Source organism: Rhinopithecus roxellana, chromosome 8 (genome assembly GCF_007565055.1).
Source record: "Rhinopithecus roxellana isolate Shanxi Qingling chromosome 8, ASM756505v1, whole genome shotgun sequence".
NCBI lineage: Eukaryota > Metazoa > Chordata > Mammalia > Primates > Cercopithecidae > Rhinopithecus > Rhinopithecus roxellana.
Genome location: NC_044556.1, coordinates 50,439,038 through 50,498,095, shown reverse-complemented (window position 1 = coordinate 50,498,095; position 59,058 = coordinate 50,439,038). Strand labels below are relative to the sequence as shown.

At 38.8% G+C, this 59,058-nt stretch overlaps 1 protein-coding gene and 1 pseudogene across 1 annotated transcript; one reads left to right on the top strand and one right to left on the bottom strand.

The window, feature by feature from the left end:
- The window catches only part of LOC115899368, a 99-nt pseudogene extending 88 nt beyond the window's left edge, over nt 1–11 (top strand).
- A 25,254-nt stretch (nt 12–25,265) lies between these two features.
- On the bottom strand, nt 25,266–53,756 carry SEC22B (SEC22 homolog B, vesicle trafficking protein). Its single transcript, XM_010360645.2, has 5 exons — nt 53,536–53,756; nt 45,926–46,035; nt 33,612–33,772; nt 30,794–30,940; nt 25,266–27,236 (listed from the first exon to the last, which is right to left on the bottom strand). Exons 1-5 carry the CDS (start codon nt 53,608–53,610, stop codon nt 27,082–27,084), a joined length of 648 nt encoding a protein of 215 aa, XP_010358947.1. The 5' UTR covers nt 53,611–53,756; the 3' UTR covers nt 25,266–27,081.
- Between the last annotated feature and the right edge of the window lie 5,302 nt (nt 53,757–59,058).

Genomic DNA, 59,058 nt, shown 5'->3' with positions numbered 1-59,058 from the left:
TCCATATATTTTTAAAAATACATATTTACAACGATATTCATTGCAGCATTATTTGTAGCCACAAAAACTGTAAGCAATTCAACTGCTTATAGGAGGAAACTGGCTACATAAATTATTGTATATTCATTCAGAGGGATACTAAGCAGCCAATAAAAAGAATGAGGCAGGCCAGGCACAGTCACTCACACTTGTAATCCCAGCACTTTGGGAGACCGAGATGGGAGGATCAATTGAGGCCAGGAGTTTGAGACCAGCCTGGGCAACATGGCAAGGCCTGACTCTACAAAAAATAAAAAATTAGTGGGGAGTGGTGGCACGTACCTGTTGTCCCAGCTACTTGGGAGACTGAAGCAGGAGGATCCTCTGAGCTCAAGAGTTAGAGGTTGTAGTGAGCTACAATCACACCACAGCACTCCAGCCTGGGAGACAGAGCAAGACCCTGTCTCTAAAAATAAAAATAATAAAAAGAATGAGGCAGCTTTGTATTTATGGAATTATCTCTAACATGTGGTCTTAAGATTACAAGCAAAGTATGAAACAGTGTATATGGAGTGATCCTATTTGAGTGATTTTTAGTAACTTTTCTTCAATACATAGATGTGCTTGTGTACACACAAGATATCTCTGGAGGAATACATAAGAAACAAATCATTATGACTGCCTCTAGAGAAGAAACTGGGAAAATAAGGGATCAACAAAGGGAAGGGAAGGAGAGTTTTTTTCCCTTAAAAACATGTGTGTGTGTGTATATATATAATCTCCAAGTGCATGATTTTAAAAAAATAACAGGTGTATTAGTAAACGTTTTTGGTCACAAGCAATAGAAACAATTTGTAGTTAATCTAAGCAGTAAATGAATTTATTAAAAAAATATTAGGTAGTTCACAGGCTCTCCAGGAGGACTAGAAACCCAGGTTTAGAGGCTACATAGCCAGAAGCAACACCTAAAATTGTACCGCAGAACAATATCATGAAGTCATCAATGCCCCCACTGCATGGAAACCACTGCTCAGTGAATGCCCCAAGCCTGGATGCTGGTCCCTGCTGCTAGAACCACCAGAACAGCCACCGCTGTAGCATCTGGAAAATGAATGTTGTTATTACAACTAATGCCACTTCCTGCTGCAGAACAGATTCAGCAGTCTTTGCTATTTGAGGTCACTAGCTCCTGAGTCAAAAAGCAATACAGATCCTTATGCTTATGCATACCTGTAAGGGAAGCTGGAAAATAAGTATCTGATATTTTCGGCTTCTAAAGTAAAAGGTTGTCCTCTGTATCCCATCAGGGCCTATAAAGTGATGAATGCTTCAAATATAGAGCATTTAGATAACAGAGGTGGAGAGAGAGAGAGAGAGGAAAATAAGGAAGGAAGAAGGAGTTTTACATCAGTTTTCACTTTGCTTTGGGGGAAAGTATCCTGGCTGCCATAGGACATACTCACTTTCCTGTGTCTTTTGCATGTCCTGTTGTTAAGAATCACAGGACTTCAGAGTAGAAAGTTCCCAATAGAGGATTTAGTTCAAAAGCATTGTTTTCTAGTCGAGAAAACCAAACTCGAGTAAAGTTTGGGAAAACTCAGGTTGCCCAAGATTACTCAATAAGAGTTTCTGATTATGTGATTAGGGTCTCCCAGTCCAGGGCCCTATCCTCCATAGAATGTTCGGGTATTATTAGTACTTCAGCCAAGGCTCTAATGCAGTATCAAGATGCAGATTTGCTTCTGGTAGGGCCTCTTGAAGAAACTGGTGCTACTTATTACAAATATTATCAAACATTTGTATAGGACTTTAACACTTATTTTTAAAAATTTTTATTTTTAAATAGTAAAATAGTTTATTTTTTAAAAACAACAAAAATATAGGAGAATTTAAAGTAAATGGTAAAATTCATACCTTCATCTTGCTTTCCTATTCCCTAGGAATAATCACCATTGAAGGTATGCTGAGTATCTTTCAGTTCTTTTTCTATGTGTATGCACATACATTTGTATGTATTTATAGACATATGCATACCACATATATAATCTTTCATATCTTGCTTTCCCACTCTACATGCATTATGGATATAACTGATACTTGAAGTGGATTCATGCCAGTAAGTTATTGCTAGGTTGGGAAGCACCACATAGAGACACGGTGCCTGAGGAGAGGATGTCACAAACCATGAAAGGCTTGGTGGTAAGGTGATATTTTTGGTCCAGTGAGCTTCATGGTGTCACTTGAAGTATAAATTGCCTCAGGAAGAAAACATGGGTTGCTTCAAAGCATGAAGCAACCTCCAAAATCATCTAGCTCAACCTTGTTTGTAGGTGAGGAACTATTTTCCTGGGAGTGGGAGTGATTAGAGACCTTGCCCAAGATCACCCAACCAGGACAGTGACAGAGTTGGGACTTCTTTCTTTCTCCAAGACCCTGGCTCATTGCATTGTGTTGCATTGCTTTCTGCAAGTTTCAGAGGAGAGGGAGGGCAATTGTTAGTTTGAAAATACACATATGCTCAGATTACATTTGATTTCTCAGACTGTAGTGCTGGCGCTCCCAGCCTGACTTTGTGTCCATGAGTTCTTCCATGAAGTTTTACATTTAGCTTTTCTTTCGCCCACTATATGCCTTATTGACTACCATTAACCATCTCCTTGGGGACTATGAATCTTGTATTTTTCAGTCTTTTTATGGCAATTTGCACTCTTTACTAACACAGCTTTATTATTTGTTCAGGTCTTGGGAGAATATTGAATAAGACATAATATTATATCAGATGGATGACAAAAGGAGAGGAAAAACAAGAAAGACAATCAAGTTTACATAGATGCCAAATTCATTTAATCAGGGAAGAGTCATTTAGTGCTAGGTAATGAGGGAGGGGTGGAATACACATTAGAAAAAGACACAGCTTCTGCCTGTAGGAGCTTACTTTCCAGAACAGTTACCTCTAGTCTCTTTTCTTCATACCACTCCATCAAAAAAAAAAAAAAAGAAGAAATATAAAGAAAAGAAAACCAGCATACATGCCTACTAATTGCATGTTTACTATAAATTATATATGCTCTACTGTGATATTTTAATATTGGTAAAACCTAATTTTCTTAATATTTTAGATTTAAAAATAAATAGAAGCAAGTATTCACATATGTTTTTCTCATACCCCTATGTACCATTTTGAGCACTTCACTTTGGAGTCCACTGTTTCAACAGGAGAATCAGATGGACACCCAAAATACTAGAACGCTTGAGAGTGTAAAGAGGGCTCTAATATCAGGGTAAGCAAAATATTCTTAGGGCATCGAGGAAGCATTGCTAGAGGAAAAGAAGGCTGAGGATATTCAAGGACTTCCGACCTACTCCGTCCCTGGGACGTCCCTGGGCTTGGGCAAAGGACTAGTGCCAGGCTTGATTTCCTTGGCTGGAATCTGTACATGAAGGCTGCACATGAAGAGCCTACCTCACCCCAGAAGCATCCATTTCCTGGCACCTCAAGCATGTGTGGACTTAATAAATAACATGTCATTCCGTGATGATATGGACAGACATATTTGACCCATAGCTTAGAGCCACCTCAGTTGTCTACACTCAGTGGTGGGGCAGCAAGTACTGTGGATATGGAGCTGGGAGTCTGAGCTAAATCCTAGCTACCTTACTAACTAATTATATGGCTCTAGCCCTTAAACTCTCTGAGCTTTAATTTTCTCATCTGTAAAACGGGAATGATAAATGCCTTCCAGGACTATTTACAATTTCTAACATTTATTGAGTTTTTCAATGTGCATTACGTGTATCATCTCATGAAACCCTCATGGCAAAATAATAAGGTGGAGCTATTATTGCTCCCCTTCTGCAAATGTGGAAACTAAGTTTTAGAGTAGATAATCTGCTTACAAGTTTACGCAGCTAGAATGTGCAGAGATGGGATTCTGAGACTTGCTGAACTCTGAAGCCAATGTCCTACCCACTCTACTTGGCTGCTGGCCATGAATACACTTCATGAACTCTGAAATACGAACAAGGTACACAGAGTGTAATATTTAGTCCTTGTCCTCAAGTCTAAATTCAAAATATGTTTATCTATAAAGCATTTTTTTTTTTGTTTTTTGGTTGTTTTGTTTTTTGTTTTTGTTTTTTTGAGATGGAGTCTTGCTCTGTCGCCCAGGCTGGAGTGCAGTGGTATGATCTCAGCTCACTGCAACCTCTGCCTCCAGGGTTCAAGCAGTTCTCTGCCTCAGTCTCCTGAGTAGCTGGGATTACAAGCACCTGCCACCACACCCAGCTAATTTTTTTTTTTTTTTTTTTTTTTTGTATTTTTAGTAGAGACAGGATTTCACCATCTTGCCCAGGCTGGTCTTGAACTCCTGACCTCATGATCCACCTGCCTCGACCTCCCAAAGTGCTAGGATTACAGGCATGAGCGACCATGCATGGCCTATCTATAAAGTTGTAAAGTTCAACAAAGTAGGATTTGTTTAGAATGAAAAGGTGGAGAAAGAGAACTTCAATGTTAGTTTCCTTATCTTTAGTCCCTTACAACAGCATATGATTACCTGGAAAGAGCACTCGGTTAGCAAGAAGAAAACCAGTTCTGTCCCACACTTGCTCTCAACTTTAGGCACTTCATTTAAGCTGTTTACTCATCTATTAGGGGTCCTAATGAATGAGCTCTAGAGGGTTTCTTGCCTGACAATCCTCAAACTCCATTCTCAAAACTTCCTGCAATCTGGAGTCTCCCTCCCCTCCATGGAGAGGGCGGGACAGAGGCACGTAGATAGGGAGGCGATCCTCAGGTCAGCTAGGACTTACTCAAACAAGGTCCTGTGGGGGCAGGGAGAGTGGAAGGGGACTCAAGCCAGAGCCCTGGTGGGATGGGCCGGTAATTATAAAGAAACGTCGCAGAGAAAGTTTCTGTTGTGGTTGTTCCCTTTGTTTACTTTAGGCAGTTCTGTCATTTTTTAACTGACCCTTCCCAGATGAGATAGTCAGTTTTCAGCTGGGTAAAGTCAGGGCCTTGCAACTGATGGGGTATTTGAATCCTCTGTGGCTCAGTTGCTGGAGGGAGGCCAGGGCAGCTGAAACTCCCCCGCCCTTTCAGGGAAGTGAAGCCAGGGCTACAAACTTGCTGACAGTGGCTGGTGGGCTGGTGGCCTGTAAACCCAAACATCCTCCTCTCCTCCGCCTTGGTGTAGCAATGTGAAAAAAACAAAGCCACGAGCTTTCCAGAGCAGGGGAAGGCTCTAGCCAGATTCCCTTCCAGCCACTCCCTCCTGTGCTTCGGCTCACAGCCACATGGTACAAGGTTATAGTTACAGTTGAAAACTGCTGACATCTACTTTTTGGTTGTTGTACAAATAATAATTAATAAAACACACACAAAAGAGCAGTTTTCTTCATGGCTAAATATTCACGTAGTTGATTCAAACCTAAATACGCATACTTGCTTTTCTTTTCCTGTTTTCTTAAGTTTGGATAATAGTCATGTAGCTGTTTAAGAATCAGACAGAAGGAAAACTCATCTGCTTAGTGCTTTTCCTAAATTGTCCAGTTTCTTTTGGCCTCTGAATACCAAATACAGTCTTTTATGCGTAAGATTAGAAACATCTGGCCAGCACATCTGAGTAAGGCTGGGCTGAAGCGGGATGAAACTAGGTGGAATGACCTGCCTTTCTGAATTACAGAATTTTAAGCATTGATGGGACTCAGACTTACTAAATTCTGCTTCTTCATTTTGCAGATGAAAAAACAGTCCCAAGAGGTTAGGATTTGCTTAATGTCACACAGCTTTTATCAGAGGTGAACCCAGAACTCAGGTCTCCATACTCCTAGTCTGGCACTCTTTTTATATATATATCCATGCTTAGAGAGGACCTGTGTATTAAAATTTTTTCATAAAAGTGCATAATCCCTGTCTTTGAAACACCCAATTATTTTGCAGTTCTTACCCACTGGATATATATTCTTGAGGAGAATGATAATGTGCATAGAACCTCTATTAGGTGTCAGGTTTTTCCTACATCTTCTCACTTAATTTTCACCATTCTGTGAAGGAGGCATTATTCTACCTGTTCCACAGATGATAAAACGGATAAGTTAGGTACACTTGCCGAAGTTCACATAACTAGGAAGGAGTGAACTCAGGATTCAAATCCAGATCTCTCTCATCTGCAGTTCCCAGACTGTGCTACACCACATTGCCACAGCCACTGTGCACATGACAGCTTACAGTTACATATTTCCACTTTTCAAGTTGTGACCTAATGTTCATAATCACTACTTTTGTGGATGTATTCACTCATTCAGTAAATATTTATTAAGCAGCTACTCTGTGCCAGGAATAGTCAAGACACTGAAGATACAGTAGCAAGGAAAATACATAAATCCTTCCTCTCATAGAGCACAGGTGGCAGGGGGAGGAATAGACAACAGCTCAGATAAATAAGTCAAGTAAAATGATAAGCGTTGGAAGAATAAAGCAAGGAAGAAGAACAGGATATGCTAGAGGCTGAGGGATGCGAGGAAGATAGTGAGTTTAAATAGGATGGTCAGGAAAAGAAAGTATCATTGGTTGCATTTGAACAAAGATCTGAAGGCAATGAAGGAACAAACTAATGGATATCTGGGAGAAGATACTCTGAGGCAGACAGAAGGTCAAAAGTCACTGGGGCAGGAGGAGGCCTGGTATATTCAAGAAACAGTTAGGAGGCTATATGTTCAGAATGGAGTGTACAGGAAGAAAAATATCAGATGAAGTCACAGGTGGAGGCCAGATGAGGTAGGGCCCAGGACTAATCAAAGACATTGGCTTTTATACTAAATGAGAAGGAGCCATGGAAACTTTTGAGTAGTGGATGACACATTTAGGTTTTCTTTTTTAAATTTTAAATATATTTTTATTTCAATAACTTTTGGGGTATAAGTGGTGCTTGGTTACATGGATGAATTGTATAGTGGTGAAGTCTGATATTTTAGTACACCTGTCACCCAAGTAGTATACATTGTACCCAATATGCAGTTTTTTATCCCTCACCTTCCTCCCAACCTTCCCCTGTCTGAATCTCGAATGACCATTATACCACTTTGTAAGCCTTAGTGTACCCATAACTTAACTGCCACTAATAAGTGAGAACATATGGTATTTGGTTTTCCATTCTTGAGTTATTTCACTTAAAATAATGGCCTCCAGCTCCATCCAAGTTGTGCAAAAGACATTATTTCATTCTTTTTTATGGCTGAGTAGTATTCCATGGCATATATATACCTCATTTTCTTTATCCACTCATTGGTTGATGGGCTCTTAGGTTAGTTCTATACCTTTGCAGTTGTCAGTTGTGCTGCGATAAACATACACGTGCAGATGTCTTTTTGATATAATTACTTATTTTCCTTTGGGTAGATATCCAATAGTGGGATTGCGACCTTTAGTTCCTTGAGATATCGTCATACTGTTTTCCATAGATGTTATATTAATTTACATTCCCACTAACAGTGTGTAAGTGTTCCCTTTTCACCACATCTGTGACAACATCTATTGCTTTTTGTATTTTTAATAACGGCCATTCTGGTTGGGGTAAAGTGGTATCTCATTGTGGTTTTGATTTGCATTTCCCTGATGATCAGTGATGTTGAACTTTTTTCATGTTTGTTGGTCATTTGTGTATCTTCTTTTGAGAAGCATTTATTTATGTAAATTGCCCACTTTTTAATAGAATTATTTTTTTCTTTTTTCTTTTTTTTTTTCTCCTGCTGATTTGTTTGAGCTCCTTGTAGATCCTGGATATTAGTCCTTTCTTGGATGGATAGCTTGCAAATATCTTCTCTGATTCTGTGGGTTTTCTATTTACTCTGATGATTATATATTTTACTGCACAAAAGCCTTTTAGTTTAATCAGGTTCCATTTATTTATTTATTTTAATTTTTGTTGCACTTGCTTTTGGAGTCTTAGTCATAATTTTTTTGCCTAAACCAATGTCCAGAAGAATTTTTTCTATGTTTTCTTCCAGAATTTTTATGGTTTCAGGTCTTATATTTAAGTCTTTATTCCATCTTAGGTTGATTTTTGTATGTGGTGAGAGAGATGGATCCAGTTTCGTTCTTCTATCCAGTGGCCATCCAGTTTTCACAGAACCATTTATTAAATAGGGTGTCCTTTCCCCAATTTATGTTTTTGTATGCTTTGTTGAAGATCAGTTGGTTCTAAGTATCTGGCTTTATGTCCAGGTTCTCTAGTCTGTTCCACCGGTCTATGTATCTACTTTTATATCAATACCATGCTGTTTCGGTTACTATAGCCTTGTAGTATAATTTGAAGTTGGGTAATGTGATGCCTCCAGATTTGTTCTTTTTGCTTAGGATTGCTTTGGCTATTTAGGCTCTTTTATGATTCCATATGAATTTTGCAATTAAGTTTTTAAAGGACTGCTAAGAGTGCTGTATTGAGAGTAGACTGGGGGTGGAGAACAAGGCTGAAAGCAGAAATGCCAGTTGGGAGGCCATTGCACTAATTCAGGTGAGGGATAATGGTGACTTGATCCACAATAATACAGAATGCAGTGAAAAGTGATGCAATTCAGAGTATATTTTGACAGTGAAGCTAGTATTATAATCTGCCATCTTTACATGCCATGATGTCATAAAACATCCTTCTATTCTGGAGATTTAGGTTGTTCCCGTTTGCACCATTATAGATAATATTTTCATTAACATTCCCACTCATAGTTTTTGCATGTCTTATTTCCTTACATAAATTCCCAGGAGTTGGATTACTGAGTTGAAGATGTGATCATCCTTATGGCTCTTGCTACAAGTCATCATATTACTTAGTAGGTTCCACCCATAGTACCTTAGGGATCTTTAATTTGAAATGCTTCAGAATTTCTCCTCTATCCCCAGCATCTGTAACCCTCTCTCCCACTATGGTTTTCTTCTTTTTCTCTTTCTCCTCTCTCTCTTTTTGGGGAGCTTATAAAAGGGAAGGGTAACAAAGATGGACAAAAGTTAGGGCTGGCCACAGAGAGAGGTAAGAAAAGACAGAGGGGAATTTCTTCATTTTTTTCCTGTCTTACAGCCCTGAGAAAGGCCCAGCTGCTTCCTTTAGTTGGATGAAAATCTTCTTCTATAAGAACCAACAAGCTAACAATACTGCTTACTTAGAGACCTTTTTGTCTTCTGGGGAGATCAATGGACTTTACAATTTCAATTATCTTTCATAATATTCCCTGGTGTTAGAACAAACTGCCTCCTCTGAACAAACATTCCTCTCACCAGGGTGGGAAGTTTACCAAACTTTGTGGTTCCTTTATTCCCCTCCTCCATTAGGTTGGTCCCCCTTTCAAATGACCCATCCCCCATCTCCACAACTCAAAAATGTACCTGCCCAGTCCTCCTTATCCAATTTCACCCTGGGTTGGAAAGAAAATATTTTAATTGTTTCTTAGAAGTGAGGGTTTTTAATGAATTTTAGAAACAACTTGTCAATTTCTGCTGCTCTTAAAATGTATACGGAAATGCATGGGACTCATAAAAGCCAAAACGATGAACAAAGTTGGTGGATTCACACTTCCCAATTTCAAAACTTACAACAAAACTACAGTAATCAAGACAGTGTGTTACTAAGGATAAACATACAGATCAATGGAACAGAATTGAGAATCACAAATAAACCCTAACAGTTACAATCAATTGATTTTCAACAAAAGAGCCAAGATAATTCAATGGGGAAAAAATGGTCTTTTCAACAAGTGGTGCTGGGCAACTAGATATCCATATGCAAAAGAATTAATTTGGACCCCTAAGATTGTACACAATAATTAACTCAAAGTGAATCGTAGGCCTAAATGTAGAAGCTAAAATATAAAACTTTTAGAAGAAAGCTAACTCTTTTGACCTGAGTTAAGCAGTAAATCTTTGTGACTTTGAGTTAGGCAGTACTTTCTTAGATGCAACATCAAGAGCACAAATAATAAAAGAGAAAAAAAAAGTTGATAAGTTGAACTTAATCAAAATAAAAAACTTTTGTGCTTTAAAGGACACCAACAAGTGAAAGAACAGCCCCACAGAATAGGAGAACGTATTTGCAAATTGTACTATCTGATAAGGGACTAGAATGTAAAAAACACAAATCAATAAAAAAATGACAAATGATCTAAGTTAGGAATGGGCAAATGATTACAAGATATTTTTCAAGAGAAAAATATACAAATGACCACATGAAAAGTCACTAGGAAAATATAAATCAAAAGCACAATGAGATATCACTTCTCACCCACTAGAATGGCTATAATAATATAGGCAGAAAATAACAATTGTTGGTAAGGATGTGTGGAAATTGGAAAGCTCATACACTACTAGTGGGAAAGTAAAATGGTGCAACCACTTTGGAAAAGTTTGACAGTCCCTCTAAATGCTAAAATTAGACTTCCCATATGACCCAGCAATTCTTCATCTTGGGAATCTACCCAAGAGCCATGAAAACATATTTCCGTACAAAAACTTGTGCACAAATGTTGTCATCTTTATGTCCATGAGCACCCAATGCTTAACTCCCACTTGTGAAAACATACTAACACATTTGGTTTTCTGTTTCTGCCTTAATTCACTTAGGATAATGACCTCTAGCTCCATCCATGTTGCTCAGAGGATATGATTTCATTCTTTTTTATGGCTGTGTATTATACCATACTATGTATATATCACATTTTTAAAAATCCAATCCACTGTTGATGGACACCTAGATTGAGTCCATGTCTTTGCTATTGTGAATAGTGCTGTGATGAACACGTGAGTGCATGTGTCTTTTTGGTAGAATGGTTTATTTTCCTTTGGATATATACTCAGTAATGAAGATTGCTGGGTTAAATGGTAATTTTGTTTTAAGTTCTTTGAGAAATCACCAAACTACTTTCCACAGTAGCCGAACTAATTTACATTCACACCAACAGTATGTAAGTATTTCCTTTTCTTGGTAGCCTCGCCACCAACTGTAGCTTTTTGACTTTTTTTTTTTTTTTTTTCTTTGAGACAGTCTTGCTCTGTTGCCCAGATTGGAGTGCAGTGGTGCGATCTTGGCTCAATGTAACCTCTGTCACCTGAGTTCAAGTAATTCTCCTGCCTCAGCCTCCTGAGTAGCTGGGATTACAGGCATGTGCCCCCACACCCGGCTAATTTTTGTATTTTTAGTAGAGACAAGGTTCCACCATGTTGCCCAAGTTGGTCTCAGACTCCTGACCTTAGGTGATCCATCCTCCTCGGCTCCCAAAGTGCTGGGATTACAGGCATGAGGCACCGAGCCTGGCCTGGCTTTTTAATAATAGCCATTCTGATTGGTGTGAGATGGTATCTCAATATGGTTTTGATTTGCATTTCTCTAATGATCAGTGATGTTGAGTATTTTTCCATGTTGGTTGTCTGCTTGTATGACTTCTTTTGAAAAGTATCTGTTCATGTCTTTTTCCAACTTTTTAAATGTATTCTATTTATTTATTTGTTTATGAGACGGAGTCTTACTTTGTCACCTAGGCTGGAATACAGTGGCGCCATCTTGGCTCACTGCAGCCTCCTCCTCCCGAGTTCAAGCGATTCTCCTGCCTCAACCTCCCGAGTAGCTGGGATAACAAGTGTGCACCACCACAACTGGCTAATTTTTGTATTTTTAGGAGGGGAGGTTTCACCATATTGGCCAGGCTGGTCTTGAACTCCAGACCTCAAGTGATCTGCCTGCCTCAGCCTTCTAAAGTGCTGGGATTACAGGTGTGAGCCACTGCTCCTGGCCTGCCTACTTGTTAATGGGTTATTTTTTGCTTGTTGAATTGTTTAAGTTCCTTATAGATTCTGAATAGACCTTTACCACATGCATAGTTTGTGAATATTTCCAAAATTTTCTCCAAACATTAGATCTTTTTAGAGACATGTTGGATTTGACATGTGTCCATGTTTTAAGTAAGATTTTTAAAATAAGAATACAGGGCAAGTTAAAATAAATAATACAGTGGTAAATCATTGCATCTAGTAAGTCACACACATATACACACCATCCTCCAGAAGCTCAAAGCATGTCAAGACACAAATCACATCAATATTAGCCTCTTATTTATGTGTCTTAGCCCTGCCTACTCAAGATCCTGTCTCCTCTTGACAGTCCTGTCATATAGGGTAGAAAAAATAGAATAGCTGTGACCAGGGCTTACTCATCTGTACAGTCACTAGATTATAGTAGTTATAATAATTAACATGTGTAAAGGGCTTTGCGGCATATAAGCCACTACTGTGCATATGATTTTAATTTAATTTTAATCTTTATAGAAACTCCTCTCCTCTCCTCCTCACCTCAGATGGGGGTATCAAAGCTTAGGAATGAAGTGACTTGTTAAGATCTCTCACTATGCTTTTTCCTCAAATATATAAACATTCCTGAACCTCTCTCAATTAAAAAAATGAAATTCATTCCTTATTACACATGCTCTCTAGCCAATCTTTCTTCTTTCATAACTAAGTGTTTTAGAGTAGCTTACACTCTCTGCCTCCCCTCTTTGCATTCATATTGCTAATTTTTCCTTGTCTAAGGAATGTAATGTACTACATCAGGTCACATGCTGAAAGATTGCACCTGGGGAATGCAGTCACCCACCTACTGCAGTTTGGATCATGCATAGGTATTAAACACAACTTGAGGAATGTCCTTGACTACTGAAGAAAGTAGGCAAACTCTGAGCAGGCACTCAGACTTAGGAAGCTTGCAGCATTCCTCTGAGGTCTAAGGAGCTTCCCATTCTATGGCTATCCTCCCTGTCCTTTCATTTCTGAAGGGAAGGAGGGAAGGAAAGAAGGAAGGGACGGAGAGAGGAAGGGAAGAAAGGAAGAATAGTTTCAAAACAAAGTCATCTGGCTACGAATTCTGTTCTGTTTCCTTTATTAGATCCTTTCCAATTCACTGTTGTTGTGTTTGCTAAAATAAAGCACAAATTTTTACTACTTGTAGTAGAGAGGCCTTGTGAGAGACGGTTCCTCTACTCCAGAATTGTTACTCCGTCTCCTGTCACAATGCCTAAGATTCTTCCATTTAAACTGTGGTAATGATGTCAGTCTTGGAAGACTTTCTGGGTTGAGCAGATTGAAGAAGCTGAACATGATAGGAAGGGCAAGAAAGCTGCAAGGAACAGGAACTGGCCTGATGGCCTGCTTCATCTATTGCCCAAGCTCCCCACAGCCAGTTCTGGTCCCTTGTAGGACAGAAAGTACAACACAAAGAGGTGACTAAATAACTTAATGGTCTTGGATACACAGTCAGTCCTCTGCTCTCCCAGCTGCACTAACAGTATTTCCTGTTCTGTTATCTGAAGTATGAGGTTGGCACTCTATGATGACACAAGCACCCACTTCCAGCCAAGCCAAGCAACCTTTCCTCCAGACTGAGTCAGTCACCTCCGTTCTTTGGGTTCTGACCTTCCAGCTGCAAAAGTAGGGCCCAGATCTCACCTTCTGAAATTCTGAGATAGTGAACCTGAACAGGTGAATTATAGAGCCACTGTGAAGCTCTAGAGTTCCAAGGAGTTCTCCGCCTTACCGGTGTTTAAAATCTACACTTAGTTCCTAAAAATTTTTCCAGATTTTTCATTCCCTTTCCTATAATTCCTTAATATCTCCTTTGATAGCAAAGGGGACAAATGTAAACAGGGTAGGCCATGGGCGAAATCATTAAGTAGGTAACATATGTCTTTGCTGCTCCATCTCCTTCCTTTCTCCTCCCTCCATTGAAGTCAGGAAATAATCTAAAAATAGTCATCATACCTTAGTGTAAGGTAAATTTAAAGTTCTCTTAACTGTATCTCACAAGGGCTTTATTTTTAGTTATAAAATTTGTATAAGTTGTTTTGGCCACTACTAGAAGCAGCCTTTCAGGCAGGTAGCAAAGGCATTTTTAGGGAACATTTTTAGGAGTCTTCATCTGGGAGTCACTCCAAGCAGTGAGCTCCTCAGAAACATTCTCATGCCCCGGACCTTCGTGCTCACCACGCTGAACTGTGTAGGGAGTTTGAGATAAAATGGTCTACAGTCATTCATTTTGGGCACCTTCCTCCGGCCTCTACATTTCTGGTCACTTTTCTGTCATCACCCAGCTTCTTTAGGTCAGTACCTGGTGATACTCATGGTGACCCAGGAAGGCTGGATCAGGGAAGTGGAGGACAGGCTGTGCTGATGGTTTATTAAAGTCTGTGGCTTCTTACTCCTCCACAAGACTCCTCATCAGAGGGTGCGGCTTGGGTCATGCTGGGCACTCAGCAGCTTTGTGGTGGGTATCGGTTTGTGCTTCCTCCCCTTTGCTTTCGATTCAATGCTTTCCTGTTGCAGTCTGAGCAGCTCTATTTAACCGCAGCCTCACAACAGCTACCACTGCATGCAAACTGGATCCATCTAGGGGCAAGTGTAGGGCAACCAGAGGGTAAGGGGTTGAGAGGTAAGAAAGGAGTCTGCAAGAAGTCAGCTGGAAATGAAAAATTCCAAAGCTAGAATGTCATGATGAATAACAACCAAGAAAACATTCCAGTACCATGAAAAAAAAATGTTCCAGTTTACATTCAGCTATGATTTTTGAAAACTGAACCCTAAGTTAATTAGTTCAAATACAGTTTCACTGGAAAATACCCTTGTCTGCAGTTTTCAAAGAAATACATTGGATAATAATATAAATCCTGGTTTTAATTCAAGAATAAAAAATTAAGTATCCAAGTTCAGTTTTGATTCAGGAATAAGATAAATGATAATTTGAGGCTAGAATTTAGTCTACAGATGTTAGAGGCCCTACAGTAGAATGCTCCGAGCAGAGGAAACTGCATCTATGAAGGCCTAGAGGCAAAAGGAAGCAGGGTGTGTCTGAAACACTGGAGGTCAGTGTGAGTGGAGTTCAGATTGATGGCAGGTTACTGATCATGAGAGGCTTATGAACCGTGATAAGAAGTTCGGACCGCATCCTAAGGACAGTGAGAAGCAACTAAAGGATTTTAAACACAAGTCGTGAATTTACAGAACTGCATTTACATAAAGAACCATCTGGTTTGTGGAAAATGATCCAAAGGGAGAAACCTGGGGGCAGGAAACTAGTAAAGCGATGTGCAAAATGCCACATAGATGGTGATCACTTAGGCCAGTGGGGACAGGGAGAATTGGGTGGATTCAAATATGCAGATTATACTGAACTTGGTTATTGACTGAATTTGGAAGGTGAGCAAAAGAGTCATTAAGGATGAATCCTACATTTCTGCCTAGAAAAACTGGGTAGGTGGTGTGGCATATGTTTGGATAAGGAGCATTATTAGAGGAATAGATTTGAGGGAGGGAGTTGGTTAATATGTTTTCAGGAATTTCCAACTGAAGAAGTTCTGGAAAGCAGTCGAATATATGAATCCAGAGTTTAGGGAAGATAGAGATTTGGAAATAATTGGCAGATAGATCCCAATAATGCCATGGAAAGGGATAATATTTCTCACAGAAAGTGTTCAGAGAGAAAAGAGACTGATGTAGAACAGGGTTCTGAGGAACACCAGCACTTTAGGAGTAGATAAAGAGCAGCTGGCAAAGGATGTTGAAGACCCATGACTGAGATAGGGAAAAAATAACAGTGCAAAGGAAGAGTGAGTCTATCAAAGAGGATGTGATCAAAAGCATCAGATGCCACTCTGATGTGAAGTAAGATAAAGACTGATGTATCTACTGGATTTAGTAATATGGGAGGTGAGAGGGCATTAGTGTCCTGAGTGAAAGACCTTTCAATACAATGGGAGCCAATGCCAGATTAGATTGGGTTAAAAATTGTGTGAGAAGTGAAGAAATGGAAACAGCAAGAGCAGACGTCTCATTCAGCAAGCTACACATACTATTCCTTTTCCCTCTACCTCTACCCTCTAAATTCCCTTTCACGCTGTCCCTATTTGGTAAATCTTGCTCACTCCAGTACAGGGCTGGAGTGAAGGAGATTTGCAAACAAACAAACAAAAATCTGAGGAATAGATGTATGTTTTTCCAGAAGCAAATTTAGCCAGGGCTGAAATTCAGGAAGTGAGTGACTTATTCCATGCTCACCAGACAAGAACTTTCAGCCAATAAAGAAGGGCTACACACTCCCTGGTGCCAATGTGGGGGTGTTGGTTACGTTAAGCCAAGAATGTGATGCAATTCTCAAGAACAGGAAGAGGTTTGGCTGGAATAGAAAGAGGACTCTGACTTGGTGGTGGTGGTAGCAGAAGTGAAGTGGGAAATGGTAGTTTTTTCAAAAGAGCAAAGCTAGAGATTAACTGGCAAAAGCAGAAGGAATTGATAAACTGTAACTGAAAGCCTTCCTATTCCATCTCTGGTTGAAATAAAGCAGATGGAAAAAGCCTCACATTCAGAATTGGCTCTTCTAGCAATTATGAAAGAAATTACCCACCCCTTGGAGCTCTCTTGACAGATACGGTGTCCCTCTAGACTTTTTCTTCAAGCAAAGATCAGCTATTTTGATTACAGATTAGAAAATTTATCTGTAAAATGGGGGATAGTAGCTATCCACTTCACAGGGCTATGGTGAGTATCAAAGGGAAAACATGTCTGTGATGGCACCTTATATGCTATTAATATGCCTAGTGTTCCATTACTGGAACGCTAAGCTTGTGGGAGTTATTTATATCCTACTGCTCAAGTCATCACCAAGGTCTGATTTTTTGACTAAAAAAAAAAAAAAAAAAAAAAAATTGCAACCTCCAGCCTAAGTAAGAACAGTTCAAATGTTAGTTGCTCTTGTCATTACAAGCTAGTTCACTGATTAAAGATAGAAAAGCACGGGGATATTTGAATAATGAAAGAATGAGAAAGATTAGATGTAGATAACATTTTATCTGAATGACAAACATATAGTCTATGATAAGAACATATTTAGACACTGCTGAGTACCATTCTTTGGACTTAGGTAGGCATCCTAAACTATAAATCAGGACTGAAAAGCTTTTCTCTTACATATACAAAACAATTTATTTAAAAACTGGTACTAAGTAAGATCTACGAATCTAGGGTTAAATGGAAAAACATGGGTAGGAGTTTCTGGAAGTATAAGTCAAATTATTAACATGAGATTAAAGAAGCAGTCAATTATTTTGTTCACAGGACAGAGAAAAGGAAAAATGTTATTTGGAATGAATGATATGATCTTTATTGTAATAGGATTAGCTTTGTCACCTAAATACCATCATTTTAAAAGGGCTATTCTTTACAGTATAGTTCTTTTCCTCTCATGGAAAAGCTGCTTTAGTCACTCTAATTGAGGAAAAGGCAGCGCCTTTGGAGTTTTGCTGCCCTCTTCTGGGAACATGAAGTCATAGCCTGAAAAAATGACTGCTAGAGGATCCTAAATATTGCAGTATGTAACAGGAATTAATTCCCTTTTCCCTATCAAAAGTAAAATAACTATGAAACTGGATGTTAGTCTCCAGAGAAAAGGCTGGATTTTACTGGTCACAAATGCTTTTCTAAACAGTTATAATAGTAATAAAAGTGGTAGAGTATGGTATACTTGTACATCACGTCAAGGTTTATAAAATCTTCATGACCATTATTGCATTTTACCTTCTTTTATTCTCAAATAGTCCACATGAAGTAGGCAGAACAGACATTATTCTCATTTTCACATGGGGAACCTGAAGTACATAGTGCCTAAAAACCTTCCCTAAAGTTCTGCTAGAGGAGTGCTGAGCTGGGCCTTGAGGTCATCTCCAGACTCACAGTTCAATGCTCTTTTCACCCACTTACCTACTGCATGCAATGTAAGTAATTTGTTTCTGTTGCAGTTACATCCCTCCTCAGCAATGTCTATTTTACACCATAGTGTCCAATAATTTATAGAATGAAATCTGCTGCTTTGTACATGATTCTAGCAAGGCTACGCTGTTATTGTGGCAAAAATGGATATATTTAAATTCCACAAACAAGTGGATGGGCTATAGCAGAACTTCTTAAACTTTTGCTTGGAAGTTCTTTAGCGTCTTTTTCTGCTTCTTCTTCTTAGAAGATTCTTTAAAGCAAGCAGAGTTTTGTAACATTAAGTCTCGACTCTGCTACTAGGGAAAAATGAGTTTGAGAAAGACGGAAGAAAAAGTGGAGTATAAAAATTTTTAAAAATCAAGAAAAACCAATTTGAAAGTCAAAGTTATTTTATTCTAAAGCTCTAAGTGTGTAAATAAGCCCACTCTGCATATTTATGCAAATAACTAAACAAAAGGCAGATAGATATTATCTTCAGTCCGGGTATTGGCCTAACTGCTTGTCCCTGCATGCCCAGTCCAACAAACCTCACTGCCTACCTACACAACCAGCAAGTAAAAACCTGGGAGTTTAGCAGGTACGAATTGCCATCAGTTGGTCAAAACTAAGCCGTAAAACCAGTATGGTAAAATATTTCTTACTTTTTTTTATTTTTTATTTTTTTTGAGATGGAGTCTTGCTCTGTCGCCCAGGCTGGAGTGCAGTGGTGCTATCTCGGCTCACTGCAAGCTCCGCCTCCCAGGTTCACACCATTCTCCTGGCACAGCCTCCCGAGTAGCTGGGACTACAGGCGCCCGCCACCAGACCCGGCTAATTTTTTGTATTTTTAGTAGAGACAGGGTTTCACCGTGTTAGCCAGGATGGTCTTGATCTCCTGACCTCGTGATGTGCCCACCTCGGTTTCCCAAAGTGCTGGGATTACAGGCGTGAGCCACCGCGCCTGGCCAATATTTCTTACTTTTTACGGCATATTGGTCAAAGTATTTATCACTGAATTGCAGTCACTTTTTCAAATAATTAAGTAAACTGATCTGAAATGCTCATTAAATATTGTCTCCACAACATAAAAGTAATCGTAAGCATAATGGTCAATTGGAAATAGTCCCAGTTCAAGATCTGTTGCTGTATTTGACTTCTGTGCTTTCTCCCCAAGTCTAATTTATCTCTATGCCTTAATTTCTTCTCCTTCTTTGCCCCCGTAACTTTCCATTGTTTCTGCCACCAAAGAATCAATTTCACTTGCTGTATTTTCTTCCCTTCTCCAATGTGTTTACTGTATGTTGATATAATTGTACTGGTTCTCTTTTCTTGTGACTTTTCAATGTGCCTTTCTTTTCCCATTTCGTTACTAGACCTATACCATCTTTCCCCACTTTGTTTTCTTCTTTTATTCAAATTGTGTGTACCTATGATTCATGAAACCCAGTTCCAAAAAACTTATGCATACATCTCTGTAATTCAATGAACTTACCCCACGAATATTTGTTGCACACCTCCAATGTGTCAGCCACTGTACCCAATGCCAAGGATTCAAATTGAATAATAATTGATCTCTATCTCAGGCATCTCATAAGGCACGTAGCCAAGGAGACAAATAAGTACGCACTGACTGCTAGTTTAAATTTGTAGGTTTTATAACATAAATATGAACAAGTTATTGTGGGAGAATGAAAACATAACTTCTTCCAGGTCAGAGAGGAGGAGGGTATGAGAATGTCAGAAAGGCTTTATAAAACAGACATTTGAGCTGGGTCTTTGAAAGAAGAGCAGAACTTTACCAGGTGTCTTGTTTTGCTGTATGCTTTATTTTACATTTTTAAAAAACTTTTATTTAAGGTTTTGGTGTACAGATTATTTTGTTACCCGGTAATAAGCATATAACCCAATAGGTAGTTTTTCTATCCTCTCCCTCCTCCCACCCTCTACTGTCAAGTAAGCCTTGGTGTCTGTTGTTCCCTTCTTTGTGTACATGTGTACTCAATGTTTAGCTCCCACTTATAAGTGAGAACATGCGGTATTTGGTTTTCTGTTCCTACATAATTTAGCTTGGGATAATGGCCTCCAGCTCCATCCATGTTGCTGCGAAGGACATAATCTCATTTTTTTATGGCTTTGTATATTTCATGGTGTACATGTACCACGTTTTCTTTATCCAGATTACCATTGATGGGCATTTAGGTTGATTCCATGTCTTTGCTATTGTTAATAGTGCTGCAATGAACATACGCGTGCATGTGTCTTTACGGCAGAACAATTTATGTTCCTTTGGGTATATATCCAATAATGGGATTGCTGAGCCGAGTGGTAATTCTGTTTCAGGTTCTTTGAGAAATCACCGAACTGTTTTGCACAATGGCTGAACTAATTTACATTCCCATTAGCAGTATATAAGTGTTCCATTTTCTCTGCAACCACACCAGCATCTACTACTTTTTGACTTTTAGTAATAGCCATTCTGATTGGTATGAGATGGTATCATTCTGGTTTTGATTTGCATTTATCTAATTAGTGATATGGAGCATGTTTTCATATGCTTCTTGGCCACATGTGTCTTTTTTTGAAAAATGTCTGTTCCTGTCCTTTGCCCACTTTTTAATGGGGTTGTATTTTGCTTATAAAGTTCCTTATAAATTCTGGATATTAGAATTCTGTAGTATGCATAGTTTGCAAATATTTTCTCTCATGATGTAGGTTATGTTTACTCTGTTCACTGTTTTGGTTTTGGCTATGCTAAAGCTCTTTAGTTAGATTCCACTTGTCAATTTTTGTTTTTGTTGCAATTGTTTTTGGCATCTTTGTTATGAAATCTTTACCAGGTCCTATTCCAGAATAGTATTTCCCAGGCTATCTTCCAGGGCTTTTATAGTTTTAGGTTTTATATCTAAGTCTTTACTTCATCTTGAGTTGATTTTTGCATATGGCATAAGGAAGGGGTCCAGTTTCAATCTTATGCATATTGCTAGCCAGTTATTTCAGCACCATTTATTGAATAGGGAGTCCTTTTCTCATTGCTTGTTTTTGTCAACTTTCTTCAAATATCAGATCATAGGCGTGCAGCATTATTTCTGGGCTCTCTTTTCTGTTCCATTAGTCTATGTGTCTGTTTTTGTACCAGTACCATGCTGTTTTGGTTACTGAAGCCTTGTAGTATAGTTGAAATTGGGTAGTGTAATGCCTTCAGCTTTGCTCATTTTGCTTAACATTGTTATGGCTATTCAGGCTCTTTTTTAAGTTCCCTGTGAATTTTAAGGGTTTTTTTTTCTAATTCTGTGAAGTATGTCACTGGTAGTTTGACAGGAATAGCATTGAATCCATAAACTGCATTGGGAAGCACAGCCATTTTAATCATACTAATTCTTCCAATCCATAAGCATGGAATCTTTTTCCATTTGTGTCATCTCTGATTTGAGCAGTTTTGTAATTCTTGTTGTAGAGATCTTTCACCTCCCTTGTTATCTGTATTTCTAGGTATTTTTATGTGTATATGGCTATTGTGAATGAGATTGTGTTCTTGATTTTGACCCTCAGATTGAATGCTGTTGGTGTATAGAAATGCCACTAATTTTTGTACATTAATTTTGTATCCTGAAACTTTGCTAATTGCTTATCAAAGAGCTTTTAGGCAAAGACTATGGGGTTTTCTACAGAATCATATTGTCTACAGAGATAGTCTGACTTCCTCTTTTCCTTGTATGTATGTCTTATATTTCTTTCTCTTCCTTGTTATCTCTGGCTAGGACTCCCAGTACTATGTTGAATAGGATTGGTGAGAGTGGGCATCTTTGTCTTATTCTGGTTCTCAAGGGGAATACTTCTAGCACTGGGCCCATTCAGTATGATGTTGGCTGTGGGCTTATCATAGATGGCTCTTATTTTGAAGTATGTTCCTCTGATGCCTAGTTTGCTGAGGGTTTTTAACATGAAGGGATGTTGAATTTTATTGAAAGCCTTTTCTGCATCTATTGAGATGATCATGTGGTTTTTAAGTATTTATGGGATATTCAAAACAGATATATAAGAAGCAAAAAAACTTGGGCCCAAAAAACAAGTTTGAAGGTATATTTGGGAGTTACCAGTAATGCAGGTAACTGCTGAAGCTCTAAATATAGAAGACAAACTAGAGGAGCTTGTTTCTTGAAGAATTCTTATCATGCTTGACATTTTTTACAGAGACTTCTTAAAACAGGGGCCTATTTTCTTTGGCTAATATGTGCAGACTAAAATGAAAGAGCATAGTATATTACAAAATCAGTAAAAGGTAAGATAAATTTAGGCCTAAAAATAAAGAATAAATACACTCAGTTGAATCTGAAGCTCTAATTTACAGACGCAAAATTGCAGCAATACTTATATGTATTTACTTATATGTAAAAACATCTAGGGAAACAAAAAATGAAAGTAAAATGGAAAAAGATAAAAGAAGTGAGGCAAGGAGAAGAGAATGGGCAAAAGGACATAGGAGAATCAGGAATTTTTTTTTTTAAGGCCTAAAATTTTAGTGAATCAGATGTGGAAAACGGATTAACACTGAGATCAAATGAGAAAGGAGCAAATAAGGAAAGATGTATTACAAACCAAGAGTAAAAAAGGGAAAACGAAATAACAAAAGCAAAAATTATTTTAAAAGAATAAAGGAAGAGGTGATAATGAAGTAAATTTAAAAAGTACGGAATAATAAAAAGAAATTGCAAACAATATCTTTTGAAAATAAACATACTAATAACTTGACAATAAAGTGAAATATGTAAGACAAACATATCTGTGTCATTATTTAGGAGTAGTGAAAAGTACTCTTAAATAATAATTTGGTATCTAGCAGGCCTGGATTTGAATCTACTTTAACTTGCTAGCTATGTGACCTTGGGCAAGCAAAGAAAAATGCTTATAACAATTGTAAAAATGCCTGTAAATTGCCTTATACTTATGGCTCAAAAAATGAAGGAAATGAGAGAAAAAAGTATAGATTACTATATGGAAGTCAAATTTCTAGTGACTTTTCTAATCTAAACATGAATTACTACAGTACTTGAAATAAACCTTACGAGAACTGAGTGACTGAATTGCTTGTGATAGTTTTACACTGCTAGGTCAACCCTGCCTGACAGTAACAAGAATAGGATGTGAGACTCAATATGCTCATTCTATCTCAAATTCTGTCACACATACAATGACTGCTATTTACCCTTCTCCTGAGCCATCTGGGAAAACAAACATACAAACAAACAAAAGAAAAACCCACCAGGGTAGGAGTCGGCTAGTTCTGCTAACAAAACTAACCAAAAACCTTAATTGTATGGCCACCAGCACCCGAGCCCTTTGTCATGAAAGCTACCAATAGGGTGGAAATTTAAAATGAGATATTTTATTATACATGTTTTATTAAATCCTATGTGTGCAGAAATGATTATCCATTTTCCTTCTTGTTTTTGTAAGACTTACTAAGTAGAAAATATAAATCTCAAGCTCCGGCCGGGCGCGGTGGCTCAAGCCTGTAATCCCAGCGCTTTGGGAGGCCGAGACGGGCGGATCACGAGGTCAGAAGATCGAGACCATCCTGGCTAACATGGTGAAACCCCGTCTCTACTAAAAAATACAAAAAACTAGCCGGGTGAGGTGGCGGGCGCCTGTAGTCCCAGCTACTCGGGAGGCTGAGGCAGGAGAATGGCGTAAACCCGGGAGGCGGAGCTTGCAGTGAGCTGAGATCCGGCCACTGCACTCCAGCCCGGGCGACAGAGCGAGACTCCGTCTCAAAAAAAAAAAAAAAAAAAAAAAAAAAAAAAAAAAAAAATCTCAAGCTCCTTAAATGTGATTTTGAGGAACTGAGACCAAAACAATTTTTTGCTGTGAAACCAGATCCTTGAATGTACTACAGGAAAATATTATTTGATATGAATTTTTTTTTTGCTACACACAATTTTTCGAAAATATCTCTCTCTCCACAAAGTTAATTCAAATTGTAGAATTCTTCCAAGTCACAAATGGAGTTTTCATGGCTCTGGGTACTTACCTTTGAGTTTCACATCCTGTATCTCTGGAGCTCTTAACTGAGGGAACATGGACCATTAGGTCATGAACAGACTTGTAGTCTTTGAACAGCCTGAAATAGTATGTCGATACTTAATGTGCATGTACACAGGAACATTTTTTCTAGAGTAATGGCACATACCTTTCATCAGATTTTCAAAGGTTTCTTGAAATGCTCAAGAACAATTGTCAGACATTTAAAAAAACAGAGTGTATAAAGTGTCCAAATATTTCCAAATTTTGACACTTGTAAGATGTCTTAATTAAAACAAGCCATGAAGTTCAGTGTCATAATAACCAGAAAAGTTATTTCTCTTGTGAGAGCAGTTCTATGTCTTTACTTCCTAGTAGTTTACACACTCTTTAACCCATATGACAATCTGGCTTCTGTCCCCAGTGCTCTGGAATTACTTCTGCCTGTATGATTAAGTTCTTTGTTGTTAAATTCGAAAATACATTTTTTGGTATTTATTTGACCTCTTGGTGTTAATACAGGGTAAGAGCACAGACTCTGGAGCCAAACTGCCTAGGTTCTAATCTTAGCTCTATTACTTTCTAACTCTGTGACTTTGGGCAAATTACTTAACTCTCTCATGTCTTAAAGCAGAATCCTTTGTAAAGTTTATTTATATAGTGGTGTGAAGAGTACTTACTTCAAAAGGTTTGGTCAGTGTGAGAAATAAGCTCCTAACAAAGAAAGTGTTATGTAATAGTTATTATCTGGTGCCTCTGATCACATCTTTCTTGAAAATCACTTGAAATCTGCCTAAGTTTCATTCTGCCTTTGATGGCTCCTTATTTTCCTCTCCCTACTTCCAGGCTTTCTCCCTAATATATCTTTTATGCCAAGGCCTACATGATCACTTGAAACTATAAATCTGATGCCATCCTTTGCCACTGCTGTTAAGATAGTCTAAAATCCTCTGCATGGTAGACAAGTCCCTTTATGATAGTGTACCAATCTAGTTCTCATTCCTCAAGTCTCCTCTGTTGTCTGTGCTTACCCTATGGGCTAAGCTGAACCGAGCTGTTACATTTCCAAAATATGCCTCGCTGTCTTTATTCATGCCTTTGCGCATGCCACTGACTCTCCCTAGAATGCCCCATTCTCCTTCTCTAGAAAGTCTTTCTCTTACCACACTTCTTCCCAAAATAAATTAGGTGTCCTTTCTTAATGTGCGTCCAATAACCCCATACACTATTTATCCCACTCTATTTTAGATGCCACTTTGGTTGCTGATACATTTCATCTAGTCAGATCTTCCCACTGCCTCTTACAAAGAAAACCAGGAGCCATATTACGATATTCTTGTTCTCTAATTTTTCTGCCACCCTGATCTTAAACCACTTTCTTCTTCCTTTGTTGACATTTACCCCATCCCTTTCTTAATTAGCCCAACAAAATTAGAGAGAAATGTATCTACAAAGGATGTATGTATATAAATTAGCTAGATAATAAAACTTCACACTTAAGTGAATATTCTAGAAGTATTTATTTCATTGCTGACCATTAGGTTGCAGCATGCAACTCTCAACAATGAGCTGCCCCTCTCCACTCCTATAGAAGCTCCAAATACTAGGGTACCATTATTTAGGCTTTCAGCCTTTCAAAGGCTTTTATTATCAACATCATCATTACTTAGGCAGGAGCCTTTTAGGGACTTAAAAGCACTTATTATCTATAAAAAGTAACTTCATATTGCATGCACAAAATTCCCAATTGGCAGATTCAGGTCCATAAAAGAAAAAAAAATTCTAGTTCTATAAATTATCAGGAATAAAATAGCATTCCTCCTTGCCTTGTTATAAGGAAATAATATTTTTTTCCTTACCAGGAATCAGGATAGTATCTTTGAGGATCCCTCAGGGTTATAAAATTGCTTACTGGTTAAAGTTTTCGCCAAAGATATTAAGAAATAAAAAGTTCGCTCATTTTCCCGTACAATTTAAAGAAATATCTGCAGTATGTACAGGAGTTTTACGTTATATTGTAGACCCTTGCGATAATATTTAAAAGGCCTATTTTCCCCATTAAAAAATTCTACCTCAGAAGGTAAAAGGAAATCCCCATCATCCCTGAGCAGAAAAGGAAAAAATCATGGGTACTTTAATTAGTTAATAGAAACCACTGTAAATGAGTTATCTATCTCTAGAACATTCTCATTGAATTTACATGAACCAAAACAGGAATGAAGTGCTCTCAGAGACTTTTTCTCACGTAAATGTATTTAGTAGTTTGAGTAGTTGAATCTGCAAAGACTTTAAATTTAATTAACTACATAAATGAACATTTTTTATTTTGAAATTTGAGAATGTCCTAAGAGGATGTCTACAGGACATGAAACTACTGGGTGTAGGAAAATTTTTTAAATGTTAGCAAATTGTGGCAGGAGGAAAACAAACAGTGGAGAAAATTGTGGTAGAGAAAGTAAAGAAGGGGCAGGAGAAAGCTGTAATTATAACCTGGGCCTTCCTTTCTTCTCATGAAGCCAGGGGCCTCATCCATATCCTATACTTGGTCTTACACTAGTACAAACCAAATGCTGCAAAATAAAAGTAATAATGACCCAGACTAATTTAAGTATTTTGTTTAAGGAGTAAATGAGAGAAACATTGTAGCTTCTTAATTGAAGAGTGCTATAATTTCAAGGTATCTTAATATAATTCACTTAACCCTAAAGCAATTGTGCAATAAGCAAATTATAAAAGGAAAACAACAAAGGTTAACTTTCGACAGGGGCCAATAGACAAGATCTGTGGAGCACAGCAATTAACCTTCACATACTGGAGTCTTGTTTAAAAGGCCATCAAAAACTCAGATTATTGAAAATCACAAATGTCACCAACAAAAGGAATGTTGATTAGAGTCAAAAAAAAAACAAAAAACCTTCCCAAAGGACTGCCTTCTTTGAAGGAATTTCAGAATGTTGCTAGCACAGGTTGACTAAATCTCATTGATGGCTCCATTAGAGAATAAGAATGCCCCAGTCAGTGCTGTTTTTAAAATGCACTGGAAGGGAAAAAAACGAAATAACAATCTACTGTTCCCTAACATATATGGCTTAGCACCCAGAGAAAGCCTCTGCCCCCGAAACAGACTTTCTACATAGGGTTAAGCTTCATTAAATGAGGTGTAACCTTTCATTTTCAGGACATCTGTTTTCTTTCAAGGTCTTTAGAGGCAGAAGTTCCACTTGGATTCTAATACACATCTCTGTGAGCTCAGTTTCCTGAAAATATACACCTACTGGGTTCTAGGTTCTCCCTTACCAGTGACTGTATTCATTATTTCACAGCCACCAGAATCGGACATACACTATTAACATGATGAAAAATACAGCTACTGCTGCAAGTTTGGCATAAGTGGAACGCATGTTCAAGTACTTCGCATCCTGGCGGTATTTCTTGGACAGACTGGACAAATTGTTAGCCTTTGAATCCAATGCTGTCAAAGAGGAAAAAAGGAAAACATTAATTAGTCCTTGGAAGTATTTTGCCAAAAGTATTAAGGCATTAAACATAACCAAAATGAGCAGCACTGCAACAACCATGAATCTTAAATCACCATTTTTATTTTAAGGCTAACATTGCATATACTAATTGATGATCCTGAAACACTGTAAAATCTATAATACAGTTTAAAATCATCAGATCAGATTATGTCTGAATTTTTGAGGCTATATAGTAAGGTGGTTAGAAGTGCAGGTTCTGGCCTTAGACTCTTTGGTGCAGATATCACCTGTACCAGTTATGTGACATTGGTCAAGACATGTAACCGATTTAAAACCTAGTTTCTTCATCTATAAAATGGGGATAATAATAGTAACTATGTCATAAGGTTGTATGTACATGAGATTGCCTGTAAAGTGAGCAACAATGCCTGCACATGATAAATTATAATAATTGTTACATGTTAATAATTACTATCTTCATAATCTTCTAATGGTCTAAATCATATTCTCTTATATTTTGAAAAATGATAATGATAATCTATGTAAAACAAACTCAGATAATCAGACAATTCAACTAACCAAACACAGTCTTAAGCTATACTTCAATGATGACTGCTAAACCACAAAGTAAAGACTACTATGAAGTAGCTATCAGGATTTATATTTCAATAGACACAGGAAAGTTGTAACTAAAATACAATAAGAAGTACTACCAAAAAAAAAACCCAAGTAAATTAAGCTTTTTAGCATTTTCTGGCAAGTTTTTTCACCCCCAAGGACATTTGTAATGTTATCTTCTTATAACAGTTAACTAAGCACTTAGAGAAATAGCCAGATAGACACAAGCTAGACCAGATTAAAATATAGGGCATATTTGAATAATAAACACAAACTCTCCATTTGACATAATAAATTCTGATCAAACTTTTCACTTCTTTAAATTTCAGAAAAACTATTTTGCAATCTGATTGTTTCTTCCTTAAAGAATGCTTTTGGAATATTTGGAGTTGCTTAATAGAGACTGGTTTTGATTGGGAAACATGGCGTTACTTAATAACACAGGCATGACAGCCACGTCTGAATTAGCAACTGATCACATGAGTAAGAAAAACATCCAGCCAGGAAAAAAGAGTCAGGGACTGAGAAATAACCATGACAATGCATAGGGCATCTTTTTACAGAGTCTACAAGAATATACACTCCGCTGGACAGGGATTTTATTTTATTTTATTTTATTTTATTTTTTTTTTTTTTTTGAGACGGAGTCTCGCTCTGTCACCCAGGCTGGAGTGCTGTGGCCGGATCTCAGCTCACTGCAAGCTCCGCCTCCCGGGTTCACGCCATTCTCCTGTCTCAGCCTCCCGGGTAGCTGGGACTACAGGCGCCGCCACGTCGCCCGGCTAGTTTTTTGTAGTTTTTAGTAGAGACGGGGGTTTCACCGTGTTAGCCAGGATGGTCTCGATCTCCTGACCTCGTGATCCGCCCGTCTCGGCCTCCCAAAGTGCTGGGATTACAGGCTTGAGCCACCGCGCCCGGCCTTGGACAGGGATTTTAAATTACTGTGTTTGCTGCTATATCCTGAATGCCTAGAACAGGGCCTGGTATATAGTTAGTGCTCAATAAATCTAAATCTGCTGAGAATAACTCAGCAGAGGAACAATTATTAGACCATGTGAAACAAGTCATAGTTGAGAGAATTTATACATGAACATTTTGAAATACAGGATAACATAAAGACAAAGCTATTGCTTAGAGAAGTCATTTAACAAATATTTATGTTACAGGCACCCTGTGAAGTGCTGAGGATACAACAATGATCAAAATGTACATGATCCCTGCCTTTAAGGAATTTAGAGTCTTGCATGAGTGATACAAGAAAAATTCCTGTGCTAGTCTACTTTATCCTATATAGGAATTGCAAGTCTGTATGACAAAAACTTACACACTCACTCACTCGAAATTTGGTATTTAAAGAGTGCGAAGGTAAATGAATAACTGCTCACTACTCACAAAAAAGTTAAAGTTTGTAGTTCATAATAAAAGAAAACTCATTTACTAATGAATATATAGCATGGCTGAATTCAAAAATACTTATTAAGGAACCTATTTGTGACCATTACTATGGGCGATATATAAGAAGTATGTGAAACAGATATAAAATATGTAAACACTGTATTTAAAGAGCTTACATGTCCACATTAAACACTTAGGTAATATTTAAATATCAGGTAAATATACATATACTTTTAACCTAATTTTGCCTAATTACCTACACTTTTAAAATTATATAAAGGGCTGGGTGTGGTGGCTCATGCCTGTAATCCCAGCACTTTGGGAAGCTGAAGTGGTTGGATTGAGCCCTGGAGTTTGAGATCAGCCTGGACAACATGGCAAAACCCCATCTCTACTAAAAAAATACAACAATTAGCCAGGCGTGGTGGTACACGCCTATAGCCCCAGCTGCTCAGGAGGATAAGGTGAGAGGATCGCTTGAACCCAGGAGGTGGAGGTTGCAGTGAGCCAAGATCGTGCCACTGTACTCCAGCCTGGGCAACAGAACAAGATTCTGTCTCAAAAAAATAAATATATGAAATTATATAAAAATATTTAATTATCCAAATATGTTTACCTGCTTTAATATAAATATTTAAATATATGAAATATATATTTATGTTATATGGAAATATATTTAATATATATTTAATATGTAAGTTAGGTATTTAATAAATATGTATATTTAAGGTAAATTAAGTAAACACACATACATGTAATATGTTTTAAAAACACTATGTTACTAAGTGCTTTAGGAGTTTAAAGTACAGAAGAGATTAATGTGATACAGGCTATAAGGATCAGAGAAGGCTTCTTTAAAGAGGCAGTTCTTATGCACGTCTTGTAGAACAGGTCCAGCATTAAGGCAGAATAGACCACTAAGGATAGTGAAGAAGCTGGCGTGGCTGCAGCAGAATGTTTGTGAACTAGAGAATGATAGACATTTGCATCCTTATTTTCCATATATAGAGCACAATACCCTACAAATAACAAGCTCTCAATAACAATGGCTGACTGATGGAAAAATAAGTCAGACTGGATCTTATCTTGTAGTTCCAGATTTAAAAGTTTTTCAGAGAGGAATGCCTTGATGAAAATGGCATTTTATAAAGATTGATCTGGCAGCAGTAAAGTCTCCCAAAGAGGCTACTCTAAAAACCACTGCAATAAATTGTTGACAATTTTCTCTCATTCTTTTCATTTCCCTTAACTTATACAGTGTTTCTGTATATAATTTACTGAATTTTGTGAATATCTTAGAAATAATCATTGCTTCTAATATGGATGAGTCCTTTACACTGTTCCAACTCAACAAAAACTAATCACGCTAGAAAAAAAACACATCATATTGGAAGCATTGTAATGTAATGTACTTCTGGGAGATAAATTCTTAACAGTCCTAGGTAGAATCTAACAGCATAAAAGGCACTGCAAAATGAGCTATCCTTGTCTATGGAATGAGAACCATTTCTTCATAAGACTCATTGCTTTTAGATACCTGAGAGTGCTTCTCCTCGTTGTAACACTTCTTCAATATTGGCCACCATGATCCTCTGCACATCTTGCAATTCAGTGTTGATGGAGCCTAGGTTTCTTCGAGCACGACTGTCAATGTAGAGCTTCTTGGTTTTTTGAATGAAGGTATCTAGAATGATGAAGAAAAGTGACCATGAACAATTTCTTTCACAGCCATCGAAGTACTGAGGTAGGAAATCAAAAGTTCTGAGTTGGCCAGGCGCGGTGGCTCACGCCTGTAATCCCAGCACTTTGGGAGGCCAAGGCAGGAGGATCGTGAGGTCAGGAGATCAAGACCATCCTGGCTAACACAGTGAAACCCCGTCTCTGCTAAAAACACAAAAAGTTAGCCGGGTGTGGTGGCACACGCCTGTAATCTCAGCTACTCGGGAGGCGGAGCCAGGAGAATCACTTGAACTTGGGAGGCAGAGGTTGCAGTGAGCCGAGATCACGCCCCGCACTTTAGCCTGGGTGACAGAGTGAGACTCTGCCTCCAAAAAAAAAAAAAAAAAACCAAAAAAGTTCAGAGTTTATTCCTGGATTTGCCACTGTCCATGGTTAACCAAACTCTTGGTTGAATATCAAAACCTAGGCTTTTGATTTCTTCATTTGTAAGATGTAAAGGTATAACTAGATGACCATTCAGGAGAAATGTCCTTTGAATTTCCTTTGAATTAGAAGTATTTGCTATCTAAGGCTGCTATCAGAAGCCTTAGAGAAATTAAGACCCACTATAGTAAGCCTTTCCTGAAAACAGAAATTTTCAAACAGTATTCTGAGGATCCTTAGGGTTACTTAACTCTATATATTCCTTAAAAGGATGCTGGTAACACTCTAGCATTGTTACAGCCTAACATGGCAAAAAGGGTTCATGATCATTAAAAAGCTGAGAAACATTACCTTAAAGTATTTTCCCTAATATACATTCCCAGTTTCATTCCATTCTAAAACCTCAGGTAAAGCAAATATGTAATAGGGAGCTTTCCAAAATACCAATATAAAACTGAACTGAAGTCTCGGCCAGGCACGATGCCTCATACCTGTAATCCCAGCATTTTGGGAGGCCAAGGTGGGTGGATCACTTGAGGCCAGGAATTCGAGACCAGCCTGGCCAACAAGGCAAAACTCCCGTCTCTACCAAAAATACCGAAATTAGCTAGCTGGGCATGGCGGCATGCACCTCTAGTCCCAGCTATTCAGGAGGCTGAGGCACAAGAATCACTTGAACCTAGGAGGCAGAGGTTGCAGTGAGCCGAGATCATGCCACTGCACTCCAGCCTGGGCGACAGAGTGAGACTCTGTCTCTAAATAAATAAATAAAAACTGAAGTCTCATCCATCTTTTGCTCATATCAGTATTTCTCAAAACTATAAGAAGAATGACTTACTATTAAAGATATTTTCAACTTTTGGCAAAAATCTTAATTTAAGTGTGCTGTACCCCTTTCATTTGCCTCTTTAGATCTCCTCTCTGCCCTCCTGCACATTGCTTTCTGCACTGGGAAGCTGACTGGGATGAAGTGCCTCAATAGACTCCTTGCCCTGTGCCAGTTAGGTTCAGGCAATGAAGAAGCCCCAACAGTAGGGAAGAAGGACAGACAGTGATGTCAGGGTATTTATTCCCCTGGCTTCTTTCAGAGAAGCAAGTATCCTTCTTCTGGAAGTATCCCTCTACCAAAAGTTACTGCTCCTCTCAAGTTGGGCTTCTCTAGAAATTTTCTCCTTTTCAGTTTCAGAAACTGCTCCTTCCCCTTATATATTCAGACCTAGAGATGGTAACAACCAGTATGCTACTGGTCCGAGGTTATTGTACCTTATAATTCTCCTACAGCCTATTCATATCTTTGTATATAATCCCTTAAGCTAATTTGGGTGTGCCATCTATTTCCTGTATGACTCTGATACATTTGTCTTATTTTTGAGGGAGGTTTACGGGACTATTACTGCCTACAAAAATAAAATTTGAAAAACTGGACATTATATAAAGCAGCACTTGGACAGTGTACAGTTATGAAACACTAGAGTGTTTTTCCAAAGCAAGATGACCCATTTATCTAGCAAACGTGAAACACTTCAGAAATTCTGAGACAGTAAAACTAATTTCTTTTAACTCAAAATTACAGCAATATAGCCTGATCCTACTTGTTCTCACTTCCTGTACTTATTGTACTTAGGACATTTCCTTTGATCCCTTACCATCAGATACTTTACCAGGTCTGAGGTGACTAGTCTTTCTATAATTCTTGTACAAATACAGACACCTATGCTCACTATTCCTGAATGTAGTAAATATTATACTCCAATACCATTGCGTACCATGTATCTTCTATGTCTTTGTCTTGTTTTGTTTTTTAATTAGAGGATCTTATTCTACTAAAAGAAACAAAACACCATTCTTTCTGATTTCCCAATTCTGATCTCCAAAAATGAGCCTTATTATGACTGTGAGTCTGCGGACTGGGGTAAAGAAGAACTCAGCCATTATATGCCAATCAAGTAGATCTTTAGGCACAGTTCCTGTCACATGTGACTCTAATGAAGAATCAAACCAAATAACAGAAAAGGGCAAAAGGCAACAACTTCTATGGGGGAAAGATCAAAAGACAAGAGAAAATTGCTTTTCAGAAGGAAGCCTTAGTCACTCAAAAAGACAAAAAGAAGTGGAATGGAAAAGGAAGCAGAAGCTAAAACTTCAACAAGTAAACATCAGAAAAAAATGTATCAATATTATAGCAGTGTAACAAACAGCTTCTCCATACTGTTTGCTCCCTTGATAGAGAGAAGTGAGGGGCAAAAACTTACCAAATTCAATAAAGGAATAGGGTCGGGACACAGTGGGCACCTTCTTCCCATGCTGTTCATCAAATTCTGAGTGCAAATCTTCTAAGTAGGCAAAAGCCAACTTCTTAGGGAAGGCAGCTTCACATAAAACCAAATAACACACCCCCTGCTCAATAATGTAGCTGGTGAGACATAAAAAGCAAGACGAAGTTGTCTGTAAAGTAACAGTACTGACAACAGATTAAAGTAGAATCTCTGTACCATGCAAACTTTTTAAAAATCTAGCCTAAACACTTTAAGGCTGGCTAAATGAGAAAGTCAATTTAAAATCACAAATCCCTGGAATCAGAAAGCAAACATCTTCCCATTATTAGACGTATATTCTTTTTTTGTTTTTGTTTTTTTTTGTGTTTTTTTTGAGACAGAGTCTCGCTCTGTCACCCCGGCTGGAGTGCAGTGGCCTGATCTCAGCTCACTGCAACCTCCGCCTCCCGGGTTCAAGCCATTCTCCTGCCTCAGCCTCCCGAGCAGCTGGGACTACAGGTATGCGCCACTATGCCCAGGCTGGAGTGTAGTGGCATGATCTCAGCTCACTGCAAGCTCCGCCTCCCGGGTTCACGCCATTCTCCTTTCTCAGCTACTGCTGGGACTACAGGTGCCCGCCATCACCATGCCTGGCTAATTTTTTGTATTTTTAGGAGACGGGGTTTCACTGTGTTAGCCAGGATGGTCTTGATCTCTTGACCTCGTGATCCGCTCGCCTCAGCCTCCCAAAGTGCTGGGATTACAGGCGTGAGCCACTGCGCCCGGCCTATTAGACATATATTCTAAAAGGAGTATTTAGACATATTTATTATATTTTTTCATCCATTAGATAATTTTTTTTTGTTTGTTTTTTGAGACAGAGTCTCTTTCCATCACCCAGATTACCCAGGTTGGAGTGCAGTGGCAATGATCTCAGTTACAGCAACCTCCGCCTCCCCGGTTCAGGCGATTCTCGTGCCTCAGCTTCACAAATGGCTAGGATTACAGGCACCCACCACCACACCCAGCTAATTTTTGTATTTTTAGTAGAGATGAGGTTTCACCATTTTGGCAAGGCTGGTCTGAAACTCCTGACCTCAAGCGATCCACCTGCCTCAGTCTCCCAAAGTGCTGGGATTACAGGTGTGAGCCACTGCACCCAGCCCATTACACAATCCTTCAACTAACATTTTAAACTTTTATTTTAGCTTGAGGATGTATATGTGCGGGTTTGTTACCCGGTTATATTGCATAATGCCGAGGTTTGGGGTATGAACAATCCTGTCACCCAAGTACTAAGCATAGTACCCAGCAGTTTTTCAACCCCTGCCCCCTACTTCCCTCCTCTTCTAGTAAGTCCTCAGTATATTTATGTCCATGAGTGCCCAATGTTTAGCTTATAAACTTATGAGAACATACAGTATTTAGTTTTCTGCTCCTGCATTAATTCACTTAGGTAATGACTTCCAGCTCCATCCATGTTGCTGCAAAGGACATGATTTCATTCCTTTTTATGACTGCATAGTATTCCACGCTGTACACGTTACTACATTTTCTTTATCCAATCCACCACTAATATGTACCTAGGTTGATATCTTTGCTATTGTGAATAGTGCTGCAATGAACATGCAAGTGCATGATTTTTGGTAGAAAGATCTGTTTCCTTCTGGATATAAACCCATTAATGGGTTTGCTGGATCTAATGGTAGTTCTGTTTTAAGTTCTTTGAGAAATCTCTAAACTGCTTTCCTCAGTGGCTGAATTTACATTCCCATGAACAGTGTATAAGCAATCCCCTTTTCTCCACAGCCTCACCAGCATCTGTTGTTTTATGACTTTTTAATGACAGCCCTGTGACTGTTGTGAGATGGTATCTTATTGTGGTTTTGATTTTCATTTCTCCAATAATTAGTGATGTGCACTTTTTCATTAGTTTGTTGCCTCTAGTATGTTTTGAGAAATGTCTGCTCATGTCTTTTGTTCATTTTTTAAATGGGGTTATTTATTTTTTGCTTAATACTTAAGACTTTTTCTTGAAAAATTCACAGTTGTGACTCCATCCACCCTTTGATTCTACATGGTAAACTAGCATACAAATATTTAAACTCCAGCCACAAAGAAAAACAGTAGATCTGGAAATTTCTGTGGATAGAAATGTTAGGTTAATGACAATGTTTACTGGGTACAAGACTAATAACACTCCTTAATTTCCAGTCCAGGAGAACTCTGTAATCAACTGAAACTTTTCAACAATGAAACTGACTTTCTTTTGTGATAATGAGTTTCCATGCACTCTGGAAGGTGCTATATGATTATACGTCTGAGAAACTCTTAGAAAAATGTTAGGCTACTAAGTGGTTTTCCAACTTCTTTTTAGCCATAGTATACATACACACACACAAATATATATATTTATATATGTAATATGTATATATAAAAAGCAAAACTTATATTCAGAAGGCCAATGTATGTATCAGATAAAATCAGAAGTTCTTTAGTTTAAGTAGGAGTTTGCAAATATTTTCTCCCATTGTGCAGGTTGTCTCTTCACTGTGTTGTTTCCTTTGCTGTGCAGAAGCTTTTAGTTTAATACAGTCACATTTGTCTACTTTCTTTTCTGTCGCCTGTGCTTTGAAGTCTTTGCCATAGTCTTTGCCCAGGCTCATGCCCTGAAGCATTTCCCCTGTTTTCTCCTAGTAGTTTTATAGTTTAGGGTCTTATGTTTAAGTCTTTAGTCTACTTTAAGTTGATTTCTGTATATGATGAGATAGGGATCTAGTTTCATTCATCTGATGAGGAACTAATATCCAGAATATACAAGGAACTCAAACAACTCAACAGGAAAACCAAAAATAATTCAATTAAAAAGTAGGCAAGGAACAGAACCGGCATTTCTCAAAAGAAGACATGCGAATGGCCAAGTATATGAAAAAACGCTCAACATCACTCATCTTCAGGTAAATATAAATAAAACCACAAACCACAATGACATATTATTTCACCCCAGTTAAAATGTCTAGTAAAAAGACAAAAGTCAATAAATGCTGATGGGGATGAAGAGAAAAGAGAACTTTTACACACTATGGAAAACAGTGTGGAGGTTTCTCAAAAAACTAAAAACAGAACTACCATACAATCTAGCAATCCCACTGCTGGGTACTTCTCCAAAGGAAAGAAACTCATTATGTTAAAAACGTATCTGTACCCCCATGTTTACTGCAGCACCATTCATAATATCTATGGATAATCAAAAGAAATGTCCATCATCAGAATAATGGATTTAAAAAGTGTTTTTTACACACATACACACACACACACCATGGAATACTATTCAGCCATAAAACAGAACGAATTTCTATCATTAGCAGCAACATGGATAAATCTAGAGGACAATACGTTAAGTAAAATCAGTCATGCACGGAAAGATAAATATGGCATGTTCTCATTCATATGTAGGAGCCAAAAAAAACTTTTGAGCTCATGGAAGTAGAGAGTAGAACTGTGGGTATTAGAAGTGGGGAAAGGTAGAGAGAAGGGGAGGATGGGCAGAGGCAAGTTAATGGATAAAAAACACAACTGGATAGGAAGAATGAGTTCTGGTGTTCTGCAGAACTGTAGGGTGAATATGGCTAGCTATATCTTACTGCATATTTTCAAAAAGCTACAAGAGGGGATTTTGAATGTTCACAACACAAAGAAATAATAAATGTTTGAGGTGATGAATATGCTAATTACTCTGATTTGATTACACATTGTATATGTGTATTGAAATACACTCCATATCCTATAAATATGTGTAATTATTACATGTCCACTGAAAAAGGAAAAATTTTAAAACATAAGGAGGAGTTTAGGGGCCCAAAGCATTATATATACTCCCATCCTTGCCCTTTCTATGTGGCTCCTGAAGCATCCTAGGGCTCCATAAAGTATAAAGACTATTATATGATCCATCAGGCCCCTTAAAATAATGTTAATAATACAGCTGTCTTATTCCTTGCTTGGGCACCTGAAGTAACTGGTCTCTTTGCTTTTAGTCTACACCATCTTCTATACCATCAGTTTTATTCCCAGAGACTACAGATGACCATATTACCCTGCTTACAAAATCTAAGGGCTCCCTAATACCTACAAAATAAAATCATATTCCATGGTATTATATGTACAGCCTTTCAAAACAAGTGTAAGCAACATTCTATTATATATTTTAGTAATCCAAATGGCGGATTGTTTTCCAACATGCTAGGTTCTTTAGATATTTGTGGACTTGTGCTTATATTGTTTTTTCTAACCATTAATGCTCTTTTATGTACCTGGAGAAATCCTGTTCATTTTTATATGTTCAATTCTACCATTATTTTTTCTGTGAAACTTCTTTATATACACTCCCCTCCTCTGTCCCGTTTCTTCCAACTTACCCCCGACAAATGGGAATTTGTTCCTTCCTTCTCTCTGTTCCCAAAACATTTCATTTAAATCTAATTTACAGCACCTTTTCATTTAAGATATTATAGTATACTTGTTTGAGTATATGTCTCTCTCTGTACTAAGAGAACAGCTTTAAAAGATAGTGACATGCCGGGCGCGGTGCCTCACGCCTGTAATCCCAGCACTTTGGGAGGCCGAGGCGGGCACATCACGAGGTCAGGAGATCAAGACCACGGTGAAACCCCGTCTCTATTAAAAATACAAAAAACCAGGTGGGCGCAGGGTGGGCGCCTGTAGTCCCAGCTACTCGGGAGGCTGAGGCAGGAGAAGGGCGTGAACCCGGGAGGCGGAGCTTGCAGTGAGCCGAGATCGCACTACTGCACTCCAGCCTGGGCGACAGAGCGAGACTCCGTCTCAAACAAACAAACAAACAAACAAACAAAAAGGTAGGGACATTAAATGCAGGACTCAATATAAGGTCTGACAAAGAATAAACCCCTAATAGCTCTTGCATGGAAATAAAGGATGTTATGAGATTATGAATGTCTAAAGGAATCAGGCAGAAGAAAATCTCTTCTCAATTCCATGAGAACTTTCTTAGGTCTTTGTTCCCTAAACCATGGTGAAAATGAGGATACTAGATATTAAGTGACTATATTTTTGGTGTTAAAAATTCTAGAGTTCTAGAAAATATTTCAGATATAAAAATTAATACTTTATAAAACATAATGTCCAACATTTTCTTAGCCAATTGCCTAGGGTTTTATTTTTGTTTTGATGTACTTTTTACTTGTCTTTTGTAGGTAGAGAATTTTTGTTTTGTTTTTTAAAAGTAAACAGCAGCCTCCTCCCTGGCCCAAGTTACCTTACTATCTAAGTCCCTAAAATAGCAAAGATTATTTAGCTAATCCATTTTTATTTTCCTCTGATGCTCTTGTACTCTGTTCCTTTTTAATCCTTCTTATTTTGTCAGCTTCAAACTTGGCATGTATTAAACATTAAATACCAATTATTTGTAGATAATTTAAAATCCAGGGGGGCGGAGCAAGATGGCCGAATAGGAACAGCTCCAGTCTCCAACTCCCAGCGCGAGCGACACAGAAGACCGGTGATTTCTGCATTTTCAACTGAGGTACTGGGGTCATCTCACTAGGGAGTGCCGGACAATCGGTGCTGGTCAGCTGCTGCAGCCTGACCAGCGAGAGCTGAAGCAGGGCGAGGCATCGCCTCACCTGGAAGCGCAAGGGGGAAGGGGATCCGTTTTCCTAGCCAGGGGAACTGAGACACACAACACCTGGAAAATCGGGTAACTCCCACCCCAATACTGCGCTGTAAGCATACAGGCACACCAGAATATATCCCACACCTGGCCGGGAGGGTCCCACGCCCACGAAGCCTCCCTCACTGCTAACACAGCAGTCTGCCGCGATCTATCCGCAAGGCAGCAGCGAGGCTGGGGGAGGGGCGCCCGCCATTGCTGAGGCTTAAGTAGGTAAACAAAGCCGCTGGGAAGCTCGAACTGGGTGGAGTTCACAGCAGCTCAAGGAAGCCTGCCTGTCTCTGTAGTCTCCACCTCTGGGGACAGCGCACAGCTGAAGACCAACAGGGGAAGTAGCAGGAGCCGGTGCAGACGCGAACGACTCTGTCTGACAGCTTTGGGGAGAGCCGTGGATCTCCCAACGCGGAGGTTGAGATCTGAGAACGGACAGACTGCCCGCTCAGGTGTGTCCCTGACCCCTGAGTAGCCTAGCTGGGAGAAATCCCCCACTAGGGGCAGTCTGACACCCCACACCTCACAGGGTGGAGTACACCCCTGAGAGGAAACTTCCAAAGGAAGAATCAGACAGGTACACTCGCTGTTCAGCAATATTCTATCTTCGGCAACCTCTGCTGCTGATACCCAGGCAAACAGGGTCTGGAGTGGACCTCAAGCAATCTCCAACAGACCAACAGACAGTCCTTCTGACTGTCAGAAGGAAAACTATCAAACAGGAAGGACACCTATACCAAAACCGCATCAGTACGTCACCACCATCAAAGACCAGAGACAGATAAAACCACAAAGATGGGGAAGAAGCAGGGCAGAAAAGCTGGAAATTCAAAAAATAAGAGCACATCTCCCCCTGCAAAGGAGCGCAGCCCATCACCAGCAACGGATCAAAGCTGGTCAGAGAATGACTTGGACGAGAGGAGAGAAGAAGGCTTCAGTCCATCAAACTTCTCAGAGCTAAAGGAGGAATTACGTACCCAGCGCAAAGAAACTAAAAATCTTGAAAAAAGAGTGGAAGAATTGACAGCTAGACTCATTAATGCAGAGAAGATCATAAACGAAATGACAGAGATGAAAACCATGACACGAGAAATACGTGACAAATGCACAAGCTTCAGTAACCGACTCGATCAACTGGAAGAAAGAGTATCAGCGATTGAAGATCAAATGAATGAAATGAAGCGAGAAGAGAAACCAAAAGAAAAAAGAAGAAAAAGAAATGAGCAAAGCCTGCAAGAAGTATGGGATTACGTAAAAAGACCAAATCTACGCCTGATTGGGGTGCCTGAAAGTGAGGGGGAAAATGGAACCAAGTTGGAAAACACTCTTCAGGAAATCATCCAGGAGAACTTCCCCAACCTAGTAGGGCAGGCCAACATTCAAATTCAGGAAATACAGAGAACGCCACAAAGATACTCCTCCAGAAGAGCAACTCCAAGACACATAATTGCCAGATTCACCAAAGTTGAAATGAAGGAAAAAATCTTAAGGGCAGCCAGAGAGAAAGGTCGGGTTACCCACAAAGGGAAGCCCATCAGACTAACAGCAGATCTCTCGGCAGAAACTCTACAAGCCAGAAGAGAGTGGGGGCCAATATTCAACATTCTTAAAGAAAAGAATTTTAAACCCAGAATTTCATATCCAGCCAAACTAAGTTTCATAAGTGAAGGAGAAATAAAATCCTTTACAGATAAGCAAATGCTTAGAGATTTTGTCACCACCAGGCCTGCCTTACAAGAGACCCTGAAGGAAGCCCTAAACATGGAAAGGAACAACCGGTACCAGCCATCGCAAAAACATGCCAAAATGTAAAGACCATCGAGGCTAGGAAGAAACTGCATCAACTAACGAGCAAAATAACCAGTTAATATCTAATGGCAGGATCAAGTTCACACATAACAATATTAACCTTAAATGTTAATGGACTAAATGCTCCAATTAAAAGACACAGACTGGCAAACTGGATAAAGAGTCAAGACCCATCAGTCTGCTGTATTCAGGAGACCCATCTCACATGCAGAGACATACATAGGCTCAAAATAAAGGGATGGAGGAAGATCTACCAAGCAAATGGAGAACACAAAAAAGCAGGGGTTGCAATCCTTGTCTCTGATAAAACAGACTTTAAACCATCAAAGATCAAAAGAGACAAAGAAGGCCATTACATAATGGTAAAGGGATCAATTCAACAGGAAGAGCTAACTCTCCTAAATATATATGCACCCAATACAGGAGCACCCAGATTCATAAAGCAAGTCCTTAGGGACTTACAAAGAGACTTAGACTCCCATACAATAATAATGGGAGACTTCAACACTCCGCTGTCAACATTAGACAGATCAACGAGACAGAAAGTTAACAAGGATATCCAGGAATTGAACTCATCTCTGCACCAAGCGGACCTAATAGACATCTATAGAACTCTCCACCCCAAATCAACAGAATATACATTCTTCTCAGCACCACATCGCACTTATTCCAAAATTGACCACATAATTGGAAGTAAAGCACTCCTCAGCAAATGTAAAAGAACAGAAATTATAACAAACTGTCTCTCAGACCACAGTGCAATCAAACTAGAACTCAGGACTAAGAAACTCAATCAAAACCGCTCAACTACATGGAAACTGAACAACCTGCTCCTGAATGACTACTGGGTACATAACGAAATGAAAGCGGAAATAAAGATGTTCTTTGAAACCAATGAGAACAAAGATACAACATACCAGAATCTCTGGGACACATTTAAAGCAGTGTGTAGAGGGAAATTTATAGCACTAAATGCCCACAAGAGAAAGCAGGAAAGATCTAAAATTGACACTCTAACATCACAATTAAAAGAACTGGAGAGGCAAGAGCAAACACATTCAAAAGCTAGCAGAAGGCAAGAAATAACTAAGATCAGAGCCGAACTGAAGGAGATAGAGACACAAAAAACCCTCCAAAAAATCAATGAATCCAGGAGTTGGTTTTTTGAAAAGATCAACAAAATTGACAGACCGCTAGCAAGGCTAATAAAGAAGAAAAGAGAGAGGAATCAAATAGATGCAATAAAAAATGATAAAGGGGATATCACCACTGACCCCACAGAAATACAAACTACCATCAGAGAATACTATAAACGCCTCTACGCAAATCAACTAGAAAATCTAGAAGAAATGGATAATTTCCTGGACACTTACACTCTCCCAAGGCTAAACCAGGAAGAAGTTGAATCCCTGAATAGACCAATAGCAGGCTCTGAAATTGAGGCAACAATTAATAGCCTACCCACCAAAAAAAGTCCAGGACCAGATGGATTCACAGCTGAATTCTACCAGAGGTACAAGGAGGAGCTGGTACCATTCCTTCTGAAACTATTCCAATCAATAGAAAAAGAGGGAATCCTCCCTAACTCATTTTATGAGGCCAACATCATCCTGATACCAAAGCCTGGCAGAGACACAACAAAAAAAGAGAATTTTAGACCAATATCCCTGATGAACATTGATGCAAAAATTCTCAATAAAATACTGGCAAACCGGATTCAGCAGCACATCAAAAAGCTTATCCACCATGATCAAGTGGGCTTCATCCCTGGGATGCAAGGCTGGTTCAACATTCGCAAATCAATAAACGTAATCCAGCATATAAACAGAACCAAAGACAAGAACCACATGATTGTCTCAATAGATGCAGAAAAGGCTTTTGACAAAATTCAACAGCCCTTCATGCTAAAAACGCTCAATAAATTCGGTATTGATGGAACGTATCTCAAAATAATAAGAGCCATTTATGACAAACCCACAGCTAATATCATACTGAATGGGCAAAAACTGGAAAAATTCCCTTTGAAAACTGGCACAAGACAGGGATGCCCTCTCTCACCACTCCTATTCAACATAGTGTTGGAAGTTCTGGCTAGGGCAATCAGGCAAGAGAAAGAAATCAAGGGTATCCAGTTAGGAAAAGAAGAAGTCAAATTGTCCCTGTTTGCAGATGACATGATTGTATATTTAGAAAACCCCATCGTCTCAGCCCAAAATCTCCTTAAGCTGATAAGCAACTTCAGCAAAGTCTCAGGATACAAAATTAATGTGCAAAAATCACAAGCATTCTTATACACCAGTAACAGACAAGCAGAGAGCCAAATCAGGAATGAACTTCCATTCACAATTGCTTCAAAGAGAATAAAATACCTAGGAATCCAGCTTACAAGGGATGTAAAGGACCTCTTCAAGGAGAACTACAAACCACTGCTCAGTGAAATCAAAGAGGACACAAACAAATGGAAGAACATACCATGCTCATGGATAGGAAGAATCAATATCGTGAAAATGGCCATACTGCCCAAGGTTATTTATAGATTCAATGCCATCCCCATCAAGCTACCAATGAGTTTCTTCACAGAATTGGAAAAAACTGCTTTAAAGTTCATATGGAACCAAAAAAGAGCCCGCATTGCCAAGACAATCCTAAGTCAAAAGGACAAAGCTGGAGGCGTCACGCTACCTGACTTCAAACTATACTACAAGGCTACAGTAACCAAAACAGCATGGTACTGGTACCAAAACAGAGCTATAGACCAATGGAACAGAACAGAGTCCTCAGAAATAATACCGCACATCTACAGCCATCTGATCTTTGACAAACCTGAGAGAAACAAGAAATGGGGAAAGGATTCCCTATTTAATAAATGGTGCTGGGAAAATTGGCTAGCCATAAGTAGAAAGCTGAAACTGGATCCTTTCCTTACCCCTTATACAAAGATTAATTCAAGATGGATTAGAGACTTAAATGTTAGACCTAATACCATAAAAACCCTAGAAGAAAATCTAGGTAGTACCATTCAGGACATAGGCATGGGCAAGGACTTCATGTCTAAAACACCAAAAGCAACGGCAGCAAAAGCAAAAATTGACAAATGGGATCTAATTAAACTAAAGAGCTTTTGCACAGCAAAAGAAACTACCATCAGAGTGAACAGGCAACCTACAGAATGGGAGAAAATTTTTGCAACCTACTCATCTGACAAAGGGCTAATATCCAGAATCTACAAAGAACTCAAACAAATATACGAGAAAAAAACAAACAACCCCATCAAAAAGTGGGGAAAGGATATGAACAGACATTTCTCAAAAGAAGATATTCATACAGCCAACAGACACATGAAAAAATGCTCATCGTCACTCGCCATCAGAGAAATGCAAATCAAAACCACAATGAGATACCATCTCACACCAGTTAGAATGGCAATCATTAAGAAGTCAGGAAACAACAGGTGTTGGAGAGGATGTGGAGAAATAGGAACACTTTACACTGTTGGTGGGATTGTAAACTAGTTCAACCATTATGGAAAACAGTATGGCAATTCCTCAAGGATCTAGAACTAGATGTACCATATGACCCAGCCATCCCACTACTGGGTATATACCCAAAGGATTATAAATTATTCTACTACAAAGACACATGCACACGTATGTTTATTGCGGCACTATTCACAATAGCAAAGACTTGGAATCAACCCAAATGTCCATCTGTGACAGACTGGATTAAGAAAATGTGGCACATATACACCATGGAATACTATGCAGCCATAAAAAAGGATGAGTTTGCGTCCTTTGTAGGGACATGGATGCAGCTGGAAACCATCATTCTTAGCAAACTATCACAAGAACAGAAAACCAAACACCGCATGTTCTCACTCATAGGTGGGAACTGAACAATGAGATCACTTGGACTCGGGAAGGGGAACATCACGCACTGGGGCCTATCATGGGGAGGGGGGAGGGGGGAGGAGGGAGGGATTGCATTGGGGAGTTATACATGATATAAATGATGAATTGATGGGTGCTGACGAGTTGATGGGTGCAGCACACCAACATGGCATAAGTATACATATGTAACAAACCTGCACGTTATGCACATGTACCCTAGAACTTAAAGTATAATTAAAAAAAAAATAATAAATAAATTAAAAAAAAAATAAATAAAATAAAATAAAATAAAAAAAAAAAAAAAAAAAAAAAAAAAAAAAAAAAAAAAAAAAAAATAAAATCCAATAATGTTCCTTTGAGTCCTCTATCAGCTATATCATTGTCTAACCACTGATTAAAATGCTCTTCTCTTCTATAATTTTCTTTTTTCAAAATAATAGTAACTAATATTTATTGACTCTTCCCATGTCTGTCAGACAAGATGCTAAATAATACACGTGGATTCCCCCACAATCCTCTCAAACCTCCTATGTTTATTTTCACTACTTTACAGAGGAAACTGAGGCTTAGAGAAGTTATGTGAGCTGCTCAAAGTTACACTGTTAGGAAATGTTTGAGCAAGGGGACTAACCTACACATATCTAGCTCCAAGACAGTCCTGAAGCAAGAAGTTATCTATTATTGCATGATGGGCACAGCATTCATTAGACACATGTTAACAGGTTAAATTACTGTAAACATGTTGAAAAAAACAAACAAGATGTCCGTTTTGTAGAATTAGAGCCAGAGAAGTTGCTTCTCCCAAAAGACTACATTTTTAAGTAATCTTTACTTTTAAAAAATTATTATTTTTATCAGGCATTCTGTTACTGTATTTCACACTTAAATGATCATAAAGAAATCAAGATTATACTCACTGAAAAGTCATGGCTCCTGCTTCCAAGGTACATCTGGTAGGGGACTGTTCATTCAACTTCCGAAAGAGTTGCTTAGCCTGACTCTGATACTGTTGAAGGTCCCGGCCAGACTGAAAGAAGACATCTTCATTTAAGAATTTTCCACAAAAAGCTGTATCAATTAGTGAGAAGCATCATATTATGAGGACACTCTGAATGAGGTCCTTCATTTACAGGTAAGTAAGATTCATTTTAATGAAAGTAAGACAACCTACTTTCAGAGTACAGAGGAAGACCTAACCCCTACTTCTTCAAGATGACTGCATTTGTTATTTGCTAAGAAGCAAAAGCATATACCTCAAATACACTTAGAGCACTCTTAACTTTCAATCCAGTGTTCTTTCCACTGTTAGGACAGTACTCTCCTCCTAACCCATTTCATTTGCAGTTACTGGCACAGAACTATACAGCATATGCTATACTCAGGGAAAATCCTAGAAACAAGATTGATGAATTTCATTTTTATGTTGGATATTCAGGAGAACCTTCCACAAGTGTTACAGTTTTGAGCATTTAAACAAAACTAAATGTGTGTACTCATAACTGCAAATTATTATGAACACTTTGACTGCAATTAGGTAAAAATGACCAAGAGTAGACACAAAGATTAGGATGTCAGATACCCTTTACTGAATAAATCTATTTGGTTCCCAAGTTTGGACAGCAAAAGTTTGAATATCGAGGGATATATGCAGACAAAAATGAAAATAACAGCATTCAGATGTTATAATTACTGGCAATATTTTCCTGAACAATTTCTAACTGATTTTACAATTATTCTTTTAAAAAAGAGGGGGCAAATCTATTGGAAAAATAGCAGTGTCATTTCAAAAGAAGACAACCATGCATCACCAATCTACTAGATCCAACAGGGAAAGGAAGTGCCTAAAGAATGGGAAGCAAATAGACATTGTTTATCCATCCACATGTGGGGAAGGGGAGCTTTCTGCCAGCTATCCAGTTATAGTCTGAATGTTTGCTGGTATCCCCCACAAAATTCATGTTGAAATCCTAACCCCCCAAAGTGATGGTATGAAGAAGTGGGACCTTTGGGAGGTGATTAAGTCAGGAAGATAGAGCCCTCCAGAATGCGATTAGTACCTTTATAAAAGAGACCCCAGAGGGCTAGCTTGCTCCATCTACCATGTGAGGAAACAGCCAGAAGGTGACATCTATGAACCAGGAATAGGCCCTCAGTAATCTGCTGGTGCTTGATCTTCACCTTGCAGAACTAGAAAAATCAATTTCTGTTGTTTACAAGCCACCCAGTTTATGGTATTTTGTTATAGTAACCCAGACTAAGACACTGCCATATGATGCAAAGACATAATTCTATTTTGGAATTATTTATTTTACATAGAAAGAATAGCCTCCCTTTGGCAGATATTTAATAACTAAATATTTAAGTAGAAAAGTATTTATGCTAGGGTCTCCCAGGATCTGAGGTCTAACTTTGATAAAGTACAAAGTGATATCTTAAAATTGTAGATATTGTACTGCTAAGTTGATAGTAAAAACAAGGAAGCAATAATAAAATGATAAAGTGGCAGATCAGCAAACGTACAATTACAGGATAATAAGATTCTAAGCTATATATAAAAATGGTGAACTGGAAATTTTTTTTTTTTTTGAGGTGGAGTCTCGCTCTGTCGCCCAGGCTGGAGTGCAGTGGCGTGATCTCGGCTCACTGCAACCTCTGCCTCCTGGATTCACGCCATTCTCCTGCCTCAGCCTCCTGATTAGCTGGGACTACAGGTGCCCGCCACCATGCCCAGCTAATTTTTTGTATTTTTTAGTAGAGACAGGGTTTCACTGTGCTAGCCAGGATGGTCTCGATCTCCTGACCTCGTGATCCGCCCGCCTTGGCCTCCCAGAGTGCTGGGATTACAGGCGTGAGCCACCGCACCCAGCCGGAAATTTCAATATGAGTAAGAAGGTGAATAAGCATGAGGTGAACCAGGGGAGATAGGCAGAGTCCAGCTGAGGTACTAGTTTGTAGATTTATCTTGTTTAATACCACTGTTATGGCAATAATTTGTTTTATTGACATATATTTGTTACATATTTGAGAAATAGTTCTATATTAACATATGTATGTCTGTACGTATACATGTACAGTTTTATATATTAAACAGTACTTTATAATAATTATATTGAAATTATCATATTAAACAGTACTACTTATATGGTCAGCCAATAACAGTGAATACTGTCATATACTTTTAGCCAATAAGAACTAGTGCACAATATTCTATTTTCCTAAATTTGAATGGTACTTACCAATCTTTTTGTTTCCCCAAAGCCATTCTGAAGAGATCTGAACCCACAAGAGTAGATAAAAGGGATGCAAATAATGTTGGGAATGCTACTAAAGTGCCAAGAAAGAATATCAACATAGATCTGTGATTTTCAACCTTGGCTTCACAATAGAATCACTTGGGGAATCTCAAAAATAAAACTATTTATGCCCAGTCTCCACCACCAAACCAACTAAGTCAGCATCTTGGAGGTGGGGCTGTGACATCAGTATTTTTTACATAACTGCAACCACCAGTGTTAAATATAAGTTTTTTGCTTAAAAGGACTAGTTGAAGAAACATGGAAAAAATTGTCACTCAGATTGGTACAAATCCTTTGACTTTACAAGAGGCACTGTAAACATTACTGTAACCTGAGAGAAAGACTAACAACTGTATCACCTAATGAGAAACTGGCCAAAAGCATTCTGCAATTTCAGGAATTTGCAAACAGCAATGTAAAGACTGCCAATATACAACACTGGGGATGTACTTATAGGGATTATGGTATGCCAACCAACATCTTACCATGCTGGTTCAGTTAGCATTAGAACACAATGCTAGCACAATCTTCTTGGTTAAGCAATACTCTTTCTGGCATATTCATATAATGGAATACTATGCAGCCATTAAAACAATGCTGTATAGAGTTTAATGATATGAGAAAATATTCATTAAATACTGTTAAGTGGAAAGAATTAGGTGAAACAGTCTTACGATATTACCTATTATTGAATGTTATACACACATACATATGTTTAAGGTCATCCACCAAAATGGATATAATTCGAGTACAGATTATAGCTAATACACACTGTTAACATTTTGGTCATTTTGCTTTTATGTATTTACTGACCTTTCTCTAATATGCACAAATTAATTTTGTAATGTGAAAAATCATTCATTCATTATGTATTTGCATCCAGTGTATTGATTAGATGCAATTCTGATCTGTGAACTTTTAAGAAAGGCAAGATGAGGCTGGACATGGGGGATCACGCCTGTAATCCCAGTACTTTGGGAGGCCAAGGCAGGTGGATCACGAGGTCAGGAGTTCAATACCAGCCTGGCCAAGATGCTGAAATGCCATCTCAACCAAAAATACAAAAATTAGCCAGGTGTAGTGGCAGGCGCCTATAATCCCAGCTACTCAGGATGCTGAGGCAGGAGAATCATTTAAACCTGGGGAGCAGAGGTTGCAGTAAGCCGATATTACACCACTGTACTCCAGCCTGGGAAACAGAGTGAGACTCCATCTCAAAAAAAAAAAAAAAGAAAGGCAAGATGGAATTAGAAAAGATTCTTCAGAAATGACCATATGAAATTATTAAGTGTTCACTTTCTGCCAGGCACTGTTCTGAACACTTTACGTTATTTAACTCGTTTAAACTTCATGAGGTGATTAGAATTATTAGGCCAATTTTTTACTTGAGAAGTCAAACTTTTTAGACTCTAAGCTAAAAAGGGAGGAACTAGGATCTGAAAGCAGGCAATCTGGCCCTGGACCCCCTACTCCTAAGCATTATGCTATCCGAACTCTATAATTGAAATTGTTTCAATAGTAGATCCAACTTTTAGGTGAAGTCTTACTATGTAATTCTAATTCATTGGAAATGCTCAAGAAACCATGGGGCAGCTCTGCTCTGGATCTCACAAAACAACATAACCACTGTTTTACATACTGACCTTTAGTTTGCTTTCAAGATCAAAGTCACAAAGGGCCAACAGTTAGCCAGTCCACCTAAAAATATTTAGATGTCCTCATTCTGTTTTCTACTTCATCTAGAAAAGATTAATGAAATTTGTATATGATATAATTATAAGATATCTATTAGTAATCCAATAATGCAGCGGATTGGAATAATTGGAAAAACTGTGAAACAAATTTGAGGTTATCCAATAGCAAATTTAGGATATGGATCTATATATTACAAAAGGTAGAAGGTAGTAACTTGACACACAACCACAATACTTTTTGGTGCTGTCACCTGGGACTGCTGAACAACTAGTTGTATCAAATAATAACTTTTGCCTTCATAGCTCTTACCATTTTTAAATACCCACTGAACTCAGCTGGTCAAAGACCAGCAGCACCAAGAATCAACTACTTTCCTCTAAAAGCAATTACAGTTAAGTGGATTAATCAACCCTCAGTGATTGGGAGCGTGAGACTATTTAACTGTACAACATGTTATCTGCTTTCCTGGAGCTTCTTGCTGCCTATTTGGTTAGATCTAATACTTTCTTCAAGTCTGGACTGCCCTTCACGATGCCAGAGGAAAATGAAAGAAAATACAATAATTTTGAGGCAGAACAGAAAGGTAGATAAAGAAATTGCAAAAATCCTAAAAGGAGAAACGTACCATAAAAGGAATGAAGAAAAAAGATAAACAGGATATCAGTTAGGGAGTCCACATTTGAGAAGAAAAGCTCATCTCTCTTCCTGCCCTAAGTCTAAATTTTCAGTTAAACCCAGAGGAAACACCCTGTATAAAATACTCTGTCTACATTATTTTGTGAATTTTACTCTCTATTGTATTATCTGAATATCCATCTTCGGTAATACGGCAGGTTGTACAGGCACCCAGTAAATACCTAAAATATGATATCTATTATCAGTATAAATATTGAAAGTACACTGATAAGAAAACAAAAACAAACAAAAATGAAGATACATTGAATTATTTGGTCTGGACAATTAAGGTGCTTAAATATAAAACTGTTAGGTTGAGATACCTGTTTATTAAAAAGTTATTCCTGGACTCCTAAGAGGTTAAGGCATCATGAAAAGGCCTTAGAACAAGGCAGTAAAGTACAGTGGTTAGGCACTAAAGCTCTAGTCGACTCAGACAATACTTAATAAAAATCACTGGGACTCAGTCGGGATGATTTTGCCCCCATGGGACATTGAGCAATGTCTAGAAATATTTTTGTTGCCACACAAACAAACGAAGTGGGGAAGGGTGGTGGTACTACTGGCATCTAGAGGGTAGAGGCCAGGGATTATTGCTGGACCTCCCACACAATATACAGGACAGTTCCCAAGAACAAAGAATTATCCATCCCCAAATGTCAACAGTGCCAAGGTGACAAACCCTGATGAAAAATTTCATTATGCCACTTATTAGCTGAGTGAATTTAGGCAAGCGATCTATATTCTCTAAACCTCAGAGCTTCCTTATCTATAATTGGAGATTTTAATAGTACCTATTCTAATATGGTAGTATGAGGATTAAATTTAAAAATGTACTTTATAGGCTTAGCACAGTGTTTGGTATGTAGTAGGCACTTCTATAAATGTTATGTATACTATTAAAATAGTAAATTAAGTCTAAGATTCAGATTTTTACAGACATTAAAAGTTTAGGCAAACTTTATTATTCAAAGTCAAAACTCCTAAGGGAAAATATTATGGCACTACAATCACAAAAATATTTGTGTGTAAAATTTCTTTCCTTGTCAATTAAACAAAGCAATCCATCTTGATAAACCAATATGAAATCAATACCAAATTTAGAATTAACAGTAAATCAATTAATTTTTCAAAAAGTATCACGTCAGAGAGTAAGGGCCACTAATATGAAGTAGACTTTCGAGTTCACTTTGTATTCTTTGCCCACACTGGAATTCAATGCCATAGTTTAAAAATTGACCAGATTCCATCCCTGCTACCCCCAACACACACCCACCCACACTATAGGAAAACTATTTTTTAGTCAAACTACACATCCTTCAAGGATATTTCCCTACACTATCTACTTTGTTCAAATCATATTCCTAGGTTCACTGGAACAATTACATTCCTTCTGCAGGATGGTCCTAGAACATTCCTGAAAAACATTTCACATTAGCAAATCAGGGTATGTTAAATTGTTCACAGTTTATTTCAAAGATTAGACTTTGTTTTTATGTAATGAATAGAATTTATTTCACTTAGCATGACCTGCCACTTTATTATCTGTATCACCACTCTCCTAAAAGTGAAAGTAAATATATTTCCAAATCAAACCTAAAAAGGCATATAACTAAAGAGAATAGTTCCTTACTACTGGATCCTACTGTTACCTTAATGTCATACCTTCTGGGTAGACTTTCCTGATTTCCTAAAACCAACTTAGATACATTTTCCATGTTCGACAAAACCTTCTTCCTTCTCCTTAGCAGTTAAACTACATTTTAATAGTATGTTGGTTATCTGATTTTTCCACTAGACTGTAAGCTCCACAAAGGTAGAGACTGTTTACTCTAACCCCCTGCATTAACACTATGCCTGGCACATTTGATGTGCTCAATAAAAATTTTTTTGCATTAATATATGAATGAAAAGTCCAATAGAAGAAATGTGCAACCTATTTTTTTCTATATCTCATCTTTTTTTAAGGCTCAAGGTTTTAAAACACTACTTAGACTGTATGAAAAAGTAAAATAAAATTGATCACTTTAAACAAATTATATAAATTCCATTGTCAGTTTTGTCTTCAGAACCTCCCAAGCTTGCTCCAGAAACTTGTCTTCAGAAATTTCCACTGTGATTCTAAAACACAAAACAGCTTTTTTTAAGACACCTGGAGTTATTGCTGTTTTCAATCAATTCAATATATTTTTGAGCACCTACTAGCATAAAGCAGCCATTGTAAAAGGTATGAATAACACAGAGATGATTCAGATCCGTCGTTTGCCCGCTAGGAAACTCAAGTTATTGAAAGACAAGAAAATAAGTTACAATGTATTGCAGGAATGTGGTACGGCGTATTGGAGAAGGTGGGAACTGGGAATAATCCTGAAAGAATGTGCTGTACTGAACTTTTAACAAGTGCTTTTATGTGGCAGTATTACCTCACCCACTTTCAAAAGATGTCAGCAAGCTAGGTCAAGGATCAGGTGCCACGTTATAGAGTTGAAGAACTTGGCTGATTTGTCCCAGGATTTATCCGTCAGCAGTCCTATTAGCAGCAGAAAATTAGAAATCCTGATTTTTAACAAAGTCCCTAAAGAGTCAAAGAACACTGGGTGATCACAATCAACCAAAGCTATCACTTCTCCAGAGCGTTTTTCTAAAGAGAAACAGGTAACACAAAAATCTGAACTCCTCCTTCAGGAAAGATTCCTCTCACCGGTAGTCTCTCCCACACCAAAAGATAAAACAGCACTTCAGAGAGGTCGGGAGTGCCCGGGAAGTCACAAAGGTCTCTCGGCCCTAGGAAGGAATCCGATGCTGAGGGCAAAGCGCGCTGGCACAGCCTTGGGGTCGCGGGGATCTAGTAAGCAGCTCACCTGTTCGTCCTCCTGCATCGAGGCGGCCAGCGGGAGCCCGTCCGCCACTCGGGCGATCATTGTTAGCAACACCATCTTCACAAATTACAGGGATCCAACACTGGCCCGGAAGGCCGTTGGCGTCGTCCTCACTTCTTCCGCCGCGACAACAGTTATTCCCTATGTCTCAGTTACCGGAGATCCAGCTGCTTGCGTCTCCGCTTCCCGCTGAGGTGGCCGGAAACAGCGCAAGAGCTTTCCACTACCGGTCCCTAGAATTGGCTTCCCTCAGAGAACCACAACTATCAGAACACTGGTTCCGCGATCTGCCCTCCACCTTCTTAAACTTCCAAGGTCTGGCTGGCTTTTCTGAATTTGGGGCTTCGAATAAGCCTCGCCCTTTTAGGGGCATTGCACCCAAGCTGAATCAGAATTTTCTAGTTCCTGAAACTAAGTCTTGGGAGATAGCTGGGAAGGAGGGTGGGAGTTAATGGGTACTACCCATTGACCATTAACCGTTAACCATGAAGGGTATGTAAAAAAAGGAAAACCCTGAAAAGTAGGCTATTTTCATATTTTTTTCTATTTTCTATGTTATATATTCTATAAAATTTTCTATATTTATATATTTCTGAACAAAGATTTTTGTCTATTTTTGCTTGTTTGTTTATGCGGCATCCCCACCAGGCTCCTTAAATAGTTTATGGTGAGAAGTCAATAAATATTTGTTGTATGTGTGAATAAATGAACAAGTACAGGACATCTTTTACCACCTAGGTCAGTCAGCCTACAAAAAGCTAGGATCAAGCCGGGCGCGGTGGCTCATGCCTGTAACCCCAGCACTTTGGGAGGCCGAGGCGGGCAGATCACGAGGTCAGGAGATCGAGACCATCCTGGCTAACAGGGTGAAACCCCGTCTCTACTAAAAATACAAAAAATTAGCCGGGCGCGGTGGCCGGCGCCTGTGGTCCCAGCTACTCGGGAGGCTGAGGCAGTTGAATGGCGTAAATCCGGGAGGCGGAGCTTGCAGTGAGCCGAGGTTGCCCCACTGCACTCCAGCCGGGGAGACAGAGCAAAAAAAAGCTAGGATCTCTGATATATCTAGGTGTTCCCATCTCTTTGTTCTTTGGTGTCCCCATCTCTAAAGTGGGGATATTATCGGCCTTTCAGGGTTTTAATGAATATTAGACGAGAAAATCTAGGTGCAAGGGTTTCATATGCTAAAAAAAGAATCATACAAATGCTTTTATTTATCATTACTTAATAATGACTACTCTTTACTAAGTGCTTACAGTTAGTTCTCGCATTAATGGAAACACTGTTAAGTATATTCTAGATATTAGTTAAGCAACCCAGTAAGCCTGTTTAGTATTGTATCTCCAGTTTGTAGTTGAGAGGAAAGCCTCAGAGAGCTCACAGTGATGGGAACAGGATTTGAGCTCAGATTCAACTTCAAATCCTGATGTGATTCTGTCTTAACTTGTACCCATTAACTAAAGAGCTCAGGCTTTTGTTACCTCTTATATTGGCCTTCAGCATTAGAAGAAAATTAATATTCTTTTTGTGTGGCATTTTCTTTATTAAAAAGATTTTTATTTCAAGAGCTTTTGGGTTACAAGTGGGTTTTTGTTACATGGATGAATTATGTAGTGTTGAATGCTGAGATTTTAGTGCACCCATCACCCAAGTTGCGTACATTATACTTAAAAAGTAGTTTTTTATCCCTAGGTCCCTTCACATCCTCCACCTTCTAAGTCTCTAAAGTCCATTATATCACTCTGTATACCTTTGTGTACTCAAAGCTTAGCTCTCACTTAAGTGAGAACATACGATTTTTGGTTTTCCACTCCTGAGTTACTTCACTTAGAGTAATGGCCTCCAGCTCCATCCAAGTTACTGCAAAGACATTATTTCATTCCTTTTTATGGCTGGGTAGTATTCCATGGTGTGTGTGTGTGTGTGTGTGTGTGTGTGTGTGTGTCTGTATCACATTTCCTTTATCCACTCATTAGTTGACGGGCACTTAGGTTGGTTCCACATCTTTGCAATTGTGAATTATGCTACTAAGAAAACTAATATTATTTAACGATAGACTTTTGAGACCAAAACCCAGTAAGACCTAGTGATTGACTCCACATTAAAGATGAAGGACTAGAATAAATAAGACAAAAAAAATACAATTGTGCTATTAACAGAGACAGAAAGTGGAATGGAAGTGAATCCTTGTGTATATGGGAGTTTAAGTTAGTAGAATCATAGTACCTTACATTTAAAATAGCCCATAGATATAAGTTGTTCTAATTTCCCTTTCTCCCACTCAACAAGGACATGCCTTCTTCACAGCCTCAAATCATGGTCATTTGAGTAATGAAGAATTAATGATACAAATATTTTAACTAAAGATACAGACTGCCATGTTGATTAGAGAAGCAGAGAGAGAAGAATGTAGTAGGTGTGTGCCGAGAAGCAAATTCGGAGTAAGAATCCAAATCTTTTTTCAGTTTCTGACTCTAGGCTTTTCCCAAGGCCCATATACATTCTTGCCATTCAAACATTATTGCTTCCTTATAACAAATTCCCTCTTTTTCCTGCTTAGGCTACTTTTGAGTTAGTTTGTTACTTACAACCAAAACACACACACACCAAAAAAAAAAAAAAACTAATAAAAGCATGGAGTCACCCTGGAGCAATTATTTCTTGGAACAACAACATTCATACTCACACCTCTTACTTTGATCCTTTCTAAACACACTAGATGACTCTGGCACCCTTCAAACACAATTGATTCCAGGAAAAGGATAGTGATCTTAGGCCGCTAATAATTTCAGCCATCAGGAGAAAACTAGAGTTGTCTCTGAAACTGCCCACTATTCAGACCTTGGGAACTCTGGCATCTGAGCTCCTTTTCCTTCTGACTTGATCAGCTTCATCTCATTCACATCCAAGTGTTGCCTTTAAGCTGCTGCCCTTTGATTCTTGGAGCAATATAGTACTGTGTAATAATGGCTAACACTGTGATCGGTAAGTACATGGAAGGTTCTCAATTATTTTACATTTAATTAAACAAGAGTATCGGCAAACATTTGTACCGAACTTTAAAACGTATAAAGCCCTCGTATGTCCTTTGCCCTAAATCTGACAACCACCTGTGAAATGGATAAAATTCTTGGAGTTTGTAAACGCTGTACTAGGAAAAAAAAAAGGTAAACATAAGCGTTGAATGTCATCGTTACAGCTGCCAGCAAATTCTTGAAACTTATCAAAGAAATCGTGAAATGCACATATCTAAATCAACTTATATTAAGCTGCCTAAATAGGATAAGACTTTCCATTACAGCAGTCACACAGTTGCAGAAATTTTACAAGTGAGATCAAAAGAAGCAGTAGTTAAAGGTTTGTGTCCGTTCATTCTTAAACAATTCTATGGAGTGCCTAATTCTATTCCAGACACTGAGCTTAGTAATGAGGACGAATAAAGAATAGTCCCAGCAACTTGTGACCCGTACCTACCCTGGCCAGACCAAACACTGTCACTTAAAGAGGGTCTGCAGTGGCCGGGCCGCCGGTGGCTCAAGCTGTAATCCAGCACTTTGGGAGGCCGAGACGGGGCGGATCACGAGGTCAGGAGATCGCGACCATCCTGGCTACAACGGTGAACCCCGTCTGCTACTAAAAAATACAAAAAACTAGCCGGGCGGGTGGCAGGCGCCTGTATGTCCAGCCTACTTACTCGGAGGCTGAGGCAGGAGCGATGGCGTGAACCCGGGAGGCGGAGCTTGCAGTGAGCTGAGATCCGGCCACTGCACTCCAGCCTGGCGACAGCAGCGAGACTCCGTCTCAAAAAAAAAAAAAAAAAAAAAAAAAAAAAAAAAAGTAAACGGCAGCTCCTGTTTGAATTACATGATTATATACATGGAAAAAACATTTCTTCAGAGAAACTGCTCCTGGCAGGCAAAAGAACAGATAGCCACTGTATCTGAACCAGTATCTATCGATCTGGACTGTATGCACCGGTATGGCTGTAGTAGCTATTAAAATATTGGAACATTTTCTTACAGATTCGTTAAAAAGCTATTGCCCTGAGCATCCCCTTCTTGAGCCCCTTCTGCCCCGACAACACGCGAACGCTTAAGACTCCTGCTCCCCACAGTTCAGCCAGATTCCATTGTCATTGGCGGTTTTCCATGTTAGTCATTTTGAAAAGCTTCGCCTCCAGGCATGGCCATTAGCTACCCCCAGGGAATTAGAACGGCCCCGCCTTCCGCCCTGGCGCCTGCCCTCCGGCCACGCCTCCGGTCCTGGGCGCAGGCCCCGGCGGGGATTGGAGAGCAGCGCCCCAGGCGGGCTTACTGACACTATCTGTACTGGTGATTAAAAGCGAGTTATTTTGAATTATCATCCCTGATTAAACCTCCTTACAGTGCGAGCTGCGTGAAGGCAGGACTTTTCTTTATTCTTGAATTTTCACAGCCCTTAACTGTGTCCTCCTCACAGTTCATCCAGTCAGTGAAGTGAAAGTGAAGGGTTAGGGGGAAGGGGGAATGAGCCGAAAAGAACAAGGTGCGCTTTATAAATCCCGTGAAAGCCTCTGTTTAAAATAATTATGACTTTGGCAGGGCGCAGTGGATCATGCCTGTAATCCCTGCACTTTGGGAGGCCGAGGCAGGGGGATCACTTGAGGTCAGGAGTTCAAGACTAGCCTGGCCAAAATGACAAAACCCCGTCTCTACTAAAAATACAAAAATTAACCAGGTGTGGTGGCGGGCGCCTGTAATCCCAGATACTAGGGAGGCTGAGGCAGTAGAATTGCTGGAACCCAGGAGGTGGAGGTTGCAGTGAGCCAAGATCGTGGGCCACTGCACCCTAACCTGGGTGACAGAGCAAGACTCAGTCTCAAAAAAAAAAATATATATATATATATATATATTTTATGTATATATATATACATATATATATATTTATATATATATATATATATATATATATAACTTTATATAGCCTATTTCAAACATGGGGCCACAGCAAAGCTGTCTCTTGCCTTCTAGAAGAAGCTATTTCATGAAACTGTAATACTTCTTCCATCATGTCTGTCTGGTTTCCCTACTTTGTCAGGAAACCCTAGCAGAGAGCAGGCCCAGCTGGTTCACACCTTGGAGCTTGGGATGTGTGGGGTGAGTAGGATAACTGGGTGTAGAAAGTAGAAAGTTTCTTCTTCAGAGTTTCCCTTCTGGTTAAAGAATAAATCATAAGTGTTAGAAATAATAGTTTCTTTTAAAGACTAACGTCCTTCAATTCTCCTTGCTTTGTGCTATTAACTCTCTGTTAAGCCCTATCCTATGTAGTTATTAGACATAAAGGAATAAATACATTATATGTCCTTGTACTTTAACCAAAATATTTGTGCTGGACATGCTCACAGACATGTCTCAGCTCACAGCCTATGCCCCTTTCTTATTTAGGAATATTATTACTTTTCTAAGTCCTTTTGGAAGCAACTTCCTCTTTTCCTTTGTCTTTCCGTTGCTTTTACCTATTTAGAAAAGT

Coding starts and splice junctions, on each gene's coding strand:
- SEC22B (XM_010360645.2), bottom strand. CDS start 53,610: ATGGTGTTGCTAACAATGATCGCCCGAGTGGCGGACGGGCTCCCGCTG. Junction 30,941..33,611: donor CTATTCCTTTATTGAATTTG/GTAAGTTTTTGC, acceptor TCATCATTCTAG/ATACCTTCATTCAAAAAACC. Junction 27,237..30,793: donor ACGAGGAGAAGCACTCTCAG/GTATCTAAAAGC, acceptor CCTCTTTGACAG/CATTGGATTCAAAGGCTAAC.